Source organism: Pavona decussata, unplaced genomic scaffold, assembly GCF_977016875.1.
Source record: "Pavona decussata unplaced genomic scaffold, jaPavDecu1.1 SCAFFOLD_21, whole genome shotgun sequence".
In the NCBI taxonomy this organism is placed as follows: Eukaryota; Metazoa; Cnidaria; class Anthozoa; order Scleractinia; family Agariciidae; genus Pavona; species Pavona decussata.
Genome location: NW_028145444.1, coordinates 6179504 through 6249979, shown reverse-complemented (window position 1 = coordinate 6249979; position 70476 = coordinate 6179504). Strand labels below are relative to the sequence as shown.

The following is a 70476-nucleotide window of genomic DNA, read 5'->3' as shown; positions in this document are numbered from 1 at the left end:
CTTACATTCCAATGTTTCCACTTCCCAAATACGCACGGTCACCTTACAACAAGAGCGCGCGGACCGAGTCCTCTTATATAATTAACCGACGAGTATGACGTGGACAACATCTCTAACAACATTACCCTTCCACGTTGACTGGTAAACAAGCAAACCACCACACTCCCCCCCCTCCCCCCCAAACTCATTGTTGTTTTCTGGGTCACGAACAGTCTCCTGGCAAGCATCACCTTCCAAATCAACATTGTATAAGGGGGAGGGGGGAGGGAGAAGTAACTGTGGTAGAATTATGAAGAGAGAAACAGTAAGTGAGTGGTTTTTTCATCTGTTTTCGGTGGTCATTGCATAGGGGGAGGGGGTGGGAGAGAGAAGTAAAGTTCTGTGGTAGAATAAACAAGAGAGAAATAGTAAGCAAGTGGTTTTTGCGCTGTTCGTGTTTGGTTTTCTCAAGGAGTTTTGTGCACGATTGTAAAACCGCGAAATGTTTTTAAAACCTGGGAGAGCAAAAATAAGGACAAATCCGAGCGAAATCGAAAACCGGGCTAAAATTCGACATATGTCGGTTATGCTCTCAGCCCTTCAATTATACTCACCCTGATGATTATAATTATTTTCTTACTTACATGTATGAAGTATGATTGATAAATTGCCCTAAGGTTTAACTACCATCAATATGGGCAATATACTGTACTGTAATGGAGGGAAAACCAAATCACAAAATAATGATCAAGATTGTCACAAATGTAATGACATATGCACCTGTAGTTAAATTTTACTTTTAGAAAAAGGTTAACTAGTCACATTTATTACCTGTGTAAAGGTTGGCACACACAAGGGGACTAGTCGCAGGGACTTGTTTCAGGGACTAGTCCGCTGTAGGGTTTATACAATGGGACAAGTCGCGGGGACCTGTTACACATTGAAATAGCAAAATTTAGGGCAACTTCGCTGAAATTCAGGGAAACGTAGAGACGAGGAAGGAGCGGTCCTAAACAGTGAAACCGAAGTTACTAAATTTTAAAACCACAAAACATTGAAATACACATACATGTCAATAAAACAGCACATTGTCAATCTATAAAATTAGTCAGTCATTGACAATTTCCAAAAGGTTTTTTTTCTTTTTTAGAGTTTGGGATACTACTGATTCAGAACAGAAAAATAGCAGCTTTACAAACAAGACCTTAAATATAGATATACAAACAAAACTAAAATACATGTTCAACCTCACCCTCATTGAAATGGAGTTCGTGAGGGGTTATGAACTTACATGTATGGGAGCGAAAATACTGATCAGCAATTGTTTTTTTTTTTTTTTTTCATTTGGTCGCAGGGACTTGTCACACGAACAGTTCACATGCAGGGACTAGCATAATTTAAGGAGACAAGTCCCTGCAAATTCAGACATGGTTTGATTTCGTGGGACAAGTCGCAGGAACCAAATTTTGGTCCCTGCAATTAAATTTTTTGGTGAAGATGGGAAGTTTACACGAAGGGACTTGGTCCCCGCACTCCCTTCGTGTGTGCTGTCATATGTAAGATTTTGCCCACATCGTCAGTGCACACGCAGCCCAAGCTTACATTACAAGATACAGTATGTAGCAAGAAATAATTATTGTTACATGTAATTCAAAGCATGACCTTTTAGTGCAAGCAGGGTAGTGAGTTACAGTTGGTCATTGAAAATTTGAGTGCTTTATAAGGCTTTGTAAGGGAGCTAAATTCCAACATTCAGTTAATAAAATAAATGAATCAAACCAACTCATCTCTAGGGTACTCTTATAATTCGGTTTGGGTTTATTCCACTGTTATGGGCTTTCTTTGATTCCACTGTTATTCCTTTTGTAAGTCGGAGTCAAAGCTACCCACTTGGGTTTCAGTCAGTCCGCTCAAAGGTGGTTTGCGTCTTGAAAATCCACCTAAGCGGCAATTAAATTTCATGTATACAATGATATCCCTACCTTGGTGTAAATGGTTCTTTTCCAAAAATCCCCTTGGATCATTTTCGGCATCCAATTCCATGAACACTTCTTTCTGTGAGTGTTGGTGATTTGAAAAACGGACATGGCCATTGGTAAGGCTTGGATCCATGGTCAAATTTCTCTCTACCTGGGGTGGCTAAATGTCGCAACTTTCCAATATATCCAACGCATTGGATAAAATATTGCAGTTCACTTGAGGGGAATGTATCCATTATTATTATAACGCCTATGTAGTCACTGAATGACCTCCATTTCATGTACATATTTGTAACTCTGCATTTTTTGTTTTGTGTTGACACCAGACACCGCCCACGAAGAGGTTAAAAAACATAGAGGAAGGTATGTAAATGCACCTGTACATGTATGTACAGGGTAGCTAGTAGCTTGTGGGTTGTTGGTAACAAACACTGTATGGTCAAAAGACATGTGAATGGATATTCCATCAAAGCTTATGTGTACATGTATATTGGTTACTCAGCTAGCGAATTGTTTGTTTACTACTTATTTAACTTTTATTTTAGTTAATTTGTAAAAACCAAATTTATTTGTATTTAGTTTAGTATAGACATACCTACCGGGCTCGACTAGCTTCAGCTATTTGCCGGTAGGTATATAACCAGCTTGTAACTGTCTGTTTTAATAAAGTGTTGTTGTTGTTGTACAGTGTATAATAATTTTACAACACCATAATTATTATGGTACTGTTCTGTATTGAGAATCCTTTTCAGTAATAATACTTTGAAGTTAGAAAAGTCAATACTGCCTTTCTAAGCTGTAACTTATTCACTTAATCAAAATTTTCACCCCCATGATCAAACCTTGACTTGTGTTATGGGTTTCCAATGCGGCTATAACGGTTATGGAATAGTAGAGGGGGGGGGGGGGGGGCTGAGGGGTGGGAGCGGTGCAGGTGTGGACATATGGCTTTGGTAGAGAATGTATGTAATGCCCCACCCCATGATCCAAAGTACATGTACAGTACATGTATCTTTAATTGTCTCTTTGTTTTTGAGTGAATTTTTACATGTAACATTTCTTACTTGATTTCACTTGACTAAGCCCTGTTTGTCCAAAGACACATACAATGATGATGTAGACATCCACTGCAGCCTTCCATTTCCTTCTGTTAGTTGCTTTGCTTTTTTGCCTTGTCCCATGTCAAGTTGACTTTCTCAAGGCCCTTTAGGAGGCACTGGTGCCAGGTGTTTTTTGAGCTACCTTGTTTGAATCCTTCACTCAGGGGATTCCACTGCAATGGCTGACATGCTACTGAGCCCCTTTTTCTCAGCGTATATCTGATCCATTTTCATTTCTTCTTTGTGGTGACCTGTACTGGTTCGTTTTCAAGCACATTTTAGTGGTGTATTTAACAGTCTAAAAGCTCCTCTTTTGTTGCTTCAATTTCCATCCTAATAGGCTTTTACATGTATCAAGTCTCAGCAGGGTCAGTTAAGCAATTGAAAATAATTAACCACTTGAGGTCCAATTAAAAGCTTCTGCTGAGGGTCCCCAGTAGCAAGATGCTACCTACATTAGGAGCAAGGGCATTTCCCTCTGCTGCTCCTTACCTTTGGAACAACTTACCTAGCGACATCACTGGCCTTGAATCTTTACTGACTTTTAAATGCAATCTTAAGACTTACCTTTTTGGACATGCTTTTAATTGTTACCTTATTAGTTTTGAATTTAAATCTTTGTAAATATTTATTCATTATTAAAATGTTTTCCAGCTACAAATGTGTTTATTTCTTTGTCTATCCAGCTGCTGGTACAGACGGTAGTAACAGCCGCATCCTGAACTTCTCGGAGTTTGTTAAGAAAGTAACTTGGTCTGGCAAGTACATCTGGAACTACGTAGTACGAGGAGAGACTGGCCACGATGATGGTGAGTCCTCCCTGAGCAGAGACCTGGGTGATGCTGAGGAGGAGATGGAAAAGTTTCAAACTTCAACAAACACAAGACTGACTAGTGTGAGTTTTCTTTAAAAATGTTTAAGTCTAAACCCAAGAACAATAGGAAGATAAAATTTAAACCAAGGATAAATGGTTTGTACCACAACATACACTGTCACATAGAGCTCTACATACATGTAAAGTACACCAGTATTTCTTGGGTTGCGATCTGTTTGCTCGTTAGTCTATATCAAGGAATCAGTCAAGTTTCAGTCTTGATTCTCAGGACTTGATTCTCAGCACTCTTCAGGTACCTTATTCTCCTTAATTTTCGCGTGTTCTTAAATTCGCGATTTCGCCATTTTGAAAAAATTCGCGAACTTAAAGACCCGCGAAAAATAACAACTGCGAACTTTGATCTCACGAAATTTAATGGACGTAGAAAAATCATGTCTTGGTGTTTTCAAGGGTCCTAAACAATTTTGAACACAAGGTGTTAGTACAAGGAGCTATCATCTATCAACTTTAGATGGTAATCAGTGTCAAGATTCGCCTCAAGTTCTTCTTTGGCGTCTGAGTAATCATCGTCGCATAGTTCCTCCAATACAACCTTTGTACAGTCGTCAAATTGACCATCCTGTCCCAGCTCCTTGTAGTGTGTAGTTACGAGTGTCTTGTGTCTTTTTTCCATTGTTGCCCTGTTCCTTGGTGTATCATTTCGCTTGTTTATTAACGTACAATTTTTGTAAAAAAGAAAAAATAAAGTCACTTAATCATCAATTTCACGAAATTAAATTCCCTGCAAACACAATTTTTCTCCGCGATCGCAAAATTAAAGACTCGCAAAATGTGCCGAGAAAATTTTCGCGAAGTTTAAGTCCGGCTAAAATAAAGGAGAATGAGGTACATTGTATTGAATTTAATCTTAGGCAACAGCCTTGGTACTTCCTAATTTAATTGTTTATTTACTGTAGGGCTCTCTTGGCACCAATGATTGGTTACGTCAAGGAAATTCAGGTTTAACAAGAAGACCATTGAGTAGGAACAGAGGACATGACACATCTGTAGCGACCAGATCTCCCCGTAAAACACATCACCGAGCATCATCAGCATCACCCAAAAGGCAACCCAGAAGCATGGCAGAAAGTTCTGGAAGATTCTATGATCGTGCGTTTCTTTTAGTTCTTTTTTAATTCACTGTTGATCTCTGTCAAGTAGTTAACATGCAAGACTTTCAGAATGAATATTGTAAACCCTCTGGGACACTTACAAAGTTAGAATTAAGCAGGGACAGTGTAATTATGCAAGGGAGTCATATATTCAAGTGGGGGAGGGGAGCCAGGGGGTTTAGTTCTACATGTAATAGCAGCAAGCTTTCTACACTGCACAGCATTGTGATGACATATAGTGCCCATGTAATCAAGAGCAGTTCAACTTTGAATGTGGATTACTAATAATATCTTTTTTGTCGTGCAAAGCATACACATGACATCAGAGTGTACTGTACTCAACCTTTGTTCTCCCAAAAAAAAATGGAAAAAAACAAAACAGAGGGGGTGGTGGTGGGGGTGGGGAGAGAGCAGTAACACTCTTAGTTGTTACATGTACATGTTTGTCAGCCGGCAATATCAATGCCAAGCAGTGTGGGCTGTCATTAACTCTTACAAGTATGCATCTCAACCCAGCATTCAAAAGTACTTTCTTACAAAGATACAAGTATATAGATCCCTTTATTTAAAATCGGGATGGCTCCATCAGTGTAAACAGGCAGTGGCAGACACAAACTAATTCTATGTCTGTAAATTTGCATGGCTCTTAAAAGCTACACATACACTGTAAAAATTAATGGCAAAGAGAAGTACACTTTACACCGCAAAATGTTGAAATCCAATAATATAATAATACTTTGTTGTCTGTTCCAATAGCATCCAAATATAAAGACAAACCCGACAACAGGGCCAGCAAATCCTCGCAATACAGAAGTACAAGAGCAGGAGCATCATGGAGTGTACAGGGAACTCCTGAATGCAGCAGTTCACCTTCAAAGGCAAAAGGTCGTGGGCAGACCCGACAGACTGCGGCAAAGAAATCTCCTGTTGATAAAAGCAGATTTATGAGCACTGCAGAGCGGGTAACTAAGCTTCACAAGTAGCTTTGTCAGTTATCTGTTTGTCTGTGATGTATTGTCTACATCCTAAACAAGAAACTGTTTCTCTGTTAAACAGGTTGTTCGACTGGATGAGAGGGACAGATACAAACAGCTAGTGGCACAGTTTACCACCCTCCAGACACCTGACTGCACAGGACGGGCATGGAACACAACAGCGGAGGAGCCTTTGCAAGTGCAAACTGATTTTCTTACCAAGTCAAGATCCCATCCAAGGTTGGGTCCTTCCTTTGGTATATCTATTACCTTCAACACTTTAACTCTTTATGATTTTGTCAGAAAAATGCAGGCTTTAGAAGTAGTACAATGGTAACAAGTTGATGTTTTCTTCATTACAGATCAGGTGATGGAAGCTTGTTGTCACCAAGGGCAAAATTGTTACCTTCACCAATGTCATTCACTACCCCAGCCTCCCCTCCCCAATCACCAACCAGGCTGCGAGTGATGGCATCACCAAGGAGATCTGCCAATAGGTCGACCAAGCCAACTCCAGATGTTAGTTTATACTCAAGGCCAGGTTAGTCAACAACAACAACAAAAACAACAATAATGTTATTGGTACATATATAGTACATGTACTTCAGTGAAGAGTGGAGAAGCTGGATTGGATGACAACAGCAATGGTAAATTGGATGAAGAGAAACAAACAGTACAGGACTCCAACTGACAGTGGAGAGCTTGGACTGGGGGACAACAGAGACAGTCTCCACTCTCTACTTAAGTACTATCCCATTGAAATATTATTGATACTAAAAATAACTCCCATCTTCAACTAACCAGGGTGGGGCGGGGAGGCAGCACAGTCACATAACATCAAATCCTCAGATTGTAAAATTATTGAATAATAAATATGCGTTATTGACCAAGCGTGAGGTCAAGATGGCTGGATATTGGCCAAGTTCTTTTTTTGCGCTTTTATGGACCGAGACGAAGTCGAGGTCCATAAAAACGCAGAAAAAGAACGAGGCCAATATCCAGCCATCGTGACCGAACAAGCTTGGTCAATAAAGGATTTATTATATGGCTTTACCTTCAAGTTAAAACTACAACAACAAAACAAAACAGGACATGAAACTGCTCTACTCGGAAAGAAATTCTTCATAGCCGGCCGGTGCAAGATTTAGTTTCAGTGCATTTTTGGATTAGCATCTAATCGTGGAAAACAAGAGATCCTAAATAATCTTAATGCTCTAACTTTATAATGGCTTAAAGGGAGTATACAATTATTGAGAACGAAAAATTTAGATTTTCGCAAGAGCCGGAAGATTTGAATAGAATCCGGCAAACTCGCCATTTTCAGCCGATCGCGCGGTGGCGTAAATAATAAACATTTTTCAGGATTTTTACACAGTTTTCGGCTTCTAATCATTAATTCTTGAATGAAACAATAGGTTTTGAGATTAAATGCAAACATAAGCCGAAAAAAAAACCGGGTGAATCAGAAAACTGGGCGAAACTTTGACAAGATTTTGTTGTTTACAACAAGCAAGACGCGGCTAAATTAAAAACGTGAGCTTCTTCGGCGAACTTGAAAAAAATACTTTTCTGAACTCCTCTAAACACTCAACGCAACTTCCACTATGCTATGATTTAAATACAGTCATTTCAAACCTAGAGAACTTATCAATTTGGCACTCGACTTGAGACAATAAGTTTTACAAAATCAATTCTATCTAAAATTACTACACGCAGAGCAACTCACCGATTCAACTCACATTCATTGTAGCTGAAACAAAATTTTCACTACACCAGGACGATTCCATTCTCTTTCCTTTCCTTTAGGTTAATGTTGAGAAAGTTTACCGAACTTTTTAGTGAGCGTTTTCCCCCAAAACAACGAGAAAATCGAAGAAAAGATTGCATTATTGTTGGGATTAAACTTTCGATGCCAAGCGGACGGGCAACGGGTAATCCCGAGCAGGCAAGATAGCTCCATCTTGCCCGCTCGGGTAGCCAATCACAGCACAGGATTGGACTCATCTTGCCCGCTCGCGGAGCCAGCCATATAATAAGTGAGGATTATTAGTGTTCAAGACATAGGTTAAGTGAAGTGAGCTGTATCAAGCTTAACAAAACTAGTAAGCCTTAGTAGTATGTTGTATCAATCATAAAACAAGTAATTCAGTAATTCATGTAGTAAATTATCGGAGTCAACAAACATGTATGAATAAGAATGCTTCATCACTGACATTTTGTCTGAAAAAAAAATTGAAATCAACTTCTTGTTTTCTTTTCTTCTTTCCACCAAACATGTACAATAAAGGAGTATCACCATGAAAAAGTTTTTTTTTCAAATCACACTCCACAAAGGTCTTTCTTACCAATACAGTATACCTACACGTATTTATAAAGCAAACATTTTGTCAGCATGTGTTTGTCTTTTTAGCAGTCCTTGATACTGTTCCTGTACTGTCTGTTCTTGTATGTTGTTATTGATGAAAGCTTGTACAGTCATGTAATTAATCTGTGTTATATGTAGGGCCAACAGAGGTATCTCCTCCAGGCATCAGTCTAAGATCAAGGTAACAAAGTTTGAAGTGGTTGAACTGACTTAATGTTTGCAAGCTCGCAAAATACATCTATGTACATGTACTACCAAGGAATGTTAACCAGTACAGAATCTTTAGATAAATGTTAGTCGCTACTGTCCTGAATAATTTAATGAAATTAATTTTGTAGGGTCAATCTATCAAAATTAATATTGCACAATGTTACACAAAAAATCATTCCATAAAATCTGTTGTCCATAATCAATGAGAAAATGCAAGTGTCCCCTGTCAGGATTATTTTATTTTATTGAAATAATTATTATGTAAGTGCACAATGCTTGACAAAGAAATCTTTCTTTGAACCCAATTTGATCAAATCTGTTGTGTACAATGGATGGGCAAATACAAGCTAATAATGCTTAAATATAAATAATAAATATTTAAATTTAATGTAAATATATGAAACATATATTTTGAACTGCGGATACTTGATAGCTCTACCAACTGAGCTATCAAGCCAACTGGCAGCTGGTCATATTTTGATCTTTCATCCGCAGTTCAATATATATGTTTCATATATTTACATTTATTTATTCATGCTTCACGGGTATATTACGAACTCACAATATGACCAGCTCCCAGATGGCTTGATAGCTCAGTTGGTGGAGCACTGCACCGGCATCGCGGAGGTCATGGGTTCGAATCCCGTTCAAGCCTGACTTTTTTCAGGCTTTTTTGTTCGCAACTGCTTAAGTTGCGTAGTAACTGCGAGGATCTTTCTTCTATTTGTTACCTAATTTGGAGGGTTAATGTATCAAATAATTACAATGAATTGCAATTACACAAAGACATTCACTTCATTAATTAATCCTCTGTTTCTTATTACAGGACCCTTGACCAATCTTCCGTGCATAATCCATTTGATGAGAAGTGGACAAGAAAGTGGTAAGTATTGTGCTCAGTCTCTGACTAAACTGAGCTATTACAGCAGATTTTAGAGCCGTACACAGACCAGGGTTTGCAAAGAAAATTGACCAGAGTTGTATGATTAATTTTGTGTCATGATTCAAACATAATCTCACAATGTTTAAAAGAATTTTGCCCATAATTGAGTTCACAGAGAAAATACTTATACATGTACATGTATGTAACTTACTAAAATTGTTAAGATTTCACTGGAGTGTGCATACCCAAGTTTTTCAGACTTTTCATTCAGAAGCTCTTGGGTCAAATACTGACTCTACAGATACATTTTAGGGTGCTGCAAATAGTTGTTATCAATGGCAAATATGTGCACATGTACATGCTTACAGTGTAAGGGGATCAGGGAGGTAATTGTCTGATGTTGGGGGCTGTCACAAAAAAAATTGTACAGCCGTAAATGTACATGTCTCAATCTTTTTTTCTGGGGGCAATTATTTGAGCAACCATCCTCAAATCTCGCTTGGGTTTTTGAGTCATGCTTGATGTTCCTCAGTCAGTAATTTAAGCTTCTTAAATCCGCATGTAGAACATAACAGTTTTTTTTCTGAGCATCATGATTTATTGTGTCTGTAGGAAAGATCTTTTGTCTGACGAGAGTTTGGTGAGACAAAGGGAGATTGCAAAGGAAGAAAGGAAGCTGAAAGCAATAAAGCAAAAGGTGATTTCATTTTCAAATTTGGTAAATGATAAGTTTGTAATCTTGACCAATTCCTGGGTTCGTTTTGTCCTAAATGTTTGTTGTTTGATATTCCAGAGAGAAGAAGAAACACAGGCATTAAAGGATAAGGTACAGCATTTGCTTATCTTTTTGTGTTATCCGCTCCTATCTTAGTTGTTCAATAATTATTGTTTGTTTGTTTGCTGATTGTTATTTTTTTGTTGATTGATTGACTGATGGATGGATGGATGAATTTGTTGGTTGGTTGGTTGGTTGGTTGGTTGGTTGGTTGGTTGGTTGGTTGGTTGGTTGGTTGGTTGGTTGGTTGGTTGGTTGGTTGGTTGGTTGGTTGGTTGATTGATTGATTGATTGATTGATTGATTGATTGATTGATTGATTGATTGATTGATTGATTGATTGATTGATTAATTTGTGGGTGGATGGCTGGATGGATTGATTGATTGATTGATTGATTAATTTGTGGGTGGATGGATAGATGGATTTGTTGATTGATTGATTGATTGATTGATTGATTGATTGATTGATTGAATTAATATTTTGATTGATTGACTGATTGCAGGTGCAACAGAGGTTGAGAAAAGGATGGGACAAAGAGGAAGAGGAGGAGGAACAGGTAGATTGTTGTGTTATGAACTATGCTACGCAACTGTACACATGTGGTACCTTCCCAGTCAACTGACTGGATATCCCTGATTGAATTAGGCTATCAAATGTCCCATTACGTGTCTGAGGATCGTGCTGTTTTCATTTGAGTGTCGTAACAACAAAACCAAGGTGATTACCCTGCTCAATCACAACAGGTCCAAACAGCACATTGAACCAATCACAATTCGAAGGAAATACAAGTATCCAGCGCCAAGCGCGGAAAAAAAGCGTACAGGCAAGCCATTTAGCTGGTCAGTTTTTCTAACCAATCACAAAGCAAAGTAAAGCAAAACCAAAGATAATAATTATTAACAAATTACTTTAGACACTTCAATAGACCAATTTCGATATAATTTATTAAAATATTAACTTGGCTCCGAGTCAAAGGGAAATAACAAAATAAATAAATCATTCATATATAAACCTTCGTATACTTTCTCTTGTTTTATTTCCCTAACCCTCGAAGCCAAGCAAGAATTTGAATAATGAAACTAAGTCAAGGTACCCTGTTCAAAAGATCTCTAATGGGAGAACTGTTGACAGAGGAAAATCAAGGTTGCCTGTGCCCGAGCTATTTTCTTGAGACTTATCCCGGATTAAGATTGGATAGTTCCTTTCCCAAAAGTATGCGAATAAGTACGGTGGGAAGTGGCCGTACTTTAACTTGTAAAGCTGGCAATGAAGTAGTGAAAATAAAATATCTTAATTTTAACTGAAGGAAGATTTGTGTTACTGTTCTCTTTACCAGGAGGAGGAAGACGCAGAAGTCGCTGATTCATTTGTTGCACTTACATCTGACATGGAGAGAATGGTGGGTTTTGTAGTATATATTCATCTTACTAAAACTAGAACGTAAATGAGCTTCTAGTAAAAATAGAATATAAGATAAGTTCTAATAAAATTTAAGATCTTAAGAAGTGAGTTGAGAAATTAGCTATTAAAGTTCTCTGAAAGATAATCCTGTTTTACTATTTCAACAAGACGCATATGTGCGTGAACTTGGGCTTCTTTCCTGGCATATCCAGCTGTAAACGCCAGAAAGTTGACATGATAAAATCTCAGTTGTCATTTGTCGATTGTTTTACAGCATAGTACAAGCAAGTATATTGTAAGCAATGTGTATTCCTGGTCTAAATTGTACCCTCTGTCCGTTTTTTACGCCCGGTCTGTAGTCTGCGTTTTACACTGACCGATTAAGTGATAAATTTTAGAATCTAATAAAGGTTCTGACAGTAAAATCCGAGCTTTCAACCTATGTGTGCATCTATCGGGCCAACAGGATTTAGCAAAGTGGGCAGGGATATCTTGTGTTGGTTTCATCCCCCCCTCGCAAGAGTTTTTGTTTTTTGAAATAAGGGAATTCTGATTGGTGTTTCGTGGAAACTTCTGTATGTCAGTATCTTTAACCCATTAATCGATGAAATTTGCCCTCGCGTCCATAGGCGACCAGTGCATGCGTTTGTTTACGCAAGATTCTGTAGTTGTCACGTTTTGGCAATTAAAATAGAGAGAAAAACAGACAGAATGCTTTCCTAAAGGAAAAATTTATTCAGAAACGTCTTTGTTTACGCCTAAGAAAGAAACGCTTATAATTCTAAATGCGAGACGGGAGACGCGAAAGCGATTTGAAGGAACTATCAGTCCATTTCGAAGCGAATTTATCAACCCGAGTGTGGCACGTTTTTCAAATTTTCGCTAAAACTGTTCAGAATATAAAGAATCGGTCAATTAGAATAGTATTTCAGTACAAATTCACGATCAAACCCTATAATTTTTCAGCCGTTGAATTCCCAGAACGTACTAAAAAATTTTGTAGAAAGTCCGTGGCCTGAGATGTCCGCGCTCCGCTAGCTCGTCGCCTGGATAAAACAACAATTTGTACTCGAAGCACAGTTTCTTCGCCGTTATTTCTCGGATTTCCGCTATCGAAACTGTTGAGCATTCCTAAGTACTTCTTCTTTCGATGTACCATTTCGAAAAGTTGTGTTTTCCTTCGGAAAACGTGAAAATCGTCGACTAAAAAGTGGCCAACCCATGCTGCGACAAGATTACCTGCGCATGCGTTTTAAGCCCCAGACGGCGATTTGTGACTGAATGAGGAAAACAAAAAAAAAAACAACAGAAAAAAAAGAAGGGCAATTTTCAACTTGGTCTCCCTTTGGGAAGCCCAAGTAATTAGAATTCCCCACTGAGGCTTTAATGATGAATAGCCCTTCGTACAGCCCAACTAAAGCGGGCGTAAAAGCTCAAGTTGGCATCTGATGTTTGAATGCTACATACGTCCGTCACTTAATTTTTGATTAGGAATAGACTTGCTTAACTCTTGCAAACTTTCAACAACTTTCTCGTGTTTCCAACGCCGGTGTCATTTTACCAGTGATCGTTGTTCAAACCTGCTATAGCTGTAGTTGCGTTCATGTACACTCAAAGCAGGCTATTTGTTCTGTTTCAGGTGGATGCTGCCCTGGCTCCAGGGTACCCTGATGATCCTCTCGTTGAAGGTTTCAGGGTCACACTAAAACGCAGTGATGTAGCGACACTGAGTAATCTAAACTGGCTCAACGATGAGGTGCGTTTACACTTTGAGATTGTAGTCCCTTCTTTTGTAGTGAAAGGTGGTTTAGGTTGGTTTACACTTGTTGGTTTCTGCTTTAAGGCTGTTTTAAGCTAGTTTAATGGGCTCATTGATTGTTATGTTTTTCGTTCCTTTTATACAGATTATCAACTTTTTCTTTAACCTTCTCGTCGAAAGGAGCAACCAACAAGGCAGAATCAAAGTCCACGCATTCAATTCGTTCTTTTATCCCAAACTTATCAAGTCTGGATATGCAAGTCTTAGGCGATGGACAAAAAAGGTGAGGTGATTTCTAGTAAGGTAGCTGTTTTGCCAGTATGCTTTCTGTTTGGGCCTTTGGTTATAGTCCTTAGACAAGAGACAATTCCTTGATTCATTTGCAGTCGTTGCTGGGTATTAACATGTTTCATTTCTTTGTGCAGGTTGATATCTTTGCGATGGATTTGGTTCTTGTTCCTGTTCATTTAGGAATGCACTGGTGTTTAGCGGTAAGAAAGCTCTTCAGCAATCTTTGCATAGTTTCATTTGTTGCCCTTCTCGCACGACCCACAGTTTACGTTACAAAGGAATGACGCAAAAGCTGATGCTGAAATTTAGTTTTCACTTTTAAAACTGTTAGTACAAAAAGAACATTCCATGTGCAAGAATAAAATAAACATTGCACAGGTTTGTGTCGCCGACCTGAAACACTGGTTGTTTCAACAACTACAACAAGCTGCAAATGATCGATCAGAGAATTAAATTTGCAATGTATGGTAGAGAACTTAAGGGAACTCGTGAATTATCCTACTGCGGGTTAGCGCTAGTAAGTGAATGGGAGACCGCACGAGGCAAAGAAAAAGGTTTCAACCTCCGTGGGAATCGAACCCACAACCTCCGGATTTGATCAACTGTTGCTGTACGGAGTGAGCTACGAGACCAGACAGGAGCACGACTTGCATTGATTTACACCCTACAACAAACTGTAGCCAATAAAATATATCCTAGCCAATTACAGCAAACCAGTGAGGATTGAAACCGATGGCTTGCGCGGATTTTCCCGCGCTTGGCACCGGCTCCTTGTTTACCTTGTCCTTTTCCCGCGCTTGGCACCGGCTCCTTGTTTTCCTGGCCCCAGTTGTTCAAAGGCCGGATAACTTTATCCAGTGGATAAGTCACTATCCGACAGTTTCAATCTGTGCAAAGATTTCAGTACTTCCTTGTGCACAAGCGAATATTCACACTCTAACCACAGCTTAATTAGGGAGTGTACGAAAACCTTGGACAACATTTAACGTGAAGTTCATTTTAGACGCTGAAGAGTGCCTTATCCAGCGGATAAAGTTATCCGGCCTTTGAACAACTGGGGCCTGGTTGTTTTGCCGCGCTTTTTCGTGAAACTCAGATTGGTTCAAACTCTCAGTTGCATTTGCTGTGATTGGCTATATCTCAATGACTTCTTTAATTTTACAGTAGTTTTTACGGCAATCATGGAAACTGTTCTTTTTGTCAAGATACTCTTCCTCTGTGATAACCTCAAAGCACATTTGATTTAAAAACTGGAGCATTGATTTAATAACTTGATCTGTTTCTCCCACAGGCAATTGATTTCAAGAAAAAATGCATATCATACTACGATTCACTGAAAGGTTCAAACCCTCAGTGTCTTTCAGCTCTCAGGTGAGTCTTACTGTCTTTGTGTTTCAACGTTAGCTCAGTAAGCCATCTTTAGCCTCTGCTTCAAAGTGAGGCATAGTGCTAGCATGTATATATGTCGAAAACGGTTTTAATTTCAAACAAACGAACCCAGGGCCCAATCATTCTCGATAACGTACGAGACATGTTGAGTCTACTGTTAACTCCCCGATAATCCCTTTGCACGTTCCTCGAAGTTCGTTAGAGGAAACCTCGGCTGCGCCTCGTTTTTTCAACTCACTCAGTCTCGGTGTTTCGAAATCGGGTGAAACCCTCTTCCTCATGATTGCTAAATTACATCGTACATGTAATACTACTTCAAAATGACTGACATTCAAGTGATTGTAGTACGAGCACCGGTAATGATATTGTCATTTATTACTGGAACTCTTCCTTGACTTTCTACTGATACCTTCACAATCTTTGTCTTGCAGAGGTTACCTTAATGATGAATCTCTGGACAAGAAGAAGATGCCGTTTGATTTGAATTGCTGGAAGTCAGCTTCTCCAAAGGTATTTTACTTTAAGTAGTAAAACTGTTCTCATGTTATGACGCCTTCGATTGTTCAAAGTTCTGCCGTTGTTTTCCGTCGTAATTGTTTACTGACATGGGTATGCATGCAAGTAGAATAGCAGCAGGAAAATTCACTGTAGGAGTTGCCTTTTGATCGACATTTGGTCTGTCTGACCTCTTGTCCGTGTCTGTCCAGTCAGGTTTTCTTATGTCCGAGATGGGGAGGGGGAAGAGAGAGAGAGCCTGAGAGAGGTGGGGAGGGGAAAGAGAGAGAGAGCCTGAGAGCCTCAACGTAATAACACAATTTGCAACGACGCTGAAGGTTTTGCTCCGTATCCAGCCTGGCTGACCAAAATACTTGACTAGCAGTCGCAAAATTTGTTTAGAATTGCTCGACCGTTCTTCAGTAACTTGTTTTAATATTTCCTTTTTGTCTTCTCTGTCATCACATAAAGGATATACCTGAGCAACTGAACGGATGTGATTGTGGAGTTTTCGCCTGCAAGGTACTGTGTGGTTTTGTAAATCGGCCAAGTTGTAATTGGCATCATGAATGGGTCTATATCTTCTGTTTGTTCTCTTCCCTTTTGATCGCAATTATTTTTCCTGGTATTCTGGTTTTCTGCCCTTAATTCAATCCAGTTAAAACACTTTTCAATTTCTATTTTTGTTCTCTCTCTTTCGTTGTCGTGTTATTCAGTTGTGTATCGTCAAAGCGTCTGAAACAGCGATGCGCTGCGCCTTTAAATGTTTCTAGTTTTCTCCAAGAGACGCTTTAACCTTAGTGTATCCAACGCCTTATAATTACATCCAACGCGCGCTCGTGGAATAATTGTTGAGATGATAGACAGCCAACTAATAACTAATATTATAAAAACTGGATCATTGTATAATGCAATTCCAGGGATTTGAGTGGCTTAGCTGCCATGGTATACGAGACATTATATCACACCAGAAAAACAGCGACCATTAAGTTGCCTTCTGGTTGTTCTTACAAAGCTAAATCAGCAAGATCTACATGTAGCAACATTTTTTTTATTGTTTTTAATAATATAATTATTCCACTCACGGTTGTTTGATATGAGATCTATCATCTATGAGTCTATCACTATTTTTTAAACTATTTATTTATTTATTTATTTATTTATTTATTTATTTATTTCCAGTACGCAGAGTATTTATCAAGAGGAGCATCATTCGATTTTGACCAGGTATGAAGCGTAACTGGTGCTTGTTACTTGCTGATAATTTCAATACAATAGAGATAACATCAAGATCAACCCCAGAAGACGTATGTTGCATGTTGAGTTTCCAGTTACCGAACATCATCATCTAGAAAGGAAATTTATTAACCATGACATTGTTGTTTTCTTCTCATACAGAGACACATGCCTTATTTCAGACGCAGAATGGTCTACGAGATTCTGACCAAAAAGCTTCTGTGATGGCAGTGATGCAGTCTGAAGTCCTCATCCCTTTCGCTTCCAGAATTTCCTGCGTTAATTGTACAAACGATTGGACGCCAAATACCATTACTGGAATGTTCTGCGCAGGGGCATTCATTTGAATGCTCACTCTCCAGGAGTTTGTACAGGGACTTAAAACGTTAGACTAATTTTGTACTGTATAAGAGCATACTGATAAAAGCATCGCGTGAATTTGTTGCTCGAGAGGTCTTGTATGAATGGTATCACGAGGGGTCGGTTATATCCACAGATGTAAGTATAGAGCTACCTTGTACAGCATTGATAGTGCTATAGGAGAGTAATGCTTGAGCGTTTTTGAATGGCACTCGGCTACTCAACCTCGAGTTACATTCCACAACATGGTAAACGGAAAAGTGTTGCCTAGTAGCTTTTGTTTCACTTGTCAATCTAGAGAATGTGTTTGAGATGTATTGTTATCTCGAACTTCTACAGTATAACTTTAATTCTCAATTATTGATGCTGATGATGAAAGCCTGTACAAAAAAGAAATTTCACGTTAACGTCCAAAAAACATGGTCAAGGTTGTGTAAAAACGTTTAATTTTTAAAAAACGTTAAGAAGATTATCGAGCAGAAATGGCTACGCTTTGAGATAAAGCCGAGATTGGTTGATAACCCTCTGCAGTTAAATGCGTCAAATAACAATTCTCTTTTGTGGTTGTCACCTTTTGTTTGATGTTAGCAGTGAGAACTGAATTTTACATCAACGTGGTATTACCTTTCTGCGCAATAGTCTATTGTTACAAAGTTAAATTAAATATCAGTAAGCCTTGAAAAAAGCCAGCAAGTAAGCGTGTCTCTTGAACCCAATACTTGTAATGCAGGAAAAATTAAAAATCAGTTGATCTGATTTTAAGGGCGAATTGAGTTTTTATGTCTTTGGAAATCTGCAGACACCTTGTCCAGCCTTGGAAGAGCCCTATTGGGGAAAATGCCGCAATATTGTCCAAAACAGGCAACTGTTGTCTGCTCCCATGCTTGTTGTGACCTGTGACTTTTGCACCGCATTTCATTCTTCCGCGGATCTCATCTGTCACGGTGCCCGACCCAATCCTCGTTGTTTTTCAAGGGGGCTGGTGACGTGATAAGACCTGGTTCACACTTGTGAGATAATCACAAGCACGATCATAAGGGAACTGGTCATAACAAGTTTGTTCGAAGAGGACCTACCTTGTCTGAAGTAGGAGGGTTATCGAAGACACCATCTATGTCATGAACATCGACAAAATTTTATTGGCTTTAAAATTTGAGTTGACACAAATATTCAGCTAGCAAGAGTTAACATTGCTTTGTAGATAAACGAGAAAAGTGAAGTTTGAATCTCATTGTCATTTTTTCCTGCTGGATAGAGGGTTGGCTATGCAATAAATACGCCATCTTTTGTGGTTGAGGAAGGGGGCGGGGTGCAGGCAGAGGCCACCATCTATTTTGTGGTTTGGTGGGTCCTGCTCGAGTATAGTAGTATTGACCACTTTCCTAAGGGAGGTGGTGTGAACTAGCGTGAGACGCGCAGCGCTCTTGATTTTCTCGTTTTCTACAAGTAAAATAATCCAAAGGCGACCCCCTGTTGGACTCTGGTGGTTATGGTTGTGCTTATCAACTTGGTGCACAAGTTCACACTTGTTACATAAGCACAAGCACCTCTGAAATAAGGAAGAGAAACGAAAACAGGCTTCCTTGTGCTATTGCTTGTCTCGCAAGAGGAATCAAGGCTTGAAAGTTAAAAGAAGATCACAGGACCATGGCCCCAATTTTTCATCCTGGTCACAAGGTCACTGTCTTTGAAACTATTTATTTATTTATTTATTTATTTATTTATTCATTCATTAATTTATTACAATTTAATGGTACAAATACAAATTAAATAAGAAAAAAAATATGATCTGTAAGAGTCAAGATCCCATACAAGGCAGATCACTAAACTGAAAAGTGTCCATGGTTTAAAGTTGTTACCATGGTAACACCGAATGCTTGTTGCTGGATCTAGACAAGCGTGCAAATTGTAAAAAAAAGGACTGGCTTTCTTTCTTACTAGATAAAATTCACAAGGCTGTACCCATACAATAGAACCTTCAAATAAGTTAAAATTCAAAAGGTATACCAGCACTTGAAAGAGCACTTTTACTTTAGCAATCCTGCAAAGTTTCAGCATATCAGGTGTAATATCAGCTGAGAAAATGTAAGTTGAAAAATGAAAAATTTACAGACGTTTGTATGACTGGGGGTATGACTTATACAGTCATACAAAAGTCTAAATTTGTCAAATTTCATCTTTCATTTCCTAAGCTGATATTACACCTAATATGCTGAAACGTTGCAAGGTTACTAAAGTATAGCGCTCTTTCCAGTGCTGGTATCAGTTTTTCATTCAGTTCAATTTTAACTCATTCAAATCTATTGTCGCCATTTTGGAGAAGGGTCTATTCGATTTGCAAGTTACGTGTTATGTAAGCAAAAACGGTCACGGTGAGCGATGGCCTTCGGATAAGCGAAAATTAATCGCCATGTATTCACATTCTCCACGAAATCTCGAATGTGGTCATTTTACGTTGTTGGTCTGCAGAGGACGCCAAAAAAATGTACCACAGTGTAATAACGCACGTACAGAGTCAGTATTTCAGTGTATTTAAAACTTGTTTTCTGGCCTTCTGTCGCCGTCGCCGTCGTCGTTGCTGCTCACAGCTCGAGGTCCGTTTAAATAGCCACACTTGTCAGACGATAGCCTTCCTATGCAGACGCTCTTCTGTTGGGCTCGTCACACATTTCTTCCTCCACGAACTGCGTAACAGGCTGATAGGACGCGTCTAAGCGTGGCCTTTCAGTTTGTGGGCCCCAGCTCATCCGCCCGGCTTCAAATGTTTTGTCATCCTCGGCTAGAATTGCCCTTGATACAACGACTTGCGATGGTCATCCTGAAGATTGTGAGCGGCATCTAACAAAAGATCTTCATCACTGGTGATGTCATAGCCTGTTGCAGTTTTCGATGAATATATTCCATGACTTTCAATAGTTTTCCTGTTTTTCTGAGAAATGTTTACAAAAAGAACAAAAGAAATTGATTTATTGTTTCTGGTGAACACTAGTCTAGAATAGGATTTTGTCTACCGTGGTGTTCCGAGAAATAGAAATTTGCAAAATTTACAGCCACCTTTAACCAGACGTAACTAATCGATGATCAATGACATCAATGAGTAATCGATGAGTAATCAACTGATTAGTCATTGATTATTGGCGATGATCAATGGGCGATGATCAATGGGCAATCGATGACTAATCGATGGTCAAACATGGTGGCCTATCGATTACTCATCGATGTCATTGATTATTCATTGATGCTACTGATTACCGTCATCGATTGCCTATTGATTACCCATCGATTACTCATTGATTACATATATACTGCACATCTATTAAGATTTTCCGGCTTTTTGTTATAACTGAGCCGGTTCTTTACGTGAATGGTTCGCGACGATACTGATAGGTAAAGATGAATTCTACATGCAAGGTTAAACCGGGAAAGTAACTGAATTCATAGGAGTCCAAGAGTTGTCTGTAGTCTACTGTACAATGTATATAGGCTATCTATGAGAAAAACGAAACGGCATGCATATCATCATATTGATTTGATGGACGGTAAAATTACTATCAGAGTCCGGAAATATACGTGTAAATTTTAAACAACTTTTCCTGCCGGGTAAATGTTTCCCGTATAAGGCCGTTGTTTCTATCTATAAATGAATATATGAAATTGGTTTTTTTGGTATGGTTTGTGTAGCCACGAGATTATATCGATGACTAATCGATGTCATCAATGACTAGCTAATCAATACAATCAATGACTAAACGATGTAATCAATGTCTAATCGATAATTGAAAATTTTGTGGCCTATCGATTATTCATCGATTACTCATTGATCATCGGCAATAATCAATGACTAATCAACTGGTTACCCATCGATTACACATTGATTACTCATTGATTTCATTGATGTCACGGATTAGTTACGTCTGGCTTCATTTATTAATTTATTTTGACTGGTTTGTCAGCTGCATGCAAGGCGCATGAAGACCGCCTCTTTTTCATGATGAGGAACAAGTATTGCATCATCTGCTGAGTCATTCCAGTTTGAGCGGCGATCGATTTGTGTGCTTACGTTATATTCTTTGTGCCTTTGGAATCGCGACGAGGCGACGCGGTGTACAAATCGGTTCAATCTACGAAGCTTACCGATCACCAGGTCCTCAATGGAGCGCGTGTTGAAAAAGCTGAGCGCGATTTCTTTGACGTTTCTTGTGTTCGCCACAAATGTGGCTCGTGTTGAAGATCTTGTCAACGATGGTACATGCCATTGGATTTGTAAAACTGAAAACGGTGATAAAGACGGCAAAGAACTAGAGGAAATGATTTCTCAAGGAAAACTGATCAAGCTGGCATTGGGGCACCAGGCGCGAGTAGACCAAACATGTGCGAACCAAACATCGAATGCTATAAACCAAACGTTGAATAAATTCGCTCAACTGATTTGGCTCAAGAAGATGTCCGTCTCCAGTTCCAGGGGAATCATAGAGTCCCTTAGCCTGGCTGTCTTGGAGACGGTTTATTCAGGTCTCATTTTTTATGGGAGTTACAGAGAAATTAGTGTTAGCTGCATCTTCAAGTCGACAACAATGCCTGCAAGCAACCATTCTTCGCGACTCGCTTTACTTACTCCTCAGTCTGTCATGTACTTTGTCGAATCTCTTGTTAATAACGAGAACAATACTTTCCTGACCTTAATGAGAGTGGAAGGGCAAACTCGCATCGCTGTCGAAAGTAAACGTTCAGCCAGAAACAGCCCTGTCGCTGCTAAGGACAATGAGATGATTGTTAGTAACACATGGTGGTTTGTGAGCGCGGTGATTTGGATAGGAATGTTTTTCTATCCCGCTATTCTTCTTCTGTGCCGTCCATCGCAGGTTACAGTGCAGCTGGTTCGAAAGACGCGAGAGGAGAGGGAGAACGAAAGGTTGACCAAACGGCCGACTCAGGCAGAGCACAACGATGACATCAACACCATGAATAATGATCATCATGCAACAGAACATGTTGAAAGTAATAGAGCAGACAATGTTTCTCCGGTTTCTCCTGCGGACATACCTGACTTCGTCGGCATAATGGAAACGCAGCCGCCCCCAGGGGATGACGAGTGTACTCCTCTGTCCAGGGAAGTTGATACAAAGGGGAATAGAAATTCGGAACTGGCCATGGCGCGGGTTCGCCGTCCTCCTCTTTTATACGTGAGATTGCCAGACCACGAAAAAGGAGAAGGTAAACAACCGGGTAATGTTAGCGAGAAACCAATCGGCTCTAATGAGAACCCGGCTTGTTTTGAACCAGCCAAAATCGAAGACCCGAGTGCCACGTCTACGTGTGCTGAGTCCGCATTTCCTGCTACTCAGCAATTGCAATCGTCTATAAACAGTGATGTTAAAGGGAGTACTTCCGGATTGGCATCTGCGGACAAAGTAGCTTCTGATGGCAGGAAAAGGCAAGAACACTTTCTTGAATCTCCATGTGATGCAGAAAACGCTGTAAGTGCTGCTATGGCTTCCCTAAGAAAAACGGGCACAGTTGAACATTCTACCACCGAAGAGGAAGAACTAGGAGGTGCCAACACAGCTGATAAGTCAGCCGTTAACACAACACCCAAGTTTGTAGTCATTGACATTGAAAAGGCTGAAGAGGCAGGAGCAGGAGCTGGAGCAGGAGCAGGAGCAGGAGCAGGAGCTGGAGCTGGAGCAGGAGCAGGAGCTGGAGCTGGAGCTGGAGCTGGAGCAGGAGCAGAAGCAGGAGCAGGAGCTGGAGCTGGAGCAGGAGCAGGAGCTGGAGCTGGAGCTGGAGCTGGAGCTGGAGCAGGAGCAGAAGCAGGAGCAGGAGCTGGAGCAGGAGCAAGAGCTGGAGCTGGAGCTGGAGCAGGAGCAGGAGCAGGAGTTGGAGCAGAAGCAGGAGCAAGAGCTGGAGCAGGAGCAGGAGCAGGAGCAGGAGCAGGAGCTGGAGCAGGAGCTCGAGCACGAGCTGGAGCAGGAGCAGGAGCAGGAGCTGGAGCTGGAGCTGGAGCTGGAGCTGGAGCTGGAGCTGGAGCTGGAGCTGGAGCAGGAGCAGGAGCAGGAGCTGGAGCTGGAGCTGGAGCAGGAGCAAGAGCTGGAGCTGGAGCTGGAGCAGGAGCAGGAGTTGGAGCAGAAGCAGGAGCAAGAGCTGGAGCAGGAGCAGGAGCAGGAGCAGGAGCAGGAGCTGGAGCAGGAGCTGGAGCTGGAGCTGGAGCAGGAGCTGGAGCAGGACCAGGAGCGGGAGCAGGAGCAGGGGCAGGAGCTGGAGCTGGAGCAGGAGCAGGAGAAGAACTGAGAAGTGCCAACGCAGCTGATGAACACAACATTGATACCGTAGCCAATAACGCAACACATACCTGTACATCTAACTACTCTAGCTCCGAAGAAACGCAACAGATTGATTCAAGAAATACAGATGAAACTTATGTTTGTATGATTGTAGTAGGAGGTCCCGACCCAGTAAGTCTTGGAAGTTGGATTGGAAACAACTTTTTCTCGGCCACGAACAAAACCAAATTTCCAATGCTAAAAGAGGTGGTAAAAGTCATTGTGATCACCTTTTTTCTACTGCTATTGTTCACAGCTGTTGGAGACTTGTTGATGCTATTGTTAAACTTCCATTCACGAGTTGCTTTTTATTTGCCAAATCGTTTTCTAACTGGTTCGGTTATCCACGTTATCTCTAATCTCCCTTTGGCTCTTATCCTTTTGGCAATTGTTTCATTTATCTGCTACTTTGTCCGATATTGTTTTCTATTTGGAATCATCTCAAGTAACATAACCGAGTCCATCACGTGGAAGTCTTGCTTTGTGCACAGTAGTCTTCCTCTTCTCCCTTGGCGTGATGAACATGAGTATTCAGCACGAGAATGTCCCAAAAATCTTGAAGTTCCAGAGAACATCTCACACAATCTCAAGGAACTGCCAGATATTTTTGTAAAGCTTGTATGCTTTCTTGGACAATGCCTTTCTCAGTATTTTGAAACAACCAAGATTAGTTTATGTACGAAGGCCATTTTTTGCCCACTAGCAGTTGTAATCCTTATTTTAATTTTTCTTGTAAACCTTGTTGTGGGTGTTTTCTTATCATCCCCTCTGGCTTGCCTGTGTCATGGGAGAATGCGGATTTTGAATGAAAGGTTTCAAAACAAATTTCGAGGTTCACATTTTATTCTACCCATCCTTGAGTGTGTGTTCATTGGTTTTTCCCTGTTCTGGGTAGCATTTTACTTGTCAGGCTGTGTAATAGTTATAGAGATTGCTAGTATAAGTTTTATTATGACACTGGGACACCATACAAAGGAAATGCTCCCGCACGTTTCGGTTGTTATCCTAGCATGCCTTTATTTTTGGAGCTGTTACAGTTGTTTTAAAGATCCATATCGTGACCTGGTTAAAAAACTTTTCACCTCGTACAAAGAGAAATTTGACGAACTGGAGAAAAACAGAGGAGCAAATGAGCTCATTAGCTATAAACAAGGAGGGCATTTAAAATTAATTCCGAGAGAGCTGTTTAAATATGCCTGTAAACATAAGTTAATTGACATACCTGTCAAAATAAATTTCTGTAAATTTTTGCTCAAACTCGGATTACCATTATTACTATTTCTTTATATTTTTCCCGTCATTCAGGCACCGAGTATTGATACAACTGTGATAGCACTTGTAATTACATTTTTGAATGTTGCTTATAAGGTAAACGATAATATAAATGGAGCTAAATCAGACTTTCCGGAAGGGGATGTTGACCAAGTTGTCAAAGAGTACATTGAAAAGCAACTGTAATATGTAGGACTACTTGAAGATAATGCCCTAATCGATAATATTAAAGTTCCTGATCGTTTACTTTTCCAGTGTCTAACCGTTCCTCGTGGTTGATAGTTCTTCCTGAATAAACGAAGCAAAGCGTCTTAGAGCTCTAATTGCAAAGACTTGGTTGATTTGTAGCTTTGTTGGTAGTCATCATTGCATAGAGATAGTAAGCATTTTAGTGCTTACTACGGAGAACTTATAAGTTAAGTCGAAATAGGTCTACCTTATTTCAGAACAGCAGTCTTCAGTTGAGTGTATTTTTTTCTTTGATTCTGCCTTCCCTGAGCAGTGCGATCGCTTAAAAAGAAACATGCTTCATTTTCTTAAGTTAAACCGAGTTAGGGTTTGATCAATGTATTACGTTTTCCATGGATCGCTAAAAGTGATTTATGTTATATTTTCCTACACTCAATTAAAAACTGCTATGTGGCCTTTTTTTTTAAGGTCTTTTTACGTATGTATTCAGATCAGTGAAAAGAAGTAGTCTATTGTTGCCATTGTCACCTGCCAAAGAATACCCAGGCCGCTAAAATTAAATGACTTGAAGTTGTTTTAGTTATTAGCTTGAGGAGTAACAACTTCATATAGAGTAAGTTTGATAAGAGTATAATCATGATCAATGTTCACTGTAACAAAATACCGTTAGAGCAAATAAAGATTTGGATATATTGCTTGAATAATATCGTTTGACTGTTTCGTGTATTAAATTTTATAGTTTATATTATTATAATTATTATTATTATTATAATTATTATTATTATTATTATTATTATTATTATTATTATTATTATTATTATTATTATTATTACTATTATTATTATTATTATTATTATTACTATTATAACAGTTGTAAAAACTTATGTATGCCATAAGATTATACATAGACTGGGGCGTTAAACGTCGCCCAAACTACATGTAGGAATAGCGAATCTCTCTAGACTTCGTACAAAATATATGATGAAAGCCAAATTGATCATGGGTGGATGAAGAAGGGAGCTGTGACAGCTGAGTGCCAAGAAATTATTATCGTTATTATTATCATTACGATGATGATGATGATGATGACGATGATGATGATGATGATGATAATAATGATGATGATGATGATAATGATGATGCAGGGCCTCGCTGAATTAGGCTGATTTAGCACCAGAACGGAGTTGGGGCTCCTCTCTGATTGGACGGGGTGTTCCTCTACTAACCTAACTCCAGGGGGTAGTAGATTGGAGGGATATGGCATCGTGTGTACCATTGCAGTTATGTCCGCTGTTGCAGACATGTCCTCTGACGTAATGTGGTATGATGGGCCAATCACATTATGCGATCTATCTTGGCCCACGCGAATTAAGAGTGGTGAAGAGACTCCGTTGCAGTTCGGTCTTCGAGCAAAATTGGTTTTTCGATGGGGTGAGGGTAAACAGCAAATATATTTGACTTGATTTGAAAGCGACGAAAAGGCGGCTTGCATCGATCAATTTCGTTTAAAAATCGAAAGCAACAGTATGTGCGTTGGTTTTCAGTCTCCATAAGCATCTAAAGACTTGTTCATGCTATCTGCGTGCATAAGAGGATAAATCAATATTGAACGTTGGAAATGTTAAGCAAAACAATGGCGATTGAGAGAAGGAAATGTTAACATTGAGCTTACGACCTAACCGACACGAAGGAGTACGCTTCTTTCCTGACAAAAGGGAGAGCTTCCAACTCAACGATTCTCCTTTATCTTCGCATCATAACATTCCAAATTTTCTCTAGAAACCTAGTGCACTTAGAGTGCAATTATGTTCGGCAACGTTCTGAAGTTTTATTACAATTGTTCAGTTGTGTCCTCAGTCTACGTACATCTTTGGAACATCAGTTGTCCGGTTTTCAATTCCATTTATTTCTCCCCAGAAACAGGAGCCCAAAGGAGAAGCGCGACACAAATCTCAGTACTGCTTCACGTTTTTAATCTACCGTCGCCTTGCTTTAAAACTGACTAGCAGAATTTGCAGATTTTTGTCTTTTTGCCTTCACTGAGAGCGTTTTTTTAGTCGTTTATACGAAAGTCATAAAGCGCTTTGTGGTGTTTTATCAATTACCACAGTGCGCTTTGTGGTTTTGTATGTGAAGCCATAAAGCGCTGTGAACATGACATGTTTTTTTTAATTTCATCACCAGATACTAGAGAGCGCTTTCTGGACTAAATAAGGTGCCACAGAGCGCTTTGTGGCCTAATCAACTGAAAACATCACACTGAAGCGCTCTGCGGCGCGGGAGTAGGAATAAAAGGCTCCTCTACAGCACCGGCCTCGAGCAAAGTTGTTTTACGATGACGTACTTTTTGGAGTTCGGTTCTCATCAGGAGAGCAATCTGTTGTTCTCTGATTGACTTCTTAACAATGTGCGATGAGCCCTTCATCAGAGCAGATATCATCCTGTTATTTTGTTGTTGTTTGTTTGTACGTTCTTTTTTTTATTTTCTGCAGCTCCCCAGTCGTAAAATAGATTGTACTTTTTCGGGAAAAATGGTCTGCTATCGGAGCACGAATTTTAGAGTTCGCATGATGATTTGCCGTAACTTGTAATCAAAGGAAGAAAAATAGCCTAACACGGCGTACACAAATGATCGAAAATCACGTATTTACTGGTAAAATAGCCTCACTCAACGCATGAAGAATGGCACTGAGCTTAACCCTTCAGGGATATCCAGTTTCTTAGTATCAAAGCCCTCGTCCCACCTGGGCACTGAAAGCCCCAGGAAATTAAAAATAATATGGACAGGGCTATTTCCATCACCCAAAAACCTCAACTTCGGGAATCAAAACAATGTCGAAAAACGAAAGGACTCGAATGGCACATGAAAAGGCCCAGTAGTTTACACCATAGATGATTGAAGGTGTACACGCTCTCCCCTTTTTCCCCTAGTCATACCTTTCCTCACACGTTAACTTTTTACTCCCACTCGTTCACTCTCTGATCACTTGGAATACTGAGGCTTCTAGGCGGACCCTCAGCAGATTGTACAAGCCCGACAAATTGTCTAGTAAAACGCAGAGAAAATGGTATTCCTAATCGTCTGTGTTTTAGAAAGCACTGAATTCTGGTAGCTAAGATATATTTGGGTAACAAAAATTCTAAAACCGTCTCTGTTCACAAACGACTAACAAGTTCCATTCGGGGAAAATTGCGTTTAGCGCCCCTTACAAAGTTTTGCCCGGGCGCCGGCGGCTACCGAATGCGTTGGTCAATAGGATGGGAAGTTCGAGTGCATGTGACCATAAACGCTCGCGTCTCTCTTCAATGAATGAAAAAGTGAGTACAGCATTGAAGCCGGCTGGAACAACATGAAAGTTAATATATTCACAGATAGAAAGGAAAATCGTACGTCCATCGAATTTTACATCCCATAACTCGAATGTTTAGCGGGTTAAAGAGGCTTCATCAAAGCAAAACCGGTCGCTGATTTTCGTTAGCATTTTGAGCAAGAATGAAAACTACTAAGAGCCTTCATAAGTAGTTCTGTCCGTAAGCCAATATTTTTCCTTTTGCAAATCTACCGTTCACTGACAGCGAATTAAACGGGGCAAATAGCATATGGTCGATGGCTGGTGAGATCCGTCAAGAATTTGTGCCAGTGAGATGATAAATAGCACAAAATCTTGAGCCACTCCTAGACATGATATGACGGTCTATCTCTAAAACCTTTCAACTCTTTGTTTACACAATATTCTGTTATCTATGACATTTGCAACATTTAGCTGTGCACCAAGCGCTGCAAAACAAGCTATAGATTAATGCATGGATAAAGATGACGACTTCTTAGGTTTTAAACAAATTTATTCCAAAGCTAAGACTGAATTCAATTTTGATGTGTTTTATTTGTTTGTTTTAAAATCTCGTACACAAATGGCTCTCTTGGTACGGGCGAAAGGATCAACTGATAGAATTTACGGTTCGCTTAATGTTTTAAAAGTGTAAACGGTTTACAAGCAGCGATTAACTCAGAATGGTATGATAGATTGACTTCAACTTGATGCTGGCCGTTCAATGTCACTTTCTTAGCTTCAACAAACTTTTTGCACAAAGTTCCATTATTTTCATCATGTCCTTCATAATTCATAATCTGCCTCTTCTTCTTCTTCTTCTTCTTCTTCTTCTTCTTCTTCTTCTTCTTCTTCTTCTTCTTCTTCTTCTTCTTCTTCTTCTTCTTCTTCTTCTTCTTCTTCTTCTTCTTCTTCTTCTTCTTCTTCTTCTTCTTCTTCTTCTTCTTCTTCTTCTTCTTCTTCTTCTTCTTCTTCTTCTTCTTCTTCTTCTTCTTCTTCTTCTTCCGTATCTTCCGAGGAGCTTCATCCAATTATACCTCCAGTTATGTTTCTGTCAATCTATTTCAGAAAAGCAAAATAAATTGATTAAAACATTTCCTTACTACACACACAAATAAGTTTTCAACCAGTGTTTGAGTTATGAAAAGTACGTTTTTAGCCCACGTGGCAGTTGTTGGAGGAATGGTGAAAAGTACAGTTTGCGTACTAGTCCCTAAAGTGGAAAACGGTCTTCGGATAGAGGTAATGTCTATTTTGTCTAACATTCCCTTAAGCAAGCGCAATGGCTGGTAAGTATTGACCAAACCTGAATCTGACAATGAAAAGTTCAGTGAGTAAAGTTGCGTTGCCGTTTTGGCCAAGGTTATGTATACCCATGTGTGATGTCACAAAGCATTGAATGACTTATGTTGCTCCGCTGAGAAAATGGTTGGAGAATAAGAAAGCCATTAAAGTTCAGATAAACTTTACAATTCTCCGAAACTCCCTCTGTCATGTGTTTGCATGTTGTGTGAGATTGACTTTATTTTCTTCTTTTTGACCATAAAAATTAATAATTGTTCACAGATTGACTTTGTTTTCTTCTTTTTGACCATAAAAATTAATAATTGTTCACAGTAATTAAAAAACAAGTTCTGATTGTTTAATATGTAGCTTTTTGATCCGCTAGCTTATGCTTGACTGAGCATGATTTCACATCATATATAGACCTTGTTTTCCAAACACAATAAAGAAATGAACACTTGAAGTACATACTAATTGAGGAAGATTAAGAGAAAGAAGTACAGTTCTTACAGTACATGTATGTCAACTTCTGGGTTCAAAGAACTTTCCAATTTCCTACCAGCAATCTTCCATTTACAACCAGGCGGCGGAAATCCAACTGACAACAACTGACTTAATTCGTATTCTATTCATAACCCCACTAGTGCTTTAACTGTTGAAAAAATCTGATGACCATCATTTTAGAGGGTGCATGCATGGGAAACAACTCGAAAGGACAATGTCAGCTATTAAGTAACACTTTGAAGTACCTAGATGCACTTTCACACTTGCAAGCATAAAAATGAAGAGTGCAGTTTTGTTACAAGTTACAACACTATAGTGTACACTGTGATTACACGTATTTACAAGTGTCTGGTTACAGATGGCGAAGATAGAAATGGGTTGCAACTTAAAATAACGGCCAAACATTGTCCACTATCTCGAAATCTAGTCAGACACTTTATGACAAAACTTTAGGGATTTAAACTACTCAATCTAGACAACTTGTAGGCGAAATTAGAAACAAATCTGCAAAAGCGTTTTCAAGCAAATAATGGAGATAATAGACAATGTTTAAAATGAGAGACTATGCGCTACCGTTGCTATGGTAATAGTTGTTGCTTGGAAACCGATGAGAAAATTAACTTTGATAACATGTTGAAGTGATGATGTAGTATGAAGGAGATCGAAGTTTATCTTCTATGCGAGATTGTAATTTCAAAACCTCCACCCTAAGTCCAGAAAAACTGCCACGAGCCTCCTTAAAGAATTCGTGATATTGCATCTGAAAAGAAAGTCTCCATTTTTTTTTCACAGAAAGTTTTCAGTGAATAAGTCAAACTCTTGGTTGACTTTGATTTTACAGATAGCCTCAGAAGTCTCTGGACTCATTAATTCTTGGCTTGTGTCTCATGTAAACCAAACTTACAACTTGTTGACATAAAATATCGTAGGATTTTGAAACATATTTTAAAATCCTATATGCTTGACAGTCAGTTGTAGGCAATGTTGAATGACGAGAGTTGTGTACAATTTTTTTCTTGACGTGAGCAGCGCACACTAAAGAAATCGCATGCAACAGTCATAAGCAAAAGCTGCACTGTCTAACTTGGTCTTAAAAGATAAAGCACCTCTAGCACTCATTCTACTGAAGATTTTGTGGGATATAATTAATTCAAATTGTTACAGTACAAGTGTATTTAGTGACCCCCATTGCTTTTCATTGTGTTCAGGATCATTGACAAAAATTGCCATCACAGCACAGTCAGTGTTCTAACAATTTTACCCAGTCACCTTGAATTGCATGGGTTGTTGTTAGGAAGTGCTGCTAATTCTTGCACACTCAGTGAGAAACTTATGCAACACAAAATCTCTTTGCTCAAGGCAACAATTAATTTTTGTAAAATTTGGGAACATTTTTGTTCTTTTCAACAGGGCTAATGAAGTTTGGTTGGTCTTAAAATCGAAAATGAAATGTTTCCAAATTTTATGATTTTTATTTCTAAAGAGTACAGAATCTTAAATTTCGTTAGTACTAGAAAAGTTGCTTTTGAGGTCACGACACAATACACAGATCTCCAAAACAACGGCTGCCAAGACCAACAGCCTGTATACATGAATCACTTCTCATTCGGGGACAAGTTAATCTGGGTGTCAAGTCATTTCCATGATGTTGTTTACATGGTTTGCTCTCAGACTAGCTAATCCCAGAATTATTTCACCCTTGTTTAACAGTGTAAGGGAGCTGGGATGAACTGTGACAAAAATTTTCAGACTCTACAGAAATCATGTCAAGCCTTTGAGGTCACTTAATTAAGTCCAAACTTTTGGTCTAGTCACTCTCACTGGTTTTCTGTCATTAGACCGGTTTTGATAGTGCACATATATCATTTTTATAATAAATTATAAACAGCTTCCACTAACATTCTGCACGAGTATCTAGATATATATGGTGTTCTTTTTCAAAATCATTCATGGTCTCGTATTGGTAGACCCATCAATTAATTATTCCTCTCAGCTTGCATCACGAGGCCTACCAGATTTATTTATTTAACTTTATTTATACATGATTGGGTAAAAACATCAGGACTTAAAGTAGATACTAAAAAATCTTCATCTAGCTCCCTTACGAAAATAGTGCCTATTTTATATCTATTTTATATGTATTTTTTAAGCTATTTTTTTCCTATTTTTTTTGTATTTTTTCTCTATTTTCAAGACTATTTTAAAGTTATTTTTTTACCTATTTTAAACCTATTATTTTGAAACAAAAAATAGTAAAAAAATAGACCAACCAGCAAGTCATAACTACCTAAAAGATAGCTTTAAAATAGCTTTAAAATAGCTATAAAATAGAGAAAAATGTGTATGCAATTTGAAATGTTGATTATAAAATAGGCTTAAAATAGTCATAAAACAAGGATAAAATAGTGGAAAAAACTGGGAAAATAGGATTTAAATAGGTTTAAAATAGACATAAAACAGGGATAAAATAGGAAAAAAAACTTGGAAAATAGGATTTAAATATGTTTAAAATAGACATAAAACAGGGATAAAATAGGAAAAAAACTTGAAAAATAGGATATAAATAGGTTTAAAATAGACATAAAACAGGGATAAAATACCAAAAAATAGGTTTAAAATAGGGCAATAAAATAGCTATAAAATAGGTTGAAAGTAGGTGACAGTTCAAACTGTATCTAGCTCCTCAGCCTAGATTTTCTAAAGGAGGTGTGCTTTAGTTGTAGTATTGGTCAATATTACATATCATAAATTTAATGATCAATAAATTATAGTCCTCATCTACCTACATATGTATATCTGGATGGTTAATAACATGCATTGCACACTATATGAATTTGTCATTCAAACCGTATACCACAGCCAGCTTGAGCTACAAACGTTATGAGTAACAGCAGGACAATTTCACAATGAACTTCTCTGGAAAGAAACATTCAGAACATGGCTTTGTCTAGAATTGTGTTAAGGTTTAAGGGGAAGTGCTAATAAGAAAGATGATATGATTGATAAAAAAGATTGTACCTTTGCCATTTTCAACTGTGATATCAAGCAATGACCAATACTGCATTAGGCAAGTTAAAAATATTTTATTTGGTAATTGTTCCTGAGTTGTAGCAGCATAACTCACGATTCATAACAAAATCGAATCAGTAATAATCATAGCTTGGTAACGTGCATTTGATCTCCAGTGAAATTATATTTTTTATTGTACTGACTGTCCAGAAAATCGACCCGCGGGACTTCTCTTAGCCAGCGGGATTCAAAGCTCTTGCATGAAATCAAGGCAATTGGTCAGCTGGTCCAAGATGGCAACTAAACCCAAATCACACAGCGTTTACATGTAGAAAGATTTAAAAGCGACATGAAAAGTATGCATTCTCCTAACGTCAAATGCAATAACAGATAAGAGTCTGGCAGTCATAAATGACTTAGCTCATATTTATCAGGATTTTTTCTGACTTGACTCTGAAGCTGCAGTCTCGAGTATTGGCCTTCACAATCTGTAGTAAAACAGAAAATTGTGCACTATATGAGTCAGTTAATCTTATTGATCTATGCTGTTAGTATGATTTTTGACACATATTGCAGTGAGCTTTTCCCCCGTAACAATGATGAGTAAATTAAAAATATGAGGGTATACAGAATTTAACTCATGGTGCTAAAAAAGTATAGTGTATTATTGAGCATGTAAAAAATAACACTTATACATGTACTCCATGAAGTTAATCATGCAACTTGAATCAAAATCAAGATAATTTAGACGAACAAGTCTTCAGCTTATACCAAGACATGATATTAATCTGGCTACAAAGTACTCCTTTAAAACGTTTGTGAAGGCTATAAATATTATGGAAAATCCAGTTCAGATTTGGCTTTGCAGTGTACGGAATGTCATAGAATCTAAAGCATGTGGCATGATCAGAGGTTGGAGGAATGTATAGTTTGTAATTGTAATGTGAATCTCAACTGTTATTGAAGCCCGTTATGGTTTATTCTTTTCAGTGGAGCAGTATATTAAAAATAAATAAGGAATGTCTACCTCAACAATCTAGAATTGGGATCGAGCCATAAAATTTCAAGAAGCACATCTACTCATTCCAAGCAGACTATATTTATTTATAAAATCACACATTTTCATGCAGTTTCTCATCAAAATTATTAACTAAATCAAAGCATACCTGTTTCTTAAAGTAGTCATCCACATTATGCTGCTTGAAGACATCATTTCTCGCTTAACAGAAGTAAAAAAACAGGGGAAAGATGCCTGTAAACTGAATCCCGCTTAAAATCTGAAATGAAACGGTTTTTCTGCGAGCCTGCAGTGGCATGGCTGCTGACCAAAATAGCTTTGTTCATGCCCAGTCTTCCCAGTCTGACTGAAATCCAAGATGGCCGCCATTGTTGCTGTGCAGTGACTCCACCGTTCTTTTGCCCGTTGTAAAAAGCTAGCCAGAATTGTACTTGAACGATTTATGATTCAAAACTTGCTGATCTTTTTGGCATTAAATGACCTCGAGATTAATTGAAGGTAATAGTGGTTTTCACAAATGCATTTCAGTGTCTTAATTAGTTGCCCATTTATGTATGCATGGTTCAGAAAACTTACAAGAAAGAAGCTGTGAATTATGAATTCCAGTGTATAGTGGAAGTTCTGCTTTGTGTGAGTACAAAACAGCTGCCTCAAAATTACATTTTTTGATACATTGTAAGCCAAGCTTGAATTGCTGAATAAAATAGGGAAAGAATAAACAGTATTAAAATAGACTATTTTATACATATTTTGCAATGGAATAGAATCTACCTCCAAAAATAGGAATAAAATAGTATTTTAAATCTATTTTGCCATTTGTTCAAGGTTGTCATGGATAAAATAGGATTATGATAGCCTATTTTTTTTCATATTTTCCAAAGGAACTGGCCATGCATAGTCAACCCTATGTGCAGAAAAATAGAAATAAAACAGTCTAATTTATTACTATTTTACTGAGCAACAGTGATGTTTCAAATTAAAATAGCCTGTTGAACAAGCTATTTTTCAGCTTGTTATGAAAAAATAGAAATAAAATACACCACCTGGTTCAATCTTGCTTTAAAATAGGTTTAAAATAGAAGTAAAACTCAAATAAAATAGATGGTCTATTTTCCTTATCAGGTAAAATAGAAATAAAATATAATAAAGTGTGAATAAAATAGTATAAAAATAGGTGTGATAGGATTAAAATAGCCATAAAATAGAAATAAAATAGGACTGTTTTTGCAAGGGAGTGGTGTTATTAAATTTGTAGAGCCTAATTGTCAGACAGTAACTTATCAAAAGTCCTACATCATCAGATGCATACGCGTCTGGAATGTTGTTGCTGATGAACTGAACCTGCAGTGCATGAACACCCTGAATTAAACATGCAATGGTAGAGTACTATAAAACTGCCTTAAGTATAAAATTATTACGACTGTGAAAATCCCGGCACTTTTAAGTCTGTCTGTCTTAATATGTAATAAGTGTCGTAGTCTTGCCATACATATATTTTATGCATATTTTAACTATTCTTATATTTTTTAATTTTCTGGGCCCGCAGTAACTGGCTCATGCCGTTGCGGAATCCCTGCCACTTTTTCTTTATTGTTTTGTTTGATTACCTGAATGTATTTAAACATTATATTGGCGAAGCTAATAAAATAAAATAAACTGAAGGCCAAAAGCAAGCCCACTGCCTCAAGGCAAAACAATTTCTTAAGCTTGAGAGCCTCGATGGAGTAATGTTTTTGAATCTAATTGCTTAATAAGACTTTGATCATCACAAACCTCCACTTTTAGAATTCTAAAGCAGACACTGTCCATGTGAGGAATGCAAAAGAAATCATTCTTTGAGAACAGACTTGTTTTGTTGCACCAAATAATTATTCTGCCTTTGAAAAACAATTGCCTGATTCTTTGCGTTCCTAAATTACAGCTTTTGCATAAGTTTTGAAAGCAGTGCATAGTTCTGGCGAGGAAATGCCTTTCAAAATGATTCACACAACAATTCAAATGACTTGTGTGTACCTTTCCTCAGCAGTGAAAATTGAAGGCCTCAGTGCATTTGGTATAGAGGTGGAAGCATGTACTAGCTCTGAATTCAGAAATTTTCCATTTAGGGGAAGCTCGTTGCTGTTGTTGGTTAAACACTAATTTGAAGCCATAGGATTTGGCCTGAATTTGAAGGGTGTCTCGGAAACAGAGACTGGGTACAAACATTTCGCCATAACAATATCAGGCTGCAGTGACTGGATACTCCTAAAATGCACAATTAGCCATCAAACAAGGCAAGCAAAAACTTGAGTAAAAGGCTTGAAAGCCGTATTTAACATAAGTTGAAAATAATCCTTTGGTGACAACAACAAGTTTCGAAACAAACATTAATAGCATAATTTTCAAGGTCACAGTGGTGCTAGGTCCCATTAATAAAAAAAATCTGCCTGTACGTCATCTAACCCAGCACTCAAGAAAAGTTTTAAAATGCTCAGATTCCATTTGATTGAATTTGCGATAGCAGTGTAGTTAAGATCACCCCAAACAGATGAAACTATCACCAGGCTTAACAATTAACATTTTGTATTTGTAAAATTTGCTTTTGGCTGATCATCAATGATGCAACAGGACACTAAGTCCCAAAATTATGTTTTTAAAAGCAGGTCAGGGTGTTTTTGAGACACCCTGAATTTGAAACTACAGTATATCCAAGCAATGAGCATGCTTCATAAAGACTTGACACAATTTCTGCACAGCCTTTCTTTCTTCCTGTGGAGTCAAGAAAAGCTCTGCCAGCAGGGTGGTCCTAGCCTGTGAACGGGCTCCCAAGCGGGGTATGGGGCAAAAAGAAAAATCGTTAAGCCGGGCTCATCTCAGCTTCCATGTTATTAGAGGACCTACATAACACTGATAACTAATAATGACATGTATTGTTTTTGAAATTAAAAGGATGGCTTGGTCTAATATCAAACATATAGAAATGACAAGCTTTCTAGTTGGAAGGGGGGGGGGGGGGGGTTTCTACGAACTAATGTCTCTCAAGGTAATGATGTATGCCCATGGATAAGTCGTGCTACACTGTACCCAGGTGGAAATCTTATTAAGATCTTAAGTAAGATCTTATTAAGTAAAAGTTGCTTATCAAGATTCTTATTAACCTTTTAGCTTAAACTGGAGGAGTGCCAACCTGTCCACTGTGATACTGATTTCTACTTTAACATCAGAAGAAGTGCGCGTGGAAGTGCTCAACATTCTTTTCACTGTCTTAACCTCCTCTTCATCACACTCACAAGGATCACCAATATCATAATTAATTTTGATTCATCACCATCATGCAGAATTCTGTAAGAAAGTAGATACTTATCCAGTTAAGGGACAATATTAATTATTTTATTTGATCATTAATGATCACCAATGCAGATGTAACCAACAAAAATTCCAGTTAACATATTACAACGAGCAATTAAGTTACAACGTACTACAAACACTGAGTTGCAGTCAGCCTTATGAAAACTGTTGATGAACTGTTTAGGACAGAAACCTGAATCAGACAACAGATGAAGACCTTACTTTAACCCCTTACTCCTCTAGCATCATCATTATTAACCAAAATTATTTTTTCAATGAACTTTATTTTAAAACAATGAGTCTGAAGAAATGCCCTTTCATGCTCTTCATACACCTAAGTTAAGGACCAGTTCTTGAAAAATATGCAGGGTAGAAAGAATATTCACCTTCATGTGTGTGGCAGCTGCTGCACTTAATTTGGTGTCCTTCTTCAGCTCATTGCCAATGTCTCTACCTATATTCATAAGTTATGAAAAACGTATTAATAACATGCACTGTACAGTAAGTCTAGCTAATTACACAGTCTTTTGAAAAAGTTGTTGAAGAAAAAACAAGCACAGAAAGTGTGATTAAGAACAACCTTTTAGTCAAATTTGGGGGCAGACCCCAGAAAAAAAGGCTTTCAGAGTGCATTTTGTAAATTGTATATAATAGCTCTCCCGGCACACAGTTCACCCTTTTGCCTTCTAAGAGGGCCTTAACAACCTTCTCAATATTTAAGGAAAACTTCCAAGAGGTACAAGCACTTTGAGACATCAACTGGCCACTTTATTTTTTCAAGAATGTATGTACACTTCCTGCCTGAGTGATGTTGACAAAAATATGCAGACATTTGTAATGCAGCATGCTCAAAGTACCTTACCAATAAGGAAATAATTCTTGGGTAGAATGAAGCATTAATTTTCATTTATTAACAGTCTCCCTACCTATGGGGTCTTCTCTTCGTTTGCTGCAGGTACATGAAGATTGATTGGTGTTGCATTTTCAATTAACAAGGCAGCTGACTCAATGCTGTCATCCTTAGCTTGTATTCAGCTTTACTTCCTTAAGAGAAAAGATCTGGAAAATGTAACTTGAGTTCCAGTGTGAGTCTTTTAGCCCAACAGTCAAGCATATGCATTGGTGGTGGGGGGGAGGGGGTGGGGTGGTTAACAAGTGCCAACCTAATCTATTGACAGCATCTCATTATGACCCTTATAAGGAATGAAAGGGTATCAAAGGAACCACACAGTTCTTTCAACAGACTTATTTTTGCTTTTTTTAATTGTTGCATTTGGTCAATTATAATTGCAAGTCTGATTGGCCTCACTGTTAAAAATATTTATGGTGTTTGACAGCTTTATTTGATCATGTAATTAGCCATACATTCCATTGTAAATGACATAATGATAATGAACATTCTTTAAATTTTCCAAACCATGAGGAATGGGGACCTTTTCCAGGACTGGAACAATGATGCTTGTCATTTAAGACTGACTCTCATTTCAAACTATGTTTGTTTGGGTATTCCACGAGAGGAATGGACTGACTGTGGGCATTTTGTGGAAAAAACAAATTACAGAATACTGATAGATTTTAATTACAGTGACTCACCATCAAACACTAGTGAGTGCTAAGTGAGTCTGAGTTTGCCCCAAGTACAAGTTAGTACGTCAACTTACCGATAAATATAAGAACATTAAATGTAAATGCACAGGTATTTAGCAAATGATTATACTACTATTCTCCAGTATGGTCTCGCACATCTAAGAAAAAATATCTCAAAGCTGCAAAAATTCCAGAATTTCCCTGCAAGAATAATCACTAATACACGCAAATTTGATCATATCACACCGGTTCGTCAGGAGGTACGCTGGCTCCCTGTGAGTTATTGTTTGATGTGTACAGTAGGCGTTCTTGCGGTTAAGTGTGTGAAAGGGCTAGCACTTTGTTACCTGGGCCCGGTTGCTCGAAAGCCAATTAACGCTAATCCACGATTAAAAGTTAACCGAGGTTAATTCATCTCGCTCATTAAAAATGATTTTAAAGGCTCATTTTTAGCTAATGGAAAAGAAAAGTCTAAGACAAAACTAAGGGACAAAAATCTTTTTGACAAATCCTTACTGATTAGTAAATACACTCGAATCAAAGTTCACGTTAACCCAGGATTAGCCTAACCGAGCTATGAACATCCGGGCCCAGAGTGATCGTCTTGTGACAAGATCTACTGTTCATGATCGCAACACAAAAAATAAGGACTCAACCCTATTTCTATTAGACAGTGCACTCAAAGATCCCAAGCCAGTAATTTAAATTTTTGATCTTGACTTAAATATTTTCTGTATAGATCTACAAGTTACGTTACTCTCACCAGGAAGCTAAAAAATGGTGGAATTTCTAAGTAAAAATGAAAAACAAAAATCAGGGAACTATGCATGACAGGGTGTCTGCAGTATGAATTAAAATATCTGGCAATAATCAGACTAATAACAGCATGACTACGAGAATGAACTGTAGAAGGTGTCAGTCATTTTATTCCTTTTGTCGATGGTCTATATCATTTTCTAAAGAATAGGTTTGATCAAACAGGAATGTATTACCCAGATTTCTTTTGCATTATAAACTGTTTGTCTAACTGTTCTAGTTTAAAATTAAAGAAGAGTTTCCTTTCAAGGTTCGGCAAAACTGCAGCAAACAAGTAAAACTATGTCGTCTTTGTAAAATGAAATATGGTGAACCTGATCAAGTTCCTTACATTTTGACTCAGTATATAGTAAAGTCTTCCTCTAGCCTTTTATTGATAAACTAGTTTATTTAAAAAAAAATGTGTTTCTTAGATCATATTTTATTGCGAGCTTCGATAAAAGTGTAACTTGAAGTTAGCTTTTTCCAATCAGATCCAGCACATCCTCTTAGAGTACTTGTCAAATGGGACTCATAGAAATAGCTTATGTAACATCTTGTTAAGAACTTTTAAACAAGGTTGTAAGATCCTTAGAAGCTCAACACTTAAGAAATATTGAGATTTTGCTGGGAAACTCTTAATAAAAACTGATATCTTACAGTAACGAGGTCTTAATAAGATCTTGTAAGATCTTAAGAAGTTCAACACTGCAAAGATAATATTAAGATTTTGCTAAGAAATGTAATAAGATCTTATTTAAAGATCTGAAATCTTAACAAGGTTTTAATAAGATCTTAACAGGATCTTACATATTAATTGCATCTTATAAGATTCTTACAAGATCTTAATACGATTTCCACCTTAAATTGGTGTATACGGTCATGGTACGTGGTCAATCAGCAAGTTTTTATTGTTCTCAAGCTGACATCGAACTTATGATACTTGTAAAACCAAAAAAACAAAAATCAGGAATTTAAGTGTTCAGCAGTTTAAAAGGTCCACAGAAACACTGCACAGATCTCAAAATTGAAACTAGCACATTAAGTAAAAGGACGACAGCTTTGAGTCAGCAATCTGGGTTTCAGCCGGCATGGACTGTAATTTACAGTACAAAGAAAATTCCTACAAAACACTGCACAAAAAGAATACAACGGCTGCTTACCCAGGGGGGATACTCCAGATTTCAAGTGACGGGGATGATCGAAATTTTTTTTGGGGGTTTGAAATTTTCGATTCTGGGATTTTTTTGGGTAGTAAAATTTAGCAAGTATTTTTTTGGGTGGCTTCATTTAAGTAGGGAATTTTGGGGGTATTCAAAACAATCTGGAGATTCGTGGCAGTGCCCATTTATCCTGGCCACGTTGTCATTCTGCATAATGTTATTGTTGAAACAGAAGATGTTCGTGTCTCGAGTGTCGTTAAAATGACTACAACATGCGGAAAAGATAACTTCAGATGGTATAATTACTAAACAAACACAAACATTCAATTTCTAATGTTTTTATTTTTCATGTTATATCATTTAATGCTTTCTGAAAAATTTTAAGGCTCGGAAATTCGGCATGGGATTTTTTGGGGGTTAAGTTCTGGTCCAGGGATTTTTTGAGGTTTTGTTGGAAGCCCTTGGGATTTTTTTGGGTTTTGTTGGGTTTTGATTTTTGCCCTCATTCGATCATCCCCGTCACTTGAAATCCAGAGTCTCCCCCCCCCCCCCCCCATCCCCCCTGGGACTGCTTACCTGCGATTTACGAGTCATCTGGCGATGGATAAGTTCGTTTTTGGTTCAAAATGGCGACTTCCAAATTGCAAATGCTCATCTCCGGCGAAAGTCCACCACGTTGATCAATCAATCAATCCCCTCCCTTGTCAAAATAATCACAGAGGACACGATCACAACGCAGTTTCATTGCTGGAAAGGAAAACGTTCATTATTGGTTACAACTAACAAGGTGGGAAGACATATCTGCCACGTACAAACTGCAACGCTACAGCCGCCATTTTGGTTTGTAAACGCGAGCGCAATCTGGGGAGAGTCTTTAAATTACCGAGGGGAAGGGAGCGGAGTTGATTGCGCTCGCTTTCACAAACCAAGATTGCGACATTAAACCATCGAAGTGTACGAGTCTCGAAGATCCCACGTAAAAATAATGGTACTAGCACTGTGACAGTCTACATCTGCTGAATCATTCCAGTTTGAGCGGCGATCGATTTCTGTGGTTAACGTTATATTTTTTGTGGCTTTGGAATCGTTTATATAGGCGACGCGGTGTACCGGAACGTTCAATCTACGAAGCTTACATCTCCAGATCCTCAATGGGGCGCGTGTTCAAAAAGCTGAGCGCGATTTCTTTGACATTTCTCGTGTTTGCCACAAACACGGTGATTTGGATAGGAATGTTTTTCTATCTCGCTATTCTTTTTCTGTGCCTTCCATCGCAGGTCACAGAGCAGCTAGTTCGAAAGACGCGAGAGGAGAGGAAGGACAAAAGGTTGACCAAACGGCCGACTCAGGCAGAGCACGACGATGATATCAACACCATGAATGATGATGGTCGTGCAACAGAACATGTTCACAATAACAGAGGAGACAATGTTTCTCGGGCTTCTCCTGCTGACGAAACTGACGCCGGCATCACGAAAACGCAGCCGCCCCGAGGGGATAACGATGAAACTTCAATATTTCTGTCCAGAAAAGTTGATACAGATGAGAGTGGAAATTCGGAACTGGATATTGCGCGGGATGGCCATCTTCCTCCTTACAGAAAAGGAAAAGGAGCAGGAGTTGGAGCAAGAGCTGGATCTGGGGCAGGAGCAGGGGCGGGAGCTGGAGCTGGAGCTGGAGCGGGAGCAGGAGCAGGGGCAGGAGCAGGGGCGGTTGCAACAGCAGGAGCTGTAGCAGGAGCTGGAGCTGGAGCAGGAGCTGGAGCAGGAGCTGGAGTTGGAGTTGGAGCTAGAGCTGGAGTAGGAGCAGGAGCAGGAGCTGGAGCAGGAGCAGGGGCAGGAGCAGGAGCGGTTGCAGCAGCAGGAGCTGGAGCTGGAGCAGGACCAGGAGCTGGAGCAGTACCTTTAGCAGGAGCTGGAGTTGGAGCTAAAGTTCCAGCAGGAGCAGGAGCTGGAGGAGGACCAGGAGCTGGAGCAGTACCTTTAGTAGGAGCTGGAGCAGGACTAGGAGCTGGAGCAGTACCTTTAGCAGGAGCAGGAGTAGGAGCTGGAGCAGGGGCTGGAGAAGGACTAGGAGCAGTAGCTGGAGCAGGAGCTGGAGTAGGAGCAGGGGCAGGAGCTGGAGCTGGGGCTGGAGCAGTAGCTAAAGCAGGAGCTGGAGCAGGTGCAGGAGCGGTTGCAGCAGCAGGAGCTGGAGCTGGAGCAGGAGCAGGAGTTGAAGCTAGAGCTGGAGCAGGAGCTGGAGCTGGAGTTGGAGCTGGAGCTGGAGCAAGAGCAGGAGCTAGAGCTGGAGCAGGAGCTGGAGCAGGAGCTGGAGCAGGAGCTGGAGCAGGAGCTGGAGCTGGAGCTGGAGCTGGAGCTGGAGCTGGAGCTGGAGCGGTTGCATCAGCAGGAGCAGGAGCAGTAGCTGGAGCAGGAGCTGGAGCTAGAGCAGGAGCGGGAGCAGGAGCTGGAGCTGGAGCTGGAGCTGGAGCTGGAGCAGTAGCTAGAGCAGGAGCGGCTGCATCAGCAGGAGCTGGAGCAGGAGCAGAAGCTGGAGCAGGAGCTGGAGCAGGAGCTGGAGCAGGAGCTAGAGCAGGAGCGGCTGCATCAGCAGGAGCTGGAGCAGGAGCAGAAGCTGGAGCAGGAGCTGGAGCAGGAGCTGGAGCAGGAGCTAGAGCAGGAGCAGGAGCTAGAGCAGGAGCAGTCGCTGGAGCAGGTGCTGGAGCTGGAGCTGGAGCAGGAGCTGGAGCAGGAACAGGGGCAGGAGCAGGAGCGCGAGCAGAAGCTGGAGCAGCTGCATCAGCAGGAGCTAAAGCAGGAGCAAGTGCAGCAGCAGGAGCTGGAGCAGGAGCAGGAGCTGAAGCAAGAGCAATAGCTGGAGCAGGATCTGAAGCAAGGGCAGGAGCAGAAGCAGGAGTTGGAGCTGGAGCAGAAGGTGGAGCAGTTGCAGCAGCTGGAGCTGGAGCAGGAGCACGAGCAGAAGCTGAAGCAGAAGCAGGAGTAGAAGCTGGAGAAGTTGCAGCAGGAGCTGGAGTAGGAGCAGAAGCTGGAGCAGAAGCTGGAGCAGAGGCTGGAGTAGAAGTTGGAGCAGAAGGACTGGAGCTTGAGCTGGACCTGGAGATGAAGCTGAATCTTGAGCTGGAGCTGGAGTTTGAGCTGGAGCTAGGGCGGGAGTGGACGTGGGAGTTGGAGTGGGAGCGGAAGCTGGAATTGGAGCTGGAGCTGGAGAAGGAACTGAAGCTGGAGCTGGAGCAAGAGGTGGACCTGAAGCAGGAGCAAGAGCTGGAGCTGGAGCTGAAGCAGGAGCAGGAGCAGGAGCTGGAGCTGGAGCTGACGCAGGAGCAGGAGCTGGAGCTGAAGCAGGAGCATGAGCTGGACCTGAAGCAGGGGCAGGAGGTGGTGCAGGAGCAGGAGAAGAACTGAGAAGTGCCAACGCAGCTGATGAACACAGCATTGATAATGAGCCAATAACGCAACACATACGCGTACATCTAACTACCCTTGCTCCGAAGAAACGCAACAGATTGATTCAAGAAATACAGATGAAAATTAAGCTTGTATGATTATAGTAGGAGGTCCCGACCCAGTAAGTATCGGAAGCTGGATTGAAGAGAACTTCTTCTTGGCTACAAACAAAACCAAATTTCCAAGGCTTAAAGAGGTGGTAAAAGTCATTCTGATCACCTTTTTTCTACTGCTATTGTTCACAGCTGTTGGAGACTTGTTGATGCTATTGTTAAACTTCCATTCACGAGTTGCTTTTTATTTGCCAAATCGCTCTCTGACTGGTTCGGTTATTCACGTTTTCTCTAATCTCATTCTGGCTCATATCATTTGGCAATTGTTTCATTTATCTGCTACTTTGTCCGACATTGTTTTCCATTTGGAATCATCTCAAGTAACATTTCGGAGTCCATCACGTGGAAGTCTTGCTTTGTGCACAGTAGTCTTCCTCTTCTCCCTCGGCGTGATAAACACGAGTATTCGGCCTAGAATGTCCCAAAAATCCTTAAGTTCCAGAGAACATTTTACACAATCTCAAGGCACTGCCAGATATTTTTGAAAAGCTTGTATGCCTTCTTGGACAATGCTTTTCTCAGAGATTTGTTTACCTAAGAAGAACCGAGATTTGTTTACCTATTACGGGCATCGGTTTCGTACTAGAATAAATAATGCTTATTGTTTGTTTTCTTGGAAACCTTGTTGTGGGTGTTTTCTTATCATTTCCTCTTGTTTGTCTGTGTAATGGGAGAATGCGGATTTGGAATGGAAGGTTTCAAAACAAATTTCGGGGTTCACTTTTTATTATACCCACCCTTGAGATTTTGTTCATTGGTTTTTCCCTATTCTTGGTAGCATTTTTCTTGTCAGGCTGTCCAATAGTTATAAAGATTATAAGCTTTGTTACTACACGAGCACACAATACAAAGGAAATGCTCCCGCATGTTACGGTTGTTATCCTAGCATGCCATTATTTTTGGAGCTGTTACAGTTGTTTTTAAGATCCATATTGTGACCTGGTTAAAAAACGTTTCACCTCGCACAAAGAGAAATTTGACGAACTGGAGAAAAACTGAGGAGCAAATGAACTCATTAGCTATAAACAAGGAGAACATTTAAAATTAATTCTGAGGGAGCTGTTTAAATATGCATGTAGGCATAAGTTAATTGAATTCCCCGTCAAAAATACCCTCTGGAAATTTTTGGTCAAACTCGGATTACCATTGTTACCATTTACTTTTATTTTTCCCGTCATTCAGGCACCGAGTACTGGTTCAGCTGAAATATGGCTTGTAATTACATTTTTGATCGCTGCTTATAGTAAGTTAAATGGAGCTACATCAGACTTTCCGGAAGGGGATGTTGAAGAAGTTGTCAAAGAGTACATTAAGAACAACTGTAATACGTGGGTTACTTGAATACCATCCCTTAATCGATAATTTCAAAGTTCCTAATCGTCTACTTTTCCGGTGTCTGACCGTTCGTCTTGCTTGATAGTTCTTTCTGAATAAACGATACAAAGCGTATGTTAGAGCCCTAATTGCAAGGACTTGGTTGATTTATAGCTTTGTTGGCAGTCATCATTGCATAGAGATAGTAAGCATTTTAGTGCTTACTAAACGAGTACTTATAAAATAAGCCGACTAAGTCTTCCTTATTTCAGAACAGCATTCTTCAATTCAGTGTATTTTTTTTTCTTTGATTCTGCCTTCCCTGAGTAGCGTGGTTGGTTAAAAAGAAACATGCTTCATTTTCTCGAGTTAAACCGAGTTAGGGTTTGATCAATGTATTACGTTTACCATGAATCGCTAGGAGTGATTTATTTTCAATTTTCCTACACTCAATTAAAAACTGCTATGTGGCCTTTTTTTTAAGGTCTTTTTACGTATGTATTCAGATCAGTGAAAAGAAGTAGTCTATTGTTGCCATTGTCACCTGCCAAAGAATAGCCAGAACGCTAAAATTAAAAGTAGAAGACTTCAAATTGACTTGAAGTTCTTTTAGTTATTAGCTTAAGGAGTAACAACTTCATATAGAGTAAGTTTGTTGAGAATATAATCATGATAATGTTCACTGTAACAAAATCCCTTAAGAGCAAATAAAGATTTGGATATATTGCTTGAATTGTTTAACTGTTTCGTGTATTAACATTTTAGCCTGTTAAACTATTGTTATGGTTGGTCTTATTATTATTATTATTATTATTATTATTATTATTATTATTATTATTATTATTATTATTATTATTATTATTATGGTGATGCCGATGATGATGCCTCGCTGAATAACACCATGGTGACGTGTGCTCCCTGGTTAAAGGAATGCTGAGCAGATTCGAGTAACCATAACGGCATTCGATATGTACCACCTGAGTCCGGTCGCATGACACAAATTAATCAACTTCCCCTTGTTTACTCGTAAAATATTAAGACAACAATGACTTTGTTTGGCTGAAAATGGGGAAGTGGGTGACAAAGTTCTTGTTTGTTGTTTTTCTTTTATTTGTTTATTAATATTATTTACTTATTTATTTGCTTTTATTTATTAATGTTTTTATTTGAGTATTTCTTTTTTAATTATGGTCATTTCAAGGATTCCAGTTCCGGTTCCAAATTCCAGCGTTCATTATTTCCAACTTACCAAAAATTAAGCACTCGAAATGTAAACCGAAGGTCTATGTGAAAATGCAACTGAAAAGAGGAGACTCTCTACTTGAACAATAAAACGCCCATCTCGAAAATGGGAACATCTACAGAACGCAGGGCCAGTTTTGCAGGTACTGTATATCTATTTTGTGTTTTTTTAGCTCATTCCTAGAACTAAAGAACAAGGAATTGCTGTACATGTAAAATTTGATATTCGCGTTAAATCAACAAACACTCAGAACCATCCTGGGGGTTATTGAATGGTCTCTTAAAATTTTTGAGTGCTAGGAAAATGTGGCCCCACAAAATTTAAACGAGTGCCTGCTTGCCCGTGCTCATAAGAAAAATACAAATTCATTTCGTCAAGGGTTGACTTTTGTAACAGCGTCCTTCATGGCTTATCTGATTGCCAAAAAAAGAAAATGCAATGAGTTCAGAACTCCGTGGCTTGCCTTGTCTACCAAGCTCCAAAATTCTGTCATATTTCTCTATTATTGTCTGTACTTCACTGGCCACCAGTTAAACAGCGGGTCATGTATTTTGCTTTTCACATATAAAATAATTCTTGACTGGACGCACCTTACGACATTTGCTGTGACAGCCATGGAAATTTCCTACGCCTTCCCTGTTTTTTGTTGAAGAAAACACTCAGTGACCATACATTCTTGGTAATTGCACCTACCACTGTAAGCCTTGGAAGAAATTACCAGCTGATGCAAGGAATGCACATACCACAACCAATTTTCAAACTGTTATCAAGACTTTCTAGTTTAAATAAGCATTTTTATTGTAATGCATGTTGATTCTACATATTATTTTATCCTCTCCACTACATTTTTATTTTTATATCATTGTAGGCGCGACTGAGTATTGCATGGAAGTCTGCGCGTTATAAATTGTAATTGTTATGTACTGATTTATGAACATTCTGGGAAGTCCTTTTTATACATAATCAATTGATTTTGAGTGCAATTAATTAATCTTTAATTAATGTTGAAGAAAGGTGCCTGCATCGTTACAAGGTTAAAAGGAGTATTTGGAAATTTTATAACCGGACCTAGATGAAAACATTTCCTTCGAGGATTCCAGGTTCAATCAACGTCCTTGAGCTTCAATAGATTACTATTCTGTCAAAGCTGAACAAGCAAAGAAATAGCAAGCAATCAGGAGTGGTAATAATAATGATAATAATAATAATAATAATAATAATAATAATAATAATAATGATAATAATAATAAGAAGAAGAAGAAGAAGAAGAAGAAGAAGAAAAAGAAGAAAAAGAAGAAGAAGATGATGATGATAATGATGATGATGATGATGATGATGATGATGATGATGATGATGATGATGATGATGATGATGATGATGGTGATATACTATACTTTTTCCAGGTTTTGTTTTGTTTTGTTTTTTTTTTTTTCTTTTTTTGTTTAGTTTTGTTTTGTTTTGTTTTTTTTTACCTTATTGTAGTTTTTCGTATTGCCACTTTATATAAAATCATTTGTCTTGTTTTCATGAGTCGCGTGGTTTTTTTTCCTGTAGTTCCCTACTGGCCGCTGGTTAGCTCTGATGGGGTTACCTAAGACCTTTACTCTGTCCATGGCGGGGTGTATCAGGGCTCGCCATACGGTTGGTTTTTCTCTTTTCCTGTTTCATTTAGTTTTTTAAGTCCGTTTTCTCGACTATTTTTTCCCTAGGCTTTCGGTTGTTCTAAGAGACTCCGCTTGGATTTTGATCCCAAGAGGGTGGTACCTGACCAAGTTGCTTGGTGTGATTGGAATGTGGGAAAGCCCCGTATGGCGGGCCCCAGTCCTTCTGTGGAGATGGTCTCTGCTGGTTCTGTTCTGGTCTCACCTACCCAGGTTATCTTTCGTGATCCGCGCACTTTTGTCGCCGGGGAAATACACCGCCACTAAGATCTTTGGGATTGGGTTCTTCAGGAATATCCTAAGCGCCAAGAGATTTGCAGTTTTCTTTCTCAGGGAGTAAAGTTCTCTGACTTCTTTGTCCACTTCAAAGGGGAATTCCATGAACAGTTTTATGACTCCCCTTTTCGTCCAGCTGTGATTTTTCCTAATGTTAAAAGTTGCGAGCAGTTTCACGACTTCGTTAGTACGACCATCCAGGATCGTGTCGTGAACGGTTTCCTTTCAATCTGGAGTAGGATTGGTGAGGTCGATCCGTCTCATTTAGTGATACCTATTACAACCCCGTATGTGCCATGATGAGCGCTTTCTTAATTTAGGGATTAAAGATCTGCCATTTCCGCTTGACTATATTCCCAATTTGCATTGTTATGTGCTTCAGGGACATTTTCAATTCGTTTTCGATGAAGAGAGTGGTTACGATCACGTGCTTTTATCCCCCGACAGTACCACGTAATTTGGCCTCGCATGGAAAGGATGCTTTTTTTTAATACAGAACTCTTCCCTTCGGCTTGAAGGCAAGTGTCTTCATCTATCACAGGATACGTACGGCTACAACTAGTAAGATTCGATCCCTGGGCGTACCATGCAACCAATACATTGATGATCGACATGTGGGTCAGCTCTGCTTCTCTCCTAGTTTCAACTCTACGTGGTCCAAACGGGCCTTTATATTAATCCTATCGATTTGTGGCGTTCTCGCTGCCGTCGTTGCTTGATTTCCCTACTGAACACACGGGAGAACACATCCCGGTAAAGGCTACTGAAATCTGGAAAGAAAAATTGGAGGTGACTACGCATATTTTCCAACTAAAGCTTACTATCTCTGAAAAATGCATGGTTACCCCCAATTGCTCTTGCTAAGATCTTTTTTTAACTTGGAATAAGTAAGCACCGTCCTTAAGAAATGATAATTTCTCAAGGACCTCCTTAAGATGCACAGAACGTATGCACAGTAGCAAACGTGTGAAATTTTGACTTCCATCTTAGGAACTGAGGCTTAATTCCGGAATTTAACGGTGTTCCTATTCGGGGGTTGATTCTGTTTTTGGAATGAACCGAACGGTATTCTGTTCATTCTTCCACCATTAACGAATGAACGGAATCAAAAGTGCTCAGAAAAGTGAATAGCATTCTTTTGCGAATTAGTATTTTGTCGGCAGAATAATAGCTTGCAGTGTTGCCCCAAAAAGAATACGCGCTTGGAGAGGTGTTTGCTTTGTGTGAGTTACTTTATACTTTTGAGATATATGCGGAAAATCTTTTTCACGGAAATTTTCGACTGGGAGTATTTGAGGGATGGGGTAAACATTTACTTAGGTCTGTATGTCTCAACTGTATTCAACTGAAAGCAGCGAGGTTGTTTAAATTTTCTTGTTTGCAAGTGGTGAGATTCACATGGAGTGGAGTATTTTTCGCAGGATTTTTTTTGCCTGGGTAACTGAACAGGTTGTCGTTGGAAATCAATGTTTACGTTTTGAAAAATGATCAAAATGTTGGCCGCAGGGCAAAATTCTCCCAAAAACTTTGTCAGTAAGAAAATTCAGTCAGCGTTTCATTTCAGACACATTAATTTTATTTTGTTCTCTGAATAGTTTTCATCAATAGTGCCGCCAACTGTGAAAAAACTAGGCCCTTATTCAGTCTGACGTCACCATCAATGGAGTGTATACGGTGTCTTGGCTGGTTTTCTTGCGTGACAACAAAGCCATTCCCAGAAGGCAAAGCGCTGATATAACTGCCATGGAAAGGACTGCAGGTAAGGTCATTCCTAAAATGGTAAAAACAGAAAGCAAAAAAAACAAACACGTAGAGAGAATACTTAGGATCATTAAACAGGATGGCCGTCTTCTGAGAATACCTATTTGAACTGAACTGAACTAAACTTAATTGAAAACCTCAGTGGGAATCTTTTCAATTTTAAAGTGATTTCCTAGATTCTGAGTTAAATTCATAAAAAAAGGTTTTAATTGATGAGAAAAACAGCGTGGATGCATTTATGAATTGATCTAAAGAAAGTTGATATTAAGATACGTAAGTCTTAAGGAGTGTTTTTTAATTGTCCTGTTGTTTGTGTGTCTTGACATTGCCTGGGTCACAAATACGCCCCACGTTTCATGGGGACAAATTTGTATCAACAGTGGTAATATGGGCTCAGGGTGTTTTTATCATACGATATTTTCCCTGGTTATAGTTTCATTTAAATCTTGCCTGCAGCAAGAGACCTCATCGTCTCTTGCCTACGGTTATTAGTTTAAGTTCTATAGGGAGCCACAATTAGTTATACATAACAATTGTACATTTGGACGTTTCAAAAAAACGATACTTATACATAGCGATTGTACAAGATATTATTTCACAAAACGGCACATTACTTACCATGGAAGGCTGGTTTTCCAGCTGAAGTTTTGTTTACATCACTGCTAAGTGTGAAGGGGCCCTGCGCCATTGGGTACAATTTATCGTCACTGCTGACGTCACGTCTCTTTCTAGATCCCTTAATGCAGCCCTGTGCACATTTAGAGTTTGGGTTTCCTGCGTCACAAATCCTTATTTGGCAGTGGACAAACACGAATGGGTGATCAGCGATAAATTTGAAACCTTCTGTCTTGAATCGGGAGACGCCCTCTTTTGATGATTTGAGGAATGTAGTGGTTTCGTCGACGGGACATCTAAAAGAAAGGAAAACATTAAATTGTACTCTGAGTCTTTGGGGCAGTTTCGTTTGCCCATGCTAAATCATGGCACAAGTTTTTGACTGTTATACTCTGGTAGAAAATAATTTTAGAAGGAAGAAAGATCTTTCGTTTAGTTTAAGTCAAATTTAATGCCTTAAAAAAGAATTTAAGAAAAATGTCTTGAAGTTCAACATCACAAATTCCTTATGGCGGTCTTCGGAATATAGCACAGTTATCAGCTCACTTGTTATCTAACCACGAGGAGGAGAATCAGATCAGCTTTCAAAAACCCATTTCCTCTGCTATCAACCTCTTTTTAGAAGGTTCAGCTTTATAGGAGTTTAATAGGCGAAGTACTTTAGTACTTTTTCTCCCATCGTAGTTCCCAAATGCTAGAGGTCAAGAAAGTCATACTGTATTAATTATTAGGATCCGTCTAAACTAGAAGTATTCAGCCAGTTAGAAACGATTTGTGATGAAATCCTAGAAATCGTCCGTTATATCAACCTACCCGCTTGTGATGAGGTTATATTTAGCGCCATCTTTTCTGTCCTGGGTGGGTGTAGCGTAACAATTCTCTGCCAAGACGGACAGAGTCTTGTCCTTGGATTTCACGGATGATTGGAAATACAGATTCTGCCTTAATTTGACTTCCACAGGGTAGTCACTTGAAGTGTAAGCCGATTCGAACCTGATATATTAAGAAGAAGAACAAACAATAAAATGTGTCAAACACTCAGTTGAAGCATTTAAATTATAGAAATTAATGACATCGTTGTGCAGCAACAAGGGAATTTTCGTTCAAATCGTGTAAAAATGGCTATTTCAATTTTAATTTTATCTTAGCAGTTCCTAATTCACTTAATGAAACGCATTTCCTCTATCGAATATATTTACAAACATGAGCATGTTAACTAAAATATTTTGTTAAATTTTTAAACGAAAGCAGAAAAAACAACTTGTCATGAAGGCCAGCAAGTTATCCTGCGAACAAAGGAAATAGAAGATGTCTGCACTCAGGCTAATGGCAGGTCTAAAACTTTTAACATCAGAAAAAAAAAAAAAGAAAAAAGAAGTCAGACATACCTATCTCCGCGGAATATGTCCAAAGCGACTGTAAGGTTTCCTTTTCCATCTTCATCAAAAACCAATTTCGTGGTATCAGGTTTGATTCCAGCAGCAGTCGCATCACCTGAGTTATTGTAGTAACATTTGAAGGGTATCTCGATCTCACGAACTCTCGTAATAATAGCATCATCTGCCACTGGGATTTCTAAGACTGTGTTACTGTAGACCATAGCGCCTTTCCTGTGTCTGGCGGTCGTACCACAGCTGGTCAATGCAGTCGTCAGAGTGTAATGGGTTTCTGTTTCCGTGGCAACACAGTTGACATCTCGAAGAGTGACGTGTTCACGGTTCAAACCGAGGAGGAGAGATTTGGGCAGAGTGATTGACATGTCGTTTTGCCGGCATTGCACAGAAACACCAGATGCTGCAAGAACAAACCAAAGATTGCTCAGTCAAGTTGATTAATATTATAAACTAAATTCGATTTTGAAACGACATTACGGCTTTATAATGACGGCTAGTTGGGAGAAAATATATTGGGCGGAGTCGCGAAGCGACGGAGCCCAATACGGAATATATTTTCTCCCAACGCTTACGTTACGGGTTATTTGAATTTTTGGCTTTAATTAAAGCTTGCGCGCATTTGCGGAATCAACTCGTTAGAACAATTTTCGTCAAATCGGTGGAAACCTAAGTAAAGAGTAACAGAATGAAAAAAAAAATAGATTGTTGAAACTTGTGAAGATGGAGACTGCTTAGAAGCAATGATGTTCCAATGGTACATTAATCATCATCATTTACCACAAGCTACTAGTCTCTTCTAACTAGAACATTCAGCGTAAATTTTAAATTTTATTAACTGGTTTTATATATAGATAAATGCGACTTGGATTGTTAGTAATTGCAAAGAATGGATTCAACTCTTTCTGAGCAATTTGACTTGTGACAAATGTAGCAGTCTTGGTCATTGCTCGTTTTGAAGTGTGAACGAGTTTTGTACGGAATAAATCAAGCCCGAGGTTCATGTACAACAGTCCTATTGACGATATTTAAATTTTAATGTGTATGTTCGTTTTCACATGAACTGTCACCTTGTTCACAAGTTTGTCCATCAAATCCTGAGGCACATTGGCAAGTGTAGCTATCGCCCTCAGTCACTGAACAAGTCCCTCCGTTCTTACATGGGCCACTGTTACATGGATTGACTATCGAATAAAAATAAAGTATTGATTCGGAGAATGGTGTGCGTTTTTGAAGACTCGCACACGTATATTGGATACAATAATCGTATTCTATTAGTTGCAAGAGTTTAAGCCAGAAAAAGAAAAAAAAGATAGGTTAATTTGTGTTCAGAAAATTACAAGGACTCTACTTCGATCGGTCAAATACGCCAATAACAGTTCTGCCAATTTTCTGAAACATTGTCAAGATCAAAACGCAAAATACAATGTAATAAAATGTAATAAAAATTGACGCAAAATGTAATTAATTTTGACTTGAACGTGACTGAACATTGTCAACCCAAAATATAACCTTCGACGCAAACTTGTAATAAATAAATGAATGAAGGCCAAATTTCTCTTGAAAAACTGGTATTTGTGCGGGTAATCAACGGCAATCTGCGATTTTGCTAACTAGTGGACACCTGTAGCTTTCAACTCGACTTAGTTTTGAAACAGATCAAGTTACAGTTTTGCATTGACAATTAGGATACGATTAAAACTTGCATGTTCTGTGTAAAAATCATTTGAAGAAAAAAAAAACAGACTTAGTTTGAACCATTTCTATTACAACTGGTTCAGTTGGATGGAGACGTTTGGAGTTAAGTGTCATACGTACAGTATCGACTTCCCAGTGCGTGATGTTTCATGATCAGCTAATTGCTTTTCAAGCAGATTCATCTTCAATTAAATTTCGTTGCTATCCTCATCACTTATGTAGTTTGGTGTCTAATGAAAATTATATCTTGCATTGCCTTGTTGTGCTACACACTCAGGTAGTGATATGACATGCCACAGCTTGTAAACAAGTTTATACACAGAGTTATACTGGATTATTTAAGTATTCTCGAAAAAGAGCATTTTATTCTGTAAGTCTTACCCTCATCGCCCAGTAAATGACCAAGAAATGCATATATGACCTAGAAAGTACACCTTAGGGTGAAGTTTTATTATTATTTTTATTTATTTATTTATTTATTATTTTTTTTTTTTTGGTTTTTGTTTGACCAATAATCAAAAAGTTATTTTGGAAAAATTCTCTGTCTTCCAATTCACCAAATGATAGATGTTTTGGTCAATAACCAATCCAAACCACAATATTATAATACTTACAATTTAATTACGTTTTGTGCTACTTTTTTACATTCCATATTGCGTCAAAACTCATTAAATTTTCTGTCGCTATAACATTTTGCGCTCAAGGTTATTTTGCTTCAAAAGTTATTACATTTTGCGTGAAGTTATTACAATTTGTTTTACAGTAACTTTGTATATTTTGTGGCACAAGACCTGTTCTACTTGAATATTTTTAAATATTGCGCCACAAAATTTACAAAGTCACTGTAATACAAATTGCAATAACTTCAAAAGCAATCAGTAAGGCCAATGTAAACCGTCTCTGTACTTTTGTTAAAAGTATTCTACACGGTCACTGCATTTTGCGTTATTACATTATGCGTTGAAAGAGTTATTTCATTTAAGTTTAAAAAATCTCACATTCTGCGTCAACTGCCTTATTACATTTGAGTGCATTATTTTTATAACATTTGCGTCAGTATTATGTTTTGCGACACAGCATACGTATTTCTCGGGACAAAATGTTTTCGAAGCTTGTAAGAAGCATACTATTGTGCTCAAGCTCGAGTGGATGCCCAATAGTAAATTTGGATTGATACACTAACACTTCAATTCGCCATGTGTTGATTTAAATGCTTCATAAACGGGAGAAAAAATCGTCTTACGATAGCTATCGAGTAGAATATCTTACCGCCAGAAGAATCCTCCATGAATGTTCCTTCAGGTAAACGCGGATCAACTTCGTCGAATTGTTCATGTAGTGACTCCGTTTCTTGCAATATTCTTCTTCCGTTTGTAGTAAAGATGCAAAAGAGCAGCAATGCTTGTACGACAGCGCGACTCATGTCTGATTTACAGATATCTAGTACAGTCTTCCTCCTCACAAAGAAATGGCCACTGATGTGACTATTGTCGTATTTAATTGTCCTTTTAAAGCCTAGGGTGCTATTCTGTTTGTTGTTTTGCATTAAATTAGCGATGATTTATTGCAGTTATCTTTGTGTTGTCAAATTAAGCAGTATTCGTTATTATGAAAATACCAATAATAATGGATATCGTGTATTTGTATCGTAATCGAGCTCCGAAACATTTTCCTTTATGAATTGTAGCATTAACATGACTTGTTAAAATTAAAATCCGTTTCATTTCAAACATTTGCCGTGCATCAAAGTTGATCATCTGTTATTGTCTTATCGTCTGATGGTCACGTATTTTGGCCTCGCATGGAAAGGATGTTTTTTTTTTTTAATAAAGAACTCTTCCCCTCGGCTTGAAGGCAAGTGCCTTCATCTATCACAGGATAGGTATGGCTACAACTAGTACGATTCGATCCCTGGGCGTACCATGCAACCAATACATTGATGATCGACATGTGGGTCAGCTCCGTTTATCCCCTAGTTTCCACTCTGGATGGTCCAAACGGGCCTTTATAGCAAACCTATCGTTTTGTGGCGTTCTCGCTGCCATCGTTGCTTGCTTTTCCTATTTACTACGCGGGAGAACATATCTCAGTAAAGGCTACTGAAATCTAGAAAAAAAAATTGCGGGTGACCATGCAATTTTTCCAAATTGAAGCTTAATTATCTCTGAAAAATGAAGGAATGAAGAATTTTTTCCGGCTTAATCATAAACCGCGAGAACGTATGCGCAGTAGCAAAGGAGGTACCCTTCTCAGTAAGGAGAGTTAAATTACAAGCAAACGTGTGAAATTTTGACTTCCACTCTAGGAACTGAGGCTTAATTCCGGAATTTAACGGTATTCCTATTACGGACTGATTCTGTTTTCGGAATGAACCGAATAGTATTCTGTTCATTCTTCCACCGTTAGCGAATGAACGGAATCAAAAGTGCTCAGAAAAGTGAATAACATTCTTTCGCGAATTAGTATTCTGTCTGCAGAATAAGAGTAGTTTGCAGTGTTGCCCCAAAAAGGATACACGCTTAGAGAGGTGTTCGCCTGACGGTGGCGTGTCCCCCTTGAGTGAGTCACTTTATACTTTTGAGATATATTCGGGAAATCTTTTTCGCAGAAATTGTTCGACTTTGGGTATTTGAGGAACGGGCTAAACTTATTCAAAGTGAAAGCAGGTTGTTTCTTGTCTGCAAGCGGTGAGATTCACATAAAATGGAGTATTTTTCGAGGCATTTTTCTTTCGCGAGAGGATTGGGTCACTAAACAGGTGCTCGTTGGTAATCCATGTTTATGTTTTGAAAAAATGACCAAAATTTTGGCCGCAGGGCAAAATTCTCCCCCAAAACTTTGTCAGTAAGAAAATTCAGTCAGCGCTTCATTTCAGACACATTAATTTTATTTTATTCTCTGAATAGTTTTCATCCACAGTGCCGCCAACTGTGGAAAAGAAAGTAGGCTCTAGTTCAGTCTGACGTCACCATCAATGGAGTGTATACAGTGTCTTGGCTGGATTTCTTGCGTGACAACAAAGCCATTCCCAGAAGGCAAAGCGCTGATATAACGGACATGGAAAGGACTGCAGGTAAGGTCATTCCTAAAATGGTAAAAACAGAAAGCAAAGAAACAAACACGTTGAGAGAGTACTTGCATTTTGGATTGTTAAACAGGATAGCCGTCTTCTGAGAATACTTATTTGAACTAAATTGAACTAAACTTTATTGAAAATCTATGTCTCAGTGGGAATCTTTTCAATTTTAAAGCACTTTCCTTGATTCTGATTTCCGATCATTAAAAAATGTTTAATTGATGAGAAAAACAACGCGAATGCATTTATGAATTGATCTAAAGACATTTTATGAATCTTATTATAAGTAAGTCTTAAGAGTGTTTTTATTTCTCTTGTAATTTGTGTGCCTTACATAGCCTGAGTCACAAATGCGTCCCACATTTCAAGGGGATTAGTTTGTATCAACGATGGTAGTATGGGTGGAGGATGTTTTAATGATACGATGATTTTCCCTAGTTATAGCTCTAGGGAGCTGTAATTACTTGTACATAGCGATTGTACAAAGGCATTTCAAAAAAATGATACTTTACTTACCATGGAAGGCTGTTTTTCCAGCTGCAGTCATTTCGTTTACATCACTGCTAAGTGTGAAGGGTCCCTGTGCCATTGGGTACAATTTATCGTCACCGCTTACGTCACGTTTCTTTCTAGATCCCTGAATGCAGCCCTGTGCACATCTAGAGTTTGTGTTTTCTGCGTCACAAATCCTTATTTGGCAGTGGACAAACACGAATGGGTGATCAGCGATAAATTTGAAGCCCTCTGTCTTGAATCGGGAGACGCCCACTTTTGGTGATTTGAGAAATGTGGTGGTTTCGTCGACGGGACATCTAAAAGAAAGGTAAACGTTAAATTATAGCGGCGTCCATTCCTATTTGAGTCTTTGGAGCAGTTTCCTTTGCCCATTCTAAATCATTGCACAAGTGTTTGACTGTTATACTCTGGTTGGACATAATTTTAGAAGGAAGAGAGATCTTTCGTTTAGTTTTAGTCAAATTTTATTCCTTAAAAAAGAATTTAAGAAAAATATGTCTTGAAGTTCAACATCACAAATTCCATGGGCAGTCTTCCGAATATAGCACAGTTATCAGCTCACTTGTAATCTAACTACGAGGAGGAGAATCAGATCAGCTTTCAAATACCCATTTTCTCTGCTATCAACCTTGTTTTAGAAGGTACTGGCTTTAAACGAGTTTAACAAGCGAAGAAGTACTTGTACCTTCGTCGTAGTTTCCAAATGCTAGAGGTCAACAAAGTCACATCGTATACGGATCCGTCTAAACTCCAAGTAGTCAGCCATTAGGACACGATTTGTGATGAAAGGCTAGAAATCGTTCGTGATATCAACCTACCCATTTGTGATGAGGTAATATTTAGTGGCATCTTTTCTGTCCTTGGAGGGTGTTGCGTAACAATTCTCTGCCAAAACGGACAGAGTCTTGTCCTTGGATTTCACGGACGCTTGGAAATTTAGATTCTGCCTTAATTTGACTTCCACAGGGTAGTCACTTGAAGTGTAAGCTGATTCGAACCTGATATATTAAGAAGACGAAAAAAAATGCATCATTTCAATCAGTTGAAGCATTTAAATGTTAGAAATTATCTTAGCAGTTCCTAATTCACTTAATGAAACGCATTTCCTCTATCGAATATATTTACAAACATGAGAATGTTAACTAAAATAGTTTGCTAAATTTTTAAACGAATGCAGCAAAAACAACTTGTCATGAAGGCTATCAAGTTAGCCCGTGAACAAAAGAAATAGTCTACAAGAAGGCTAATGGCAGGTCTAAAGCTTTTAACATCAGAAAAAAAAAATGCAGAAAAATAAGTCAGACTTACTTGTCTCCGCGGAATATGTCCAATGCGACTGTAAAGTTTCCTTTTCCATCTTCATCAAAAACCAGTTTCCTGGTATCAGGTTCGATTCCAACAGCTGTCGCATCACCCGAGTTCTTGTAGTAACATTTGAAGGGTATCTCGATCTCACGAACTCTCGTAATAATAGCATCATCTGCCACTGGGATTTCCAAGACTGTATTACTGTACACTACAGCGCCTTTCTTGTGTCTGGCGGTCGTACCACAGCCGGTCAATGCAGTCGTCAGAGTGTAATGAGTTTCTGTTTCCGTGGCAACACAGTTGACATCTCGAAGAGTGACGTGTTCACGGTTCAAACCAAGGAGGAGAGATTTGGGCAGAGTGATTGACATGTCGTTTTGCCGGCATTGCACAGAAACACCAGAGGCTATAAGAACAAACAAACCATTGAAATGTGCTTCACAAATATCCACACTTGAAAGATATTTTATTCAATTGTTCCCTTGTTTTTCGTCGTATTTTTTCCGTTACAGTTCTGTAGAGAATTTGCTGTCCTAACAGGCAAAATCTCAATGCTTTCTTTAATGGTTTAAGGGGGCAATTTACCTAAATTTGAATGAAATTTAAAGAGGTTTTAAGAAGGGATAGACGAAAGAAAATGATTTTTGGAACACCAACAGACAGTTGATAGCCACGCAAGAGCACCCCAGGTTGCAAGTGGACGAACTTCTATCCGTCTATCCGTCTATTAATTATTAACTACAAATTCTAATTTTTAAACTTCACTTAATCTTCAATATTTCTTATTTCTCTTAATTTAACCAATCCTTCTAAAAAAACTACTCCTCCCAAATATACCCAAAAATCACCCAAAATTCACAAAATACCCCACAGCACAGATTCACGGGATAATGATAGGGTTTTTGGATTGCTTGAAACGTGAACGAGATATTTCCATTAAAGCCGTGTCAAGTGGCGGAAAAATGGCGTTTAGGTGAATTGCCCCCTTAAAGCAATCTCCATAATTGGACATAGTAAGACGAAACGTTCTATGTAAAACAAAAATGTAACAGTGTACTCTTAAGTACCGAAGATAATTTTAGCTATCTGTGGTGTTAAAAAAATGTTTAGTTATTTTCATGTGAATACGGTGTGTTTACGTCAAAACAGAAAGTAAAGAACGCCACAAACAGAACTTATCTTTCACAAAAAGGAAATTAAAGCTGAAATGTCTCTTCTCACCTACGCATGTATGACGATCTGGCGCCAAGTTCAGCTCGGAGTCTGGGCAAGAACAGATATAGCCTCCGGGTATGTTCTTGCACTTGTGGGAACAGCCGCCATTTTCTTTTGCACACTCGTTGATATCTTCAAGTAAAAAGGCTTAAAAATTATCCCTCTGTCCAGTTGATTAATATTTGATTGAATTAACATACACTTAGAGGAACGAAATGTTTTCACCAAGGTCCGGTTATAAAATTTTCTAGATACTCCTCTTCACCATGTATCGATGCAGGTACCTTTCTTCAACATTAATTAAAGATTAAATAACAGTGATTTACTTAAACAATCGCTGACAATTCTTGAAAAATTAACAATTAAAAACTTGTGAAAGAAATGCGATGTTATGATTTTAGCCTGGTGAATAAACGAAAGAGGAATTCGTCAGTCAGTGGCAAAGGTATACTCGGAAAAACGAAAGAGCAGTCTCCTGTAGCTCAGTGGTGGGGCATACGAACTAGTAATTGGAAGATTAAAGAAAAAGGTTCGACTCCTGTTGGGAGAACTGTTATTTTCGTTTTTCGGAGTATGCGTGTGTCACTGACTGAAAAATTCCTCTTTCAATTAAAACTTTGTTTACTAGAACATTATGTAGAACCGATCTACATGTTCTTTGGAAGACTTCTTTTCAGTTACCAACCGAAAAAAAGAATAAAGAATTTCAGTTTTTTTGAACACCTATTATTTTATTTCATCACGATTTAGACCACAATTTATTTGAAATGACCATGCAAAGAAAACAACGAATCAAATTAAGACATAAAAGGGGAATTTTCTGATCTCAGTTCTGTTGTAATTTAATGTGCAAGATAGCATTACAACACCGCAAGACGCATTCCGATACTTTTCTCTGTTATAGAAAAATGCTCTTACTTCACCCAGCTTTCTATTTTCCTTGGCCGCTAATAGTACCAGCATGTTAACAATGGCGACGTTAGAATATTTGCCACACTATTTTGGAGACATCGTTTTGCTGTATAAGAGCGTCCTATGAAAGTACACCAATAATTGGACGGTAACGTCGCCTACCGTTTTGGCAGTTGATTCCTCTGTAGCCGGTTGGGCAGAAACATTCGTATCCGTTAGAATTATCAGCTCTTGAACAAGTCGCACCATGTTTACAAGGATTGGGCTTACAATTCTCAACAGCACCTGCAACAAAAAGCAGGTAAACCTCCTCGACATTTTTGCAAAGGTAGTATCATAGACCATGTCTCAGTTTTCTAACCTTTGCAGTTCGCCATCTAATGAAAACTATTCAGCCAGATCTGTAATTTTCGCCGACATCGCTTCGTAAAAATTCCTTAATAAACCCTTAACAGCTCTTGCTACAAATACAGGTCTTAAAATGGACGTAACATCGCCTAATTTGTATTTAAACACCATATTCCAGAGATGTGCATAGACCAACTAAACTGAATATAAGAAGTCTGGCATTTTCTTAGGAAGTGACTGGAAAAATGAGCTACTAAAATAAAGTTTTTCGAAGGAGAGGTCCTCGTTTCACTTTAGCTAAGAATTGTTTAAATGTAATATTGAACGAGAAAACCAGTAGGATGTGTCAGAAAGTCTAAAGTAGAATTGCAAATATTAACTCACGCTTGGCCACAGTTGCTCTAACTCGTCTACTGGATGCGGCCTGACCAAAGAACAAGGTTAAAACGCAATGGAGCAGGAAAACAATTTTTAAATTCGACATAACCGATAACCGATAGTCAAAGCAGCTCAACGGGTCCCAACGTCACAGTAGTGAACGATAGTTGTACTTTTGTGGATGTGTGCAATGTTTTGGCTGTTTTTAAAGGCTCCAGTTTCGCTAATTGCGGTGTGAATTCTTGGACATAAAAAGGTGTAAATTACAGGCTGTCAGACCGACAAGCAATAGGAAACAAGTAACTGCGATCACAATATGTGACACGATTAATAATAGAACAACTGCATGTTATTTGCTATGGATTCTCAAAACAATTCACAGTGAAAGATTGGCGATATTATTTCATTCGCCTGTTCTTTTATTGATATAGTTTACAGAAACTTATGAAGCTCAGATTTAAGGTGAAGTCAGATACCTCATCGAAATTTTTACTCTTTCGCGTCAAGTTAGATGTTTTGCTGTTCGTTGACGGGTACTTATGTGGGAAAAGCTATTGAAAAGTTCAAAAATAAGACGGTGTTAGCGTTTTAATGTGCTGGATGTCATTTCTAAAGTAAAAAGTGCCGATTGCTAAACAAGGTTTGATGACCCCTGTATATAAACGTGAGAGCAAATAACATCATGTTTTTGGATCTATTTTTCTTTTATTTGTCTTAAGCTTGTTTTGTTTTTGCCATTGGTGAATACATAGTTAATTGAGGGATTGGTTATGAAACCTTGGCATGAAAACAATGGTGATGCTAATTATGCTGGAAGGGCCATGACCGTGCACAATCCTTAATTTTTGTTTTAACATTCACACTACTGTTGAATATCTTAACAGGAACGTTTCTATTGGCCAGTTGCTCCAACACATTTCAAAATCTATTGTGGTCTGTGCACGGTCAAGGCCAAAAATGCTAACAAAAACATATAACAAGAAATTTGTTAGGCTTCATAACCACTGTCAGACATAAGATAAGACAATAACAGATGATAAGACAATAACAGATGATCAACTTTGAAACACGGCAAATGTTTGAAATGAAACGGATTTAATTTTAGCAAGTTATATTAACGCTACAATTTATTACTCTGTCATAAAGGGAAATGTTTTGGAGCTCGATTACGATGCAAATACGCGATACCATTATTATGATTATTATTATTTTCATCATAACGAATACTGCTTAATTTGACAACACAAAGACAACTGTAATAAATCATCGCTAATTAATACAAAACAACAAACAGAATAGCACCCTACGCTTTAAAAGGACAATTAAATACGACAATAGTCACATCAGTGGTCATTTCTTTGTGAGGAGGAAGACTGTGCTAGATATCTGTAAATCGGACATGAGTCGCGCTGTCGTACAAGCATTGCTGCTCTTTTGCATCTTTACTACAAATGGAAAAAGAATATTGCGAGGAACAGAGTCACTAAATGAACAGCTTGTAAACCAATTCGACGAAGTTGATCGTTTACCTGAAGGAACATTCATGGAGGATTCTTCTGGCGGTAAGATCTACATTCTACTCGATAGCTATCGTAAGAAGATTTTTTTTTCTCCCGATTTGGAAGCATTTAAATCAACACATGGGAAATTGAGGTGTTAGTGTATCAATCCAAATTTACTATTGGGCATCCACTCGAGCTTGAGCACAAACGTATGCTTCTTACAAGCTTCAAAAACATTTTGTCCCTAGAAATACGTATGCTGTGTCGCAAAAGATAATACTGACGCAAATGTTATAAAAAAAAATGCACTCAAATGTAATAAGGCAGTTGACGCAGAATGTGAGAACTTTTCAACTTACTTTTAACCAAAGTACAGGGGCGGTTTACATTGGCCTAACTGATTGCTTAAACATTCAAGTAGAACAAGTCTTGCGCCACAGAATATTAAAGTCACTGTTATACAAATTGTAATATAACTTCACGAAAAATTTAATAACTTTTGGCGCAAAATGTTATAGCAACAGAAAATTTAATAAGTTTTGACGTAAAATAGAATATAAAAAAGTAGCACAAAACGTAATTAAATTTTGAGTATCATAATATTGATTTGGTGAACTGGAAAACAACTAGACTTTTGCCAAAATAACATTTTGATTATTGGTCAAACTAAAACTAAAAAAATATATAGAAAACTTCACCCTGAGGTGTACTTGCTAGGTCATATATGCATTTCTGGGATATGCGCTGGGCAATGAGGATAAGAGTCAGAGAATAAAATGCTCTTTTTCGAGAATACTTAAATAATCCAGTATAACTCTGTGTATAAACCTGTTTACAAGGTGTGGCACGTAGTATTACTACCTGAGTGTGTAGCACAACAAGGCAATGCAAGATATAATTTTCGTTAGACATCGAACTACATAAGCGATGACGATCGAACCGAAATTTAATTGAAGATGAATCTGCTTGAAAAGCCATTAGCTGATAATGAAACATTACGCACTGGGAAGTCGATACTGTACGTATGACACTTAACTCCAAACGTCTCCATCCATCCAACTGAACCAGTTGTAATAGAAATGGTTCAAACTAAGTCTGTTTTTTTTTTTTTTTCTTCAAATGATTTTTACACAGAACGAGCAAATTTTAGTCGTAAACTAACTGTTAATGCAAAACTGTAACTTGATCTGTTTCAAAACTAAGTCGAGTTGAAAGCTACAGGTGTCCACTAGTTAGCAAAATCGCAGATTACCGTTGATTACCCGCACAAATACCAGTTTTTCAAGAGAAATGTTACCTTAATTCATTCATTTATTACAAGTTTGCGTCGACGGTTATATTTTGGGTTGACAATGTTCAGTCACGTTTAAGTCAAAATTAATTACATTTTGCGTCAATTTTAATTACATTTTTGCTTAACAGTTTTCATGATTAGATTGTATTTTGCGTTAGTATTACATTTTGTGGAAATCATTACGTCTGGATCGTAACAATGTTTCAGAAAATCGGTAGAATTTTTATTCGCGTATTTACCAGAAGTAGAGTCCTTGTAATTTTCTGAACATAAATTGAGCTTTTTTTTCTGGCTTAAACTCTCGCGCTAATAGCATACGATTATTGTACCCAATATACGTGTGCAAGTCTTCAAAAACGCACACCATTCGTCGAATCAATACTTTATTTTTATTCGATAGTTAATCCATGTAACAGTGGCTCATGTAAGAATGGAGGGACTTGTTCAGTGACTGAAGGCGATAGCTACACTTGCCAATGTGCCTCAGGATTTGATGGAAAAACGTGTGAACAAGGTAATGTGAACAATTTACAATCCTGGAATTCACCTAACAGTGACAGACGGCAGACGTACAAACGAACATGCACATTAAAATTTAAATATCGTCAATAGGACTGTTGGCAGGAACCTTAGGCTTGGTTTATTCCGTTCAAACCTCGTTCACACTTCAAAACAAGCAAGCGACCTGAATTATTGGCAATGACCAAGACTGCTACGTTTGTCACAAGTCAAATTGCACTTTTTCTGGGGATTGAATCCCCAGCTGGATTGTTCCTGAGCAACTTTACTTTTGAAGAATGTACTATCTTTGTAATTAATAAAAATCCAAGTCGAATTTGTCTAAAAGAATTCAGTTTATAAACTTTAAATCTTCGAGTAAAAAGAGACTAGCTTGTAGTTGTAAAAACCCGCTTGTAGACCTAAGCTCCCCGTGAGTCACCCATAGCTCAGTGGTAGAGCCTCCGACCGATAGTTTTGCACAGTCGTGTTTGAGGACTTTTTACGAGCAACTTCACTTTTTACAAACGTACCACTGTTGGTGGTACAATTTACAATCCTGGCCATTTACATTAAAAGGTATAAAATAGATGTGAAATCAACTGTCAAGAGTGAGTATCAATGATCCTCAAAACTATAAAAAATATTTATTAAGTGCCCCTTTAAAATGCATAAGAGGTCTCGATGTTAAGTCTACTTATACCAAAGAGTGATATTAGTAAGACATACTCGAATATCCAAATGCATTACACAATGAAATAATTAAAAGTGTTAACCAATAATTTAACCGGCATATAAATAAACAACTTCTTAGATGTGGACGAATGCACAGTAAAAAATGGAGGATGTTCCCACGACTGTACTAACACAATTGGAAGCTACATATGCGCATGTCCAGACCCAGAACTGTCATTGGCTGACGACAAACACACTTGTGAAGGTAAGATTTTCCTTTACAGTGGTCTATTATCTTATAACCTGGCACGTTCGGCATGCTTATGTAGGAGACTGTTACCTTATCGAACTAAAACTGGAAACTGGAAAGTTGGAAATGTTGAGTTTTTATGTGGAAAAAATATAATCCGCAGGACCGGAGAAAAACCCTCGGAAAAGGGATAGGAATGGGAATAATGGAACTAACGTAATCATTTCTGAGGAAAGAGATCAATGTTCACAGATTTCAACAAGGGATTCTATATATAATAAAAAGAGAGTTATGTTTGGGGTGTTTGATATTTCTAAAGACGTAACACGTGTGGAGGAAGCATACTAAACATACTAGTAACGCTCGCCAGCTTGGCGGACTTTGAGACTTTGCTACCACGGACTCGAACTCGTTATTCCTGGCATGCGCGCGAGCGATCCTCTGATTAAAAAGACAGCAGCCAGGGTCCAGTAGTTCAAAGCCCGATTAAGCTTATCTTGGGTTAACTTGAAGTTTGATTCAAGTTTAATTACTAATCAATAAAGATTCTTCCAAAAGATTTTTGTCCCTTAGTTTTGATTTTCCCATTAGCTTAAAATCAGCTATTAAAAAAATTTTAACGAGCGAAATGAAAACCTCGGTTAAATTTTTTAATCGGGAATTGGCGTTAATCGGCTTTTGAATAACCGGGCCAAGATAATTAGATGATGCAAAGATACAAATGCACGAATGTTCGTTCAATTGTTCTCCATTATATTGTGTAGTTAACTTATTTTACAGCAAAAGGAGTCATCGTTAATTGCCTACCAAACGACATGTCCATCACTATCCCCAAGCCCATCCTCAAAGGAATGGACCGTGAGCATCTTCGACTCCTGGACCCCAAATGCGGAGCAACTGAAACTGACACACACTTTAATCTCAAAACACCGCTGACTGGATGCAACACCAAACGGAGGCAAACCAAATCTGCCATTGTATACAGCAACAAAGTTCTGGAGATTCCACTGAAACAATCTGACATCGTAACACGCGTCAGGGAGATCGAGATACCATTCAGTTGCTATTATTCCAACTTCGGAGTGGCAACAGCGGTTGGAGTGAAACCAGAAAATCGAAAACTTGTCTTCTCTGAAAAAGGAAAAGGAAATTTTACGGTTATGCTGGAAATGTTCCATAGCCAAAGGTATAAAAATAATTCAAGACCTCAGTGTTCCTATTTGAATCTTAATAAATAACGCAAATTTAACACGTGTATTTTGAGTAAACAATTCAGAGCAAGAGTGAAGAAAAAAAATGGAAAAAACTACGACTGCTCACAGGCAAGATTTCCCCAATACAACTGTGTATGAAAATCTAGGCTGCATTTTTTTTGCCTTCCGAAAGCTTTTCCCGACCATTTACTGATTATGTTGCTACTGAGAATGTAACTGTTTTCGGACACAGTCTCGAATGAACAAAGGGAATACCTGATTCCAAAGTCATTACTCTCAGCGATACTAAAACTGTTTAAACTATTAATGTTGCTTACTTTTCGTTTGTTTTGTAGATACGAAACAGCATACAGCCAAGATGATTTCCCTGTCTCGTTTAAACTTCGCCAACAGATTAACCTGCAGGCAAAAGTTGAGAGCAAGGACAAAAGGCTTGGAATCCTAGCTGAAAAATGTTTCGCTACGACAACCCCCAACGAAAAAGACCCTAAAAAGCATGTGATCTTGGATAACGGGTAAGGCTTTGCAACTTTCTTCGGATCAAAGTTTAGCACATCTTGCAATAACATCTCAAGGCGTCGAACGGTTACAAAGTGCGGAAACGCCAATGTGCATATACCTTTTTTATTATTGAGGTGATCATCACACAAAAATGATCATGTTACCTGCGATGAACATCTTTAAAAGACTCTAATTACAACTTTTGATATTGTCCAAGTCCAATGCTGCTTTCATCGGGAAGCAAAGCCACATTCCTGTTTCTAATGACCAGTTTAGAAAAAAGCTCTTGGGAATCCTCTTCGGAACTTAGGGGATCAATCACTTGGTTGGAGGGAATAGCCTTACCTTAAGATCCTTCCCTGGGTGGTATAATGTAGATTATATGCACTGATTGATTTAAATCTTCTGAAGGAGGCAGTTTTAGGACACTTTTTTTGAATTTTATTAATTAGGTTAAATGTACAGTCGCTCGATAAACCGGAAAAACTAAAATTGAGAGGCAAAAGCAAGTAGCTGTAGCTTTGTCCGTTACGTGCACATGCTTCTGGAATAGAATCAGAGTTCTAATGTTTCGCTCTTATTTCCATTTCATATCTATTGGCTATGTTTCAAAATTTACTTTTACAGATATTTGCACTTTTTAATCACTAGACTATACAAGAAACTCGTATCCCCTTACAAGGTGATAATGCGTAAAGTAAGGCATAAACTGGAATATTTTGTTGTTCGTTCTTTCACCAGCTGTGCCGTTGATGATACGGTAAAAACGTTCCCATCCCCTACGGGTAACTTTAGATTTGGTTTAGAAGCCTTCGAGTTTGTGAATCAGCCGTTTGTCTTCATTCACTGCCACGTGGTCATTTGCAATGAATCCGATGCTCAATCCAGGTGCGCTGAGGGATGTCAAAAGAATGCTCGAGTTCGACGCGACGTCGGAGGTCATAACGTGTATTCCCTGGCACAAGGACCAATCACTATAGATTACGCTGCCGACCACCTGGTAGATCTTGAAGAAGACGATATCAATCTTGCTGCCAAAAAAGTCGAAACTGCAGGTGAGTAAGCTGAATTTTTCTTTAATGAGTTTACGGTCGAGTCATGAACTGACAAAAATGACTAATGTACCATTGGAACATCATTGCTTCTAAGCAGTCTCCATCTTCACAAGTTTCAACAATCATTTTTTTTTTTCATTCTTTTACACTTAGGTTTCCACCAATTTGACGAAAATTTTCTAACGAGTTGATTTCGCAAATGCGCGCAAGCTTTATTTATTTGTGCATACTTCATTCTTTTTTTTTTTTTTGCATCGTAAATGCAGGATCAAAATTAGATCGTCTCCTATGTGCTTTTCAGGAGATTGTTGATATGTTGAATTGCAATTTTAGTTGCTCTAAGATTAATAATTCTAAGCGAAAAACGAAAGTGCTAATGACTAATTTTCTTTAAGTTTGTATGATAAATTTTAGGCTATAGGTTGATTGCATTGCCGCCATGTTGGCGCAAAAAACAAAAGAAAACTTGCTCACATAGTTTGCATAAAAATAGAATTTAACTCCCAGATGAGAAAAATCATATTGTTCCTTACCACTAACATGGCCGCCATGACGTAACGTGCAATCAACCTGGATGTTGCGCTACATTTTAACTCTTTTTATCCCCTCAGATGAAGTCAACGTTCCACTTCTTGCAACTGCCGGAGCCGTGACAGCTCTAACCATGTTTGGTGTCATATTTGTAGCCTTGCAGAGGAGATCACGTGATGCTCATTACTTACTATTGAATGAATAAATCTTTGTAAGATCACTTTCTGAAGCTTAAAAATAAAAGCTTTCTGTAAAGTTTACTGATTGTGTTATCAACGCGTTTGAAAATGGTGCATTTATAATAATTTGCTGAGAAGAATTGGGACAAAAGTAGAAATCTTAACCTTGTGCTTAAAATCTCCCTTAAATTTTCAAGGCCAAGGTAAACATTTTCTATGACACGAGATCGTATGAAACGAAGATTTTAATATTAATTATCAAGGAAGCGAATATTGGCGAGTTTTCGGACTCTTTTTAGCAGCGTACTATGAGAGATGAAAGGGAAGCATAATGCAAATTCGATTTTATCTGAATTTTAATTGGTTGAAGTCAATGCCACTAACATGTGTAGTCTAATTTAGGCCTAAGTATTTTTTTTTAATAGATACTGTCAGGTTTTAGAGCCCTAAGAGGTTATAAAATAGCTGCACAAATTTCTTCATCTACCTCAAACTCCCTGAATTTTCTATTTGTGGTCTTCTTGCTA

The 70476-nt window shown here is 38.6% G+C and overlaps 5 protein-coding genes and 1 long non-coding RNA gene across 7 annotated transcripts in view; 3 read left to right on the top strand and 3 right to left on the bottom strand.

The window, feature by feature from the left end:
* The window catches only part of LOC146486475 (uncharacterized), a 20678-nt gene extending 2731 nt beyond the window's left edge, over window positions 1–17947 (top strand). The window contains exons 3-22 of the mRNA XM_085100864.1: window positions 2285–2321; window positions 3745–3953; window positions 4850–5042; window positions 5801–6006; window positions 6101–6258; window positions 6381–6559; window positions 8522–8564; window positions 9420–9476; window positions 10089–10173; window positions 10270–10302; window positions 10754–10807; window positions 11588–11650; window positions 13292–13408; window positions 13557–13694; window positions 13837–13902; window positions 14994–15073; window positions 15523–15601; window positions 16058–16108; window positions 16769–16813; window positions 16985–17947. Of these exons, the coding sequence (XP_084956990.1) occupies window positions 2285–2321; window positions 3745–3953; window positions 4850–5042; window positions 5801–6006; window positions 6101–6258; window positions 6381–6559; window positions 8522–8564; window positions 9420–9476; window positions 10089–10173; window positions 10270–10302; window positions 10754–10807; window positions 11588–11650; window positions 13292–13408; window positions 13557–13694; window positions 13837–13902; window positions 14994–15073; window positions 15523–15601; window positions 16058–16108; window positions 16769–16813; window positions 16985–17047 (1956 nt within the window). The 3' untranslated portion in view covers window positions 17048–17947. The remainder of the gene's footprint in view (window positions 1–2284; window positions 2322–3744; window positions 3954–4849; window positions 5043–5800; window positions 6007–6100; window positions 6259–6380; window positions 6560–8521; window positions 8565–9419; window positions 9477–10088; window positions 10174–10269; window positions 10303–10753; window positions 10808–11587; window positions 11651–13291; window positions 13409–13556; window positions 13695–13836; window positions 13903–14993; window positions 15074–15522; window positions 15602–16057; window positions 16109–16768; window positions 16814–16984) is intronic.
* A 2823-nt stretch (window positions 17948–20770) lies between these two features.
* Window positions 20771–25524, top strand: LOC146486474 (uncharacterized). Its single transcript, XM_085097455.1, has one exon. The coding sequence runs from the start codon at window positions 21334–21336 to the stop codon at window positions 24958–24960; it is 3627 nt and encodes a 1208-aa protein (XP_084953581.1). The 5' UTR covers window positions 20771–21333; the 3' UTR covers window positions 24961–25524.
* Window positions 25525–33143: 7619 nt separating this feature from the next.
* Window positions 33144–34818, bottom strand: LOC146486473 (uncharacterized). The gene is made up of 2 exons (XR_014860548.1): window positions 34256–34818; window positions 33144–33577 (listed from the first exon to the last, which is right to left on the bottom strand). It is a non-coding gene; the product is annotated as an uncharacterized LOC146486473 (long non-coding RNA).
* Window positions 34819–50597: 15779 nt separating this feature from the next.
* LOC146486471 (ZP domain-containing protein-like) lies at window positions 50598–62414 on the bottom strand. 2 transcript variants are annotated; one of them, XM_085100927.1, is made up of 7 exons: window positions 62257–62414; window positions 61687–61809; window positions 60619–60744; window positions 52797–53202; window positions 52222–52401; window positions 51412–51704; window positions 50598–50803 (listed from the first exon to the last, which is right to left on the bottom strand). In XM_085100927.1, exons 1-7 carry the CDS (start codon window positions 62354–62356, stop codon window positions 50673–50675), a joined length of 1359 nt encoding a protein of 452 aa, XP_084957053.1. In that variant the 5' UTR covers window positions 62357–62414; the 3' UTR covers window positions 50598–50672. The 2 variants fall into 2 exon arrangements, with proteins under 2 accessions (XP_084957053.1, XP_084957046.1); XM_085100920.1 differs by lacking the exons at window positions 50598–50803; window positions 51412–51704; window positions 52222–52401; window positions 52797–53202 and adding exons at window positions 57363–57582; window positions 58090–58385; window positions 58908–59087; window positions 59398–59803.
* LOC146486472 (cubilin homolog) lies at window positions 53467–55957 on the bottom strand. Its single transcript, XM_085101000.1, has 2 exons — window positions 55767–55957; window positions 53467–53983 (listed from the first exon to the last, which is right to left on the bottom strand). Exons 1-2 carry the CDS (start codon window positions 55918–55920, stop codon window positions 53835–53837), a joined length of 303 nt encoding a protein of 100 aa, XP_084957126.1. The 5' UTR covers window positions 55921–55957; the 3' UTR covers window positions 53467–53834.
* A 1193-nt stretch (window positions 62415–63607) lies between the features above and the next one.
* On the top strand, window positions 63608–70030 carry LOC146486470 (ZP domain-containing protein-like). Its single transcript, XM_085100907.1, has 7 exons — window positions 63608–63812; window positions 65447–65560; window positions 66359–66484; window positions 67250–67655; window positions 68019–68198; window positions 68926–69239; window positions 69851–70030. The coding sequence occupies exons 1-7, from the start codon at window positions 63650–63652 to the stop codon at window positions 69973–69975; spliced, it is 1428 nt and encodes a 475-aa protein (XP_084957033.1). The 5' UTR covers window positions 63608–63649; the 3' UTR covers window positions 69976–70030.
* The last annotated feature ends 446 nt before the right edge of the window (window positions 70031–70476 follow it).

Coding starts and splice junctions, on each gene's coding strand:
- LOC146486474 (XM_085097455.1), top strand. CDS start 21,334: ATGGAGCGCGTGTTGAAAAAGCTGAGCGCGATTTCTTTGACGTTTCTT.
- LOC146486472 (XM_085101000.1), bottom strand. CDS start 55,920: ATGAGTCGCGCTGTCGTACAAGCATTGCTGCTCTTTTGCATCTTTACT. Junction 53,984..55,766: donor CATGGAGGATTCTTCTGGCG/GTAAGATATTCT, acceptor TTTATTCGATAG/TCAATCCATGTAACAGTGGC.
- LOC146486471 (XM_085100920.1), bottom strand. CDS start 62,356: ATGTCGAATTTAAAAATTGTTTTCCTGCTCCATTGCGTTTTAACCTTG. Junction 60,745..61,686: donor AGGAATCAACTGCCAAAACG/GTAGGCGACGTT, acceptor TTTTACTTGAAG/ATATCAACGAGTGTGCAAAA. Junction 57,583..58,089: donor TGGAAAAACAGCCTTCCATG/GTAAGTAAAGTA, acceptor TTACCATTTTAG/GAATGACCTTACCTGCAGTC.
- LOC146486470 (XM_085100907.1), top strand. CDS start 63,650: ATGAGTCGCGCTGTCGTACAAGCATTGCTGCTCTTTTGCATCTTTACT. Junction 65,561..66,358: donor TGGAAAAACGTGTGAACAAG/GTAATGTGAACA, acceptor ACAACTTCTTAG/ATGTGGACGAATGCACAGTA. Junction 69,240..69,850: donor CAAAAAAGTCGAAACTGCAG/GTGAGTAAGCTG, acceptor TTATCCCCTCAG/ATGAAGTCAACGTTCCACTT.